At 44.0% G+C, this 68,995-nt stretch overlaps 2 protein-coding genes across 2 annotated transcripts; both read right to left on the reverse strand.

Annotated features, from left to right (window-relative positions):
* Positions 1–26,259: 26,259 nt before the first annotated feature.
* Positions 26,260–50,533, reverse strand: LOC311106131 (dual specificity mitogen-activated protein kinase kinase 6-like). The gene is made up of 12 exons (XM_084148452.1): positions 50,180–50,533; positions 41,649–41,718; positions 41,018–41,066; positions 40,086–40,199; positions 39,205–39,324; positions 37,899–38,015; positions 37,350–37,401; positions 36,969–37,096; positions 33,119–33,196; positions 32,579–32,718; positions 27,082–27,127; positions 26,260–26,788 (listed from the first exon to the last, which is right to left on the reverse strand). The coding sequence occupies exons 1-12, from the start codon at positions 50,196–50,198 to the stop codon at positions 26,711–26,713; spliced, it is 1,011 nt and encodes a 336-aa protein (XP_084004578.1). The 5' UTR covers positions 50,199–50,533; the 3' UTR covers positions 26,260–26,710.
* Positions 50,534–52,372: 1,839 nt separating this feature from the next.
* Positions 52,373–56,834, reverse strand: LOC311101847 (BTB/POZ domain-containing protein 17-like; the record flags this gene model as incomplete). Its single annotated transcript, XM_084143057.1, has 3 exons — positions 52,373–53,441; positions 53,620–53,905; positions 56,741–56,834. The coding sequence occupies 3 exons, from the start codon at positions 56,832–56,834 to the stop codon at positions 52,373–52,375; spliced, it is 1,449 nt and encodes a 482-aa protein (XP_083999183.1).
* Positions 56,835–68,995: the final 12,161 nt, after the last annotated feature.

Raw genomic sequence — 68,995 nt, forward strand, 5'->3', positions numbered from 1 at the left:
CCTTTCATTCACCTCTCCCTCCTCAACTCAACAGTTATTTACACCTGCCTTTCATTCACTTCTCCCTCCTCATCCTTGATTTACCTCTGCCATCTCTTTGGAGATTAACATAAACTCTGGCAATCACTGTCCATCACAGGAAAGTGCCACTTGTGTCTATTGAATCTTATAACGTGTCATCAGAGGTAGCAGCTATTGAATCTTATAATGTGTCATCAGATGTAGCAGCTATTGAATCTTATAATGTGTCATAAGGTGTAGCAGCTATTGAATCTTATAATGTGTCATCAGATGTAGCAGCTATTGAATCTTATAATGTGTCATCAGATGTAGCAGCTATTGAATCTTATAATGTGTCATCAGATGTAGCAGCTATTGAATCTTATAATGTGTCATAAGGTGTAGCAGCTATTGAATCTTACATTTACATTTTAGTCATTTAGCAGACGCTCTTATCCAGAGCGACTTACAGTTAGTGTTAGCCATGAAGTGCTTTGAAAGGCTGGTCATGGCTCACATCAACAGCATTATCCCAGAAACCCTAGACCCACTCCAATTTGCATACCGCCCCAACAGATCCACAGATGATGCAATCTCTATTGCACTCCACACTGCCCTTTCCCACCTGGACAAGAGGAACACCTACGTGAGAATGCTATTCATTGACTACAGCTCAGCATTCAACACCATAGTGCCTTCTAAGCTCATCACTAAGCTAAGGATCCTGGGACTAAACACCTCCCTCTGCAACTGGATCCTGGACTTCCTGACGGGCCGCCCCCAGGTGGTAAGGGTAGGTAACAACACATCTGCCACACTGATCCTCAACACGGGGGCCCCTCGGGGGTGCGTGCTCAGTCCCCTCCTGTACTCTCTGTTCACCCATGACTGCATGGCCAGGCACGACTCCAACACCATCATTAAGTTTGCCGACGACACAACAGTGGTAGGCCTGATCACCGACAACGATGAGACAGCCTATAGGGAGGAGGTCAGAGATCTGGCCGTGTGGTGCCAGGACAACAACCTCTCCCTCAACGTGACCAAGACAAAGGAGATGATTGTGGACTACAGGAAAAAAAAGAGGACTGAGCACGCCCCCATTCTCATCGACGGGGCTGTAGTGGAACAGGTTGAGAGCTTCAAGTTCCTTGGTGTCCACCAACGAACTATCATGGTCCAAACACACCAAGACAGTCGTGAAGAGGGCACGACAATGCCTATTCCCCCTCAGGAGACTGAAAAGATTTGGCATGGGTCCTCAGATCCTCAAAAAAGTATACAGCTGCACCATCGAGAGCATCCTGACTGGTTGCATCACCGCCTGGTATGGCAACTGCTTGGCCTCCGACCGCAAGGCACTACAGAGGGTAGTGCGTACGGCCCAGTACATCACTGGGGCAAAGCTTCCTGCCCTCCAGGACCTCTATACCAGGCGGTGTCAGAGGAAGGCCCTCAAAATTGTCAAAGACTCCAGCCACCCTAGTCATAGACTGTTCTCTCTGCTACCGCACGGCAAACGGTACCGGAGTGCCAAGTCTAGGTCCAAAAGACTTCTCAACAGCTTCTACCCCCAAGCCATAAGACTCCTGAACAGCTAATCATGGCTACCCGGACTATTTGCACTGCAAACTATTTGCACCCATCCTTTTTACGCTGCTACTCTGTTAATTATTTATGCATAGTCACTTTAACTCTACCCACATGTACATATTACCTCAACTACCTCAACTAGCCGGTGCCCCCGCACATTGACTCTGCAACGGTACCCCCCTGTATATATAGCCTCCCTACTGTCACTTTATTTAACTTCTGCTCTTTTTTTTCTCAACACTTTTTTTGTTGTTGTTTTATTTTTACTTTTTTTGTTTAAAATAAATGCACTGTTGGTTAAGGGCTGTAAGTAAGCATTTCACTGTAATGTCTGCACCTGTTGTATTCGGCGCATGTGACCAATAAAATTTGATTTGATTTGATTTAGTGCATATATTATTTTATTTTATTTTTCATACTGGCCCCCCGTGGGAATCGAACCCACAACCCTGAGCTACATCCCTGCCGGCCATTCCCTCCCCTACCCTGGACCAATTGTGCGCCACCCCATGGGTCTCCCGGTCGCAGCCGGCTACGACAGAGCCTGGATTCGAACCAGGATCTCTAGTGGCACAGCTAGCACTGCGATGCAGTGCCTTAGACCACTGCGCCACTCGGGAGGTTATAACGCGTCATCAGATGCAGCAGCTATTGAATCTTATAACGTGTCATCAGATGCAGCAGCTATTGAATCTTATAACGTGTCATCAGATGCAGCAGCTATTTAATCTTATAACGTGTCATCAGATGCAGCAGCTATTGAATCTTATAACGTGTCATCAGATGCAGCAGCTATTGAATCTTATAATGTGTCATCAGATGTAGCAGCTATTGAATCATATAACGTGTCATCAGATGCAGCAACTATTGAATCTAATAACGTGTCATCAGATGCAGCAACTATTGAATCTAATAACGTGTCATCAGATGCAGCAGCTCTTACAGTCGTGACTCTGTGAGAACAAAGAAGCACTACCATGTGATTGTCTGGGGGGGTTGTTAATATTAGGTAACCTTTCCTGCTGCTACATCAGGAGTGACCCATATGCACACAAAGCCTTGCATCCAGACCCCAAACAGAACCAGAGAAAGAGAGAGGGAGTGAGTTAGAGGGAAAGAGGGGGGCAAAAGAGAGAGAGCAGAAAGGGAGAGAGATTTGTGAACTGAGCATTAAAGACGTTTATTTATACTACTATCTCCAAAGGGGCTCCTTTTTAGCTCCTTGTTGTCGGGTCACAAACAGGCACAGACTTGTATGGAGGCTGTTTCGATGAGTGCAGTGCAGTCTCTTTTCACCCAGGGTCTCTGTGGACTATGGATGTTTCCGTTAAGTACTTTCCACCACTGCATGTAATGACCTCACTTTAACGCCAGCAGCAGCAGAAGCAGCAGGTGAAAGGTTTGATTGAGAAAACTGTGGAGGATGCATGCTGTAGTTTGTGAAAATCTTTTTTTTTAATGTAGAATCAAAGCTAAGCCAGTCACTATTGCACCCTTTTTGAACCGAACCAAACTGTGAAATCTTTCACAGTTGATGCCTTACGTATCAGTGATGTAGTTATTTAAGAGAATCAGGTCGGTGTGTTCTCACTGCAGCACCACCACTGTGACCACCACAACTCGCTGTGCCCCAATGCCAGTGACACCACCACATGGTGTGTGTCTCTCTCCCTGCCGTGTCATGGAGGTGCCTTGTTTAACCCTAGTATGTCTGGTTCGTGCTGCCAGCCTGGCCTAAAACATCCTGGTTGTTTCAGTGAGTATGCTGGTACTCTATTTGCATAACCCACGGCATGCAGCCTCCCACCACAACATTACTGTTAGATCAATAGTAACGGGACAGTATGGCCGCAGGACACGAATGGAAACACATTTATGCAATCAGGCAAAGGGATGGGAGGAGGATGGGGGTGTTTCCAAAAATAATTTTCTACTACTGCGTCAGTAAAACAAAGCCTGATACAACAAAAATGGCAAAATAATAAGTCATGCCCAGAATGTCCACATTTACATCCACAACTGAAGGAGAGTGTGAACAGAAAATACATGTTTTTGCTTGACATAATACCATACAGTATTATTCAATACCTCCATTGATAGAATGTGAAGCAAATTATCTCAACCTAACAGGGACTGTGCTCTAATTATGTAGATTGTATTGGAAGGTATCTTTTATTTTTGTAGATTTTATTGGCTTATATAGCCTCATGAGACCAAGCAAAAACAAGTTTGGGAATATATTTATTTTTGACATCACATAAGTGTCTGGGGTGAAAAAAGTTTATTTTATTTTATTGGATGTGCACTGTGGTGGACATTAGACATTAGAGCAGATGTGAACAGTAGGTTAAAAAACTAAGTTTGCGCATCCTGATGTCCACTACAGAGGATATTCATTAACATCCTGATGTCCACTACAGAGGACATTCATTAGCAAGCTCTTATTTAGCTCTTATTTAATGTGAAAAAAGTGATCCCACTGCTCTGAAAACTCACCAAACTATTCCTGAGATATTTACCTACTAGAAACAATTAGAATTTCAAACTCAGAAAAATGATATTTACAAAATGACACACACTTACCATAAAATGTGCTAATTGTGACGCTAATTGTGATGGTGGCCATTTTGAAGAACGAGGAAGAAAAGATGATCAAGGTGACACCCCCACACGTGTGATGCCATTGAAAAGTCCATCATGTCCTCTCAAAGGGACAACAGGATCTAACACAGTGACATGTATGGCCTCAGAGATACAGACCAAAAACGAATGTCCATTACAGAGGACCAAAATTAATTGCTGGGTCTCAGGAGGATAGACATGATGTAGACAGCACAGAGAGTGAGCAGCGGGACCGGGAATCGAACCGCTGCCTCCAGGGGTTATGTGCACTACCACTAGACCAGCCCCTGGTAAAACCTATAGGCATCATGAGGGCATTGTTTTGGGAAGGGCTATACAGCGTTTCTGACGTGCAAACCGACTAGCCAAAATCTAAAACTGGCCCCAATTTAACCCTAACCAAACCCTTAACCCTAACCATAACCCAATTTTAACAAATTCTGAAATTAAATCTCGGTTTGCACGTCAGAAAGGTCTGTATACCCTTTACAAACTATTAATTCAGCAGTGGTGAGGAGGTGCAGCTGTTCCGCTCGTTGACCACCCTCCTCCATTCCTCCTTCTCAACATCATACTCAATGAGACGATATTACATTTCACCTTCTTGGACCATCTCGATTCTAAAATAGTCTGGAAAATGTTCCAAACTGCCTCGTAAACAACACACGTTTGGAACATACTTTATTTACCCTGACGCTTGTGTCACGTTTCTGCTAGCTACCACCCTCCTCTCCTCTCTTTCACCCCTTCCTTATCAAGCTCTGGTGACCATTACACATCTCTAATTGGACCAATTATATTATTCTTGGCTCTGACACTCCAGCTCTCTCCCCCACCCTCCCTCCCTCCAACCAGTGGCTGGTTACCACTGGTTGTTGTCACATGTCAAAGAAATCAGGCCTAATTCTCCGTGAGGGTTTCGTGTATCTTCCGTTGCCATGTAGAGTTACCCATGTTAAACAGTGCCCAATGCTGCCGTTCACACACTCAACTGTGGTTGGTGTCCTGGTGTTTATTTTATGTAAAGGTTAATCAAGGCAGCAATGCAATTGGTATAACACAACTGGACTCGTTTTAAGAAGACCAGAGTTGTGTTCATTAGGGCATGCAACAGAACTTGTTTTTAAATGTTTTACAACTGAAAACGAAAAAGTTTGTTTATTTTCCAAGTCCATGTAGTACTTCCCTGTTTAGTCAGTTTTCTTCATTATGGTGCTTAATGAACAGGACCTAAAATGGTAGACACACATTTGACATTTTAGTCATTTAGCAGACGCTCTTATCCAGAGCGACTTACACTATATATAGCTTTTTTTTTTCTCTCTAGGTTTCTTCCTATGTTCCTGCCTTCTTACAAGGTTTTTCCTAGCCACTGTAGTTCTGCCTCTGCATTGCTTGCTCTTTGCAGTTTTAGGCTGGGTATCTGTAAAGCACTTTGTGACAACTGCTGATGTAAAAGGCCTTTATAAAATGCATTTGATTGATTGATTGATTGATTGACATTAAACCCTCTCCATCAAGTCTGAGATTTCTGAGGCAGAATTTGGCACACCTCTTAAGATGTCTCCATACCCTTTTAACAACATTGTGGTTAGCTTTTACTGTGCCAAGCTATCTAGATATTTTCTTCTGTCAGTGTGCTGAAATATAGTCATCACATCTCTGGAAGGATGCTTCTATTCCAGTTGTCCAATAGTAATGTTCTGCTGAAGAGTTGATCCTGCCTACTCAGATGTCTCTCATCAATCTGTTTGTTTACAAACACAGTACCTGACACACATAAGCACAAATAAACACACACACAAACAAACCACTCATGCAAGCATGCACACACCTACACACACATATCTTCCCCCCCCCCCCCCCCCCCCCCCCCCCCCCTCATTGTGGCCTGCAGTAAACAGACAGGGGTCAGATGTCCTCCTTGGTGATTGGTGATTGGTGATGGATGGCTGCCACCAAGGCATAATTACTTACTGCGTCTTCAATCCAGGCTCAGCTATCAAATCCACTAATCTATCCAGGCTATCACTTTCCTTCACGCCCACATTAAAACAGGGATTGTTTCTTTGAACCGTTGCAAATTAAGCCAGGAGCCTCTGTATTGAATGAAACCGCCTGTAAGGATATAATATTTCCAGAAGTTTAATCAGGCAGACCACTTGAGACCCAGTTACACACAGGTATTTATTTACAGCTTAAGAGATCAAGCTATCAATGTTAAACAGCCAAGTAGTCTACTCAGACTACACCTCTCTGGATTTGTCTTTCAGTATAACCACGGGCTCCACATTGGGCCCCAAACCCAAAGGCTCCAGTGTTGTAGGGCAGGGCCATGTACATTTACTATACCAGTATAATCCCATCTGCCCTTTTATGGCTATGCACCATTTTAAGGCAATGTTACCGCGGTCACGGAGATCGCATTTAAAGTAAAAGCTGCAGATGTCGGCTCAATTGGAAATTACCTTTAAATGTCAAGCGCGCTACAACGTGGATCTTCCACGGTCTGGACTGCATCCTGGACTTATACTTACATACAGTGGGGGAAAAAAGTATTTAGTCAGCCACCAATTTTGCAAGTTCTCCCACTTAAAAAGATGAGAGAGGCCTGTAATATTCATCATAGGTACACGTCAACTATGACAGACAAAATGAGATTTTTTTTCTCCAGAAAATCACATTGTAGGATTTTTAATGAATTTATTTGCAAATTATGGTGGAAAATAAGTATTTGGTCAATAACAAAAGTTTCTCAATACTTTGTTATATACCCTTTGTTGGCAATGACACAGGTCAAACGTTTTCTGTAAGTCTTCACAAGGTTTTCACACACTGTTGCTGGTATTTTGGCCCATTCCTCCATGCAGATCTCCTCTAGAGCAGTGATGTTTTGGGGCTGTCGCTGGGCAACATGGACTTTCAACTCCCTCCAAAGATTTTCTATGGGGTTGAGATCTGGAGACTGGCTAGGCCACTCCAGGACCTTGAAATGCTTCTTACGAAGCCACTCCTTCGTTGCCCGGGCGGTGTGTTTGGGATCATTGTCATGTTGAAAGACCCAGCCACGTTTCATCTTCAATGCCCTTGCTGATGGAAGGAGGTTTTCACTCAAAATCTCACGATACATGGCCCCATTCATTCTTTCCTTTACACGGATCAGTCGTCCTGGTCCCTTTGCAGAAAAACAGCCCCAAAGCATGATGTTTCCACCCCCATGCTTCACAGTAGGTATGCCGACCTGGCATCTTTTCACTCCCTCCTCTCTACATTTTCTTCATCTGTTTCTGCTGCTAAGGCCACTTTCTACCACTCTAAATTCCAAGCATCTGCCTCTAACCCTAGGAAGCTCTTTGCCACATTTTCCTCCCTGCTGAATCCCCCCCCCCCCCCCCCCCCCCCCTCCTCTCTCTCTGTGGATGACTTCGTCAACCACTTTGAAAAGAAGGTTGACGACATTCGATCCTCGTTTGTTAAGTCTAATGACACTGCTGGTCCTACTCACACTGCCCTACCCTATGCTTTGACTTCTTTCTCCCCTCTCTCTCCAGATAAAATCCTGCGACTTGTGACTGCAGGCCGCCCAACAACCTGCCCGCTTGACCCCATCCCCTCCTCTCTTCTCCAGACCATCTCCGGTGACCTTCTCCCCTACCTCACCTCGCTGATCAACTCATCCTTGACCGCTGGCCATGTCCCTTCCGTCTTCAAGAGAGCGAGAGTTGCTCCCCTTCTCAAAAAACCAACACTCGATCCCACTGATGTCAACAACTACAGACCAGTATCCCTTCTTTCTTTTCTTTCCAAAACTATTGAGCGTGCCGTCTTTAGCCAACTCTCTTGCTATCTCTCTCAGAATGACCTTCTTGATCCAAACCAGTCAGGTTTCAGGACTGGTCATTCAACTGAGACTGCTCTTCTCTGTGTCACGGAGGCTCTCCGCACTGCTAAAGCTAACTCTCTCTCCTCTGCTCTTGTCCTTCTAGACCTGTCTGCTGCCTTTGATACTGTGAACCATCAGATCCTCCTCTCCACCCTCTCCGAGCTGGGCATCTCCGGCGCGGCTCACTCCTGGATTGCGTCCTACCTGACCGGTCGCTCCTACCAAGTGGCGTGGCGAGAAGCTGTCTCCGCACCACGTGCTCTCACCACTGGTGTCCCCCAGGGCTCAGTTCTAGGCCCTCTCCTTTTCTCCCTATACACCAAGTCACTTGGCTCTGTCATATCCTCACATGGCCTCTCCTATCATTGCTACGCTGACGATACACAACTAATCTTCTCCTTTCCCCCTTCTGATAACCAGGTGGCGAATCGCATCTCTGCATGTCTGGCAGACATATCAGTATGGATGACGGATCACCACCTCAAGCTGAACCCTGGCAAGACGGAGCTGCTCTTCCTCCCGGGGAAGGACTGCCCGTTCCATGATCTCGCCATCACGGTTGACAACTCCGCTGTGTCCTCCTCCCAGAGTGCGAAGAGCCTAGGCGTGACCCTGGACAACACCCTGTCGTTCTCCGCCAACATCAAGGCGGTGACCCGCTCCTGCAGGTTCATGCTCTACAACATTCGGAGAGTACGACCCTGCCTTACACAGGAAGCGGCACAGGTCCTAATCCAGGCACTTGTCATCTCCCGTCTGGACTACTGCAACTCGCTGTTGGCTGGCCTCCCTGCCTGTGCCATTAAACCCCTACAACTCATCCAGAATGCCGCAGCCCGTCTGGTGTTCAACCTTCCCAAGTTCTCTCACGTCACCCCCCTCCTCCGCACACTCCACTGGCTTCCAGTTGAAGCTCGCATCCGCTACAAGACCATGGTGCTTGCCTATGGAGCAGTGAGGGGAACGGCACCTCTGTACCTTCGGGCTCTGATCAGTCCCTACACCCAAACGAGGGCATTGCGTTCATCCACCTCTGGCCTGCTGGCTCCCCTTCCTCTGCGGAAGCATAGTTCCCGCTCAGCCCAGTCAAAACTGTTCGCTGCTCTGGCACCCCAATGGTGGAACAAGCTCCCTCACGACGCCAGGACAGCGGAGTCACTCACCACCTTCCGGAGACATTTGAAACCCCACCTCTTTAAGGAATACCTGGGATAGGATAAAGTAATCCTTCTACCCCCCCCCCCCCCCAAAAAATTGTAAAGTGGTTATCCCACTGGCTATAGGGTGAACGCACCAATTTGTGAGTCGCTCTGGATAAGAGCGTCTGCTAAATGACGTAAATGTGCCCTTGAGCAAGGCACTTAACCCTAATTGCTCCTGTAAGTCGCTCTGGATAAGAGCGTCTGCTAAATGACTAAAATGTAAATGTAAATGTAATGTGTTCTTTGGATGCAACTCAGCATTCTTTGTCCTCCAAACACGACGAGTTGAGTTTTGACCAAAAAGTTATATTTTGGTTTCATCTGACCATATGACATTCTCCCAATCCTCTTCTGGATCATCCAAATGCACTCTAGCAAACTTCAGACGGGCCTGGACATGTACTGGCTTAAGCAGGGGGACACGTCTGGCACTGCAGGATTTGAGTCCCTGGCGGTGTACTGTGTTACTGATGGTAGGCTTTGTTACTTTGGTTCCAGCTCTCTGCAGGTCATTCACTAGGTCCCCCCGTGTGGTTCTGGGATTTTTGCTCACCGTTCTTGTGATCATTTTGACCCCACAGGGTGAGATCTTGCGTGGAGCTCCAGATCGAGGGAGATTATCAGTGGTCTTGTATGTCTTCCATTTCCTAATAATTGCTCCCACAGTTGATTTCTTCAAACCAAGCTGCTTACCTATTGCAGATTCAGTCTTCCCAGCCTGGTGCAGGTCTACAATTTTGTTTCTGGTGTCCTTTGACAGCTCTTTGGTCTTGGCCATAGTGGAATTTGGAGTGTGACTGTTTGAGGTTGTGGACAGGTGTCTTTTATACTGATAACAAGTTCAAACAGGTGCCATTAATACAGGTAACGAGTGGAGGACAGAGGAGCCTCTTAAAGAAGAAGTTACAGGTCTGTGAGAGCCAGAAATCTTGCTTGTTTGTAGGTGACCAAATACTTATTTTCCACCATAATTTGCAAATAAATTCATTAAAAATCCTACAATGTGATTTTCCAGATATTTTTTTCTCAATTTGTCTGTCATAGTTGACGTGTACATATGATGAAAATTACAGGCCTCTCTCATCTTTTTAAGTGGGAGAACTTGCACAATTGGTGGCTGACTAAATACTTTTTTTCACCACTGTATACACTTATCAGAGGAGGCTGGTGGGCGGAGCAATAGGAGGACGGGCTCATTGTAATGGCTGGGATGGAATTAATGGAATGGTATCAAACATTTGACTCCATTTCATTCATTCCATTCCAGCAATTACAATGAGCCCGTCCTCCTATAGCTCCTTCCATAAGCCTCCACTGACACATATGGGTTATACCATAGCCAGGTTTGATGCATCTACTGAGACATTCAACCCTTTGACAGCCAGGTAATATCCCAAATAACTCTCCCACATGTTGTTTATGTAATGGCCTGATACAGTCTCCCTGAGACATCCTTTCGGTAGAGGAGTTTCATTCATACACAGGTTGGCTTTGTGTCCTAACCCTTTGATTTCAGAGGGGACGGTACTCCCCTAGAGGCTTTGGAAATAAGGGATAAAAGTTGGTAAGTACATTATACAAAGCCTATGGTGACCCATGACCTTATTCCAACACATTTCAATGACATTACCATGGCCTTCTGTGGGGAAGCAAAGCAAAGACCAATCACCTCAAGGACAGTTGAAAAACACTCAATCTAAGATTATGACTGTGAAACACTGACTGCACATAGGAACATTTCCACCTGTAAAAGTTTTGTAACACAATCAACGTGCTTGCCTGCCTGTATCACCCTCCTACTCCACTACTCCCTCTTCCACCCTCCTACTCCATTACTTCCTCTTCCACCCTCGTACTCCACTACTCCCTCTTCCACCCTCCTACTCCATTACTTCCTCTTCCACCCTCGTACTCCACTACTCCCTCTTCCACCTTCATACTCCACTACTCCCTCTTCCACCCTCCTACTCCACTACTCCCTCTTCCACCCTCCTACTCCATTACTTCCTCTTCCACCCTCGTACTCCACTACTCCCTCTTCCACCCTCCTACTCCACTACTCCCTCTTCCACCCTCCTACTCCACTACACCTTCTTACACCCTCATACTCCACTACTCCCTCTTCCATCCTGCTACTCCATTACTTCCTCTTCCACCCTCCTACTCCACTACTCCCTCTTCCACCCTCGTACTCCACTACTCCCTCTTCCACCCTCGTACTCCACTACTCCCTCTTCCACCCTCCTACTCCACTACTCCCTCTTCCACCCTCCTACTCCATTTCTCCCTCTTCCACCCTCCTACTCCACTACTCCCTCTTCCACCCTCCTACTCCATTACTCCCTCTTCCACCCTCCTACTCCATTTCTCCCTCTTCCACCCTCCTACTCCACTACTCCCTCTTCCACCCTCCTACTCCATTACTCCCTCTTCCACCCTCCTACTCCATTACTTCCTCTTCCACCCTCCTACTCCACTACTCCCTCTTCCATCCTCCTACTCCACTACCCCCACTTATGGGCCCTAGTCAAAAGCAGTGCACTATATAGGGGATAGGGTGCCATTTGTGACGTAGATGTAGATCCCCCTGTAATCCCTGTTCCAAGTACATCCTGTGTCAGACTTGGCTGTCGCTGCCATCCAATGATGAAGTGCTGGTGAACAGAGATGCTTGCTCGGTAGATGGAGTGTTCTGGAAGGGGCTGTTGTAGCTCTACCATATAAGGGCACCGTGACACTAGGATAGGGGCTGCATTCCTTGCAGGGCAGACTGAGAGGGAGGAGGCGTGGATAGAGTGTGTGTGTGTGAGAGAGAGAGAGAGAGAAACTCCCATATCTGTTAGGCGAAATACCGCAGTGTGCAGTCACAGCAGCAAGATTTGTGGCCCGTTGCCATGAGAAAAGGGCAACCAGTGGAGCTCATGCAACATTGTAAATACAACCTATATTTATCTGTTTATTTATTTCCCCTTTCATACTTCAACTACTTGCACATTGCCATAATATAAACATTTGAAATGTCTATATTCTTTTAAAACTTTTGTGAGTGTAATGTTGACAAATGTTTCTCTTGTTAATTTCCCTTTGTTTATTGTCTATTCCATCTGCTTTGGCAATGTAAACATCTGTTTCCCAATGGCAATAAAGCCCTTTGAATTTCATTTAATTGAGAGAGAGAGATCTCCCCAACTGCTGACCATCCCCCTTGGGTGGAAGTCTCTCTCTCTCTCTCCTCTCTCTCTCTCTCTCTCTCTCTCTCTCTCTCTCTCTCTCTCCTCTCTCATCTCTCTCTCTCTCTCTCCTCTCTCTCTCTCTCTCTCTCTCTCTCTCTCTCTCTCTCTTCTCTCTCTCTCTCATCTCTCTCTCTCTCTCTCTCTCATCTCTCTCTCTCTCTCTCTCTCTCTCTCTCTCTCTCTCTCTCTCTCTCATCAGGCCAAGAGGTAATTACGGGAGGCCACCACACTGGGACGGGAAAACTGTCCTTTGTCTCTGGATCCAGTCTCTGTCTTGCTAGATCACATCCTAAAATAGAGCCTTCCAATGTCCCATCCTTTTGAGGGTCAAAAGATTGTGAGACCTGGCATCAGATTAAGGCTCTAAACATGGAGTGTAACATATTGTACTTTGTCATACACTGTCCAGTCCAATCTCTTATAGGGAGGTTCCCTGTTAAATGTAGAGCTGTCTTCATTTTCAACGTTTCACCGTGTACAAAATAGGCACAAGAATCTGAGGGTTGGGTGTGCAGGATGAGTCTGACTCTGAGCAGGACTAGATAGGATGAGACTGGTTCTGAGCAGGACTAGACAGGATGAGACTGGCTCTGAGTAGGACTAAACAGGATGAGACTGGCTCTGAGCAGGACTAGAGAGACAGGAATCTGCTGGACTAATTGCTAATGGGGAGTGTAAATCATTAGGGAGCTTGGGGTAGTTGGAAGTATGAGTTGAGCTGAACTTGAGTCGGTAACGGGGCCGTACTGCCACCCCTCACCCCCACCCATTTACACCTGTTGTATTCCATGGCGTCATGAAAACAAGTTATTTTGAACCCACCCTCCCCTGACTGTCCCCCTGCATGTGATCTGGTGAATCTCTAAAGCCCAGGTCCAATCGTCTGGGTCATTAGGGCACGCAACAGAAAATGTGTTGAAGCGCTTTTGCAGCAGAAAATGAGCGCTTCTTATTGGACAAGTCCAGATAGTCCCTCCCAGTTTCAGCCTGTTTTCTTTCATTTGGTGCCTAATGAAGACGATCCTGCACTAATGTTCAGTAGGTAGTCTGCTGTTTATTACTTATTAACCTGCTCTCCAGATGCCACAAGCACTCAGCTCCATGTCTTTACCTTGAATGGTGGAGCATACATGAGCCCAAAACCTTCTCCTGTAGCCGGAGAGATATGACCGAAAGGAGAGAAAAGAGGGTAAGGAGAGGGTGGAGGAAAAGTCTACTTTTTTCAACTCAATGTACATGAATAAAAACACAGGAAACCCCTAGCAAATTCAGTAAATGATTTAGGGCCCACTTACTGTCTGTCTGCTGACTTTTTCCTATACAGATCTTGTCAATACAGAGCAACCATATATGGGGATACCTAACACACACTCACACACTAACCTACAGTTAAGCCTACACACTCAATGAATCCTCTGGCAAGTCCTTAAACAACCTCTGTTATAAAACAGTGATTCCCTTCGGCACCAAGGTTGCCTCTCCATTGAGGGATATTAATTCAAGTGGACGTTGGCCCTTTTCTCCAGCAAAGCTCTTGTATTTCATTGCCCTTATATAAGTGTTCGCTTTGGTGGACTTTTTATTTTCCTAAAAAGAGTGCCTCCACTTTGGCTGGTGGCCATGTCTTGGACCTCACAACTCTTGAGCCGGTTGCTGCAGTCTCCTGGCATTGAGTTTCCCCATGGTGCCGTGAATAGATTGGGTCTTTGACAGACACACATTCAGAGTGGAGTGGTCTGCACTGGACTGGTCATGTGAAGTGATCCTTTGTTAGCTGTTGCATTCATAGTGAAATAACTCAAAAAGAGCCACGGAAATGTGTGTCTGTGTTTCTTTTCATGAAGCCTCTGAAATGAAAAGCTCCACAACCTTTGCTTCCATGAAGATGCAACATAAAGACAGACACCACTGCAATATCATCAGGTACATGCACATGTGTTATCATAATGAACAAGATGAATTAATATAACTACATGGGGAAATTGGCTGTAAAGGAAACTCAGACAATGCCTCTGAGGATTATGTCTGACAGCCCAGATCGAAAAGTCATACCATAGAAAACAATGATGTTGTTCCCAAATCCTATGTGTCTGTGTGTCTGTGTGTGTCCGTGTCTGTGTGAGAGAGAGTGGAAGGAGAGAAGGGGCACAGCGACCATCTTTCCTCTCAATCTTTGAAAACTCTGTTTCATTGGGATGTGTTCCTACAATATGGTATGAGCATGTGTAGACAACAACAGAACCCTATTTCCTGATCAGACATTCTCTACAAAGCCTCTAGCAAGTACTGTAACACTGTTCTTCTTTAACATATCTATTGACTAAAGGTTAACGATAAAAAATATTAATGGTACAGAATAGAGAAGAAGAATGGAGCCTGGGGTACAAGGACACTTGAAAAGGGGCCTCCTGAGTGGCGCAGCGGTCTAAGGCGCTGCATCGCAGTGCTATAGGCGTCACTACATACCCCGGGTTCAATCCCAGGCTGTGTCGCAGCCGACCGGGAGACCCATGAGGCGGCGCACAATTGGCCCAGCATCGTCCGGATTAGGGGAGGGTTTGGCCGGAGAGAAAGAGAACGTGAGACTGTTTCCCTACTTTATCTGAAGGAACAGACACATCCTATATCTCCCCCATCTCAATCAAGGTGCGTGGTTTCAGGAAGGATGAACTTAAGTGGAACCCGTTAGTGACACACAACTCAGGGTCAGGAGGCTTGATTGATGGAGGACCTGTCTCAATGGCAGGTCTAACAGTGTAGGCCAAGATGCATGTTTTATTTAACCTTTATTTAGGCCGGGAGTCACATTGAGACCAAGGTCTCTTTTTCAGGAGAGCCCTGCATGACAAGACCAGCAGCAATTACACAATACAAGTAATTACAGCAAGTACACAATACAAGTTAGAGACAGATACTTCAATCATGTATTGGAGCGGTCACAACACTACTCTACTATTTATTGGACTACTATTGTGTACATTTCCTGGGAGTTTCCTGCAAGTTTGAGCATGAACTTTAGGTAACACTATGCCTGCACGTAAAAAATATATTACATGTATGACCACCTATGTCTTATTATAATATTAGTATGTTTATGTAGCAAATGTTCTAATGGTTGAAATTGGGTGTTATCTGGTGTCAGGAGGCTATTAAAGGTGCAGCCATTTCTATCTCAATATCAAATAATTTCTGGTTAACAATTACAGTTGAAGTCGGAAGTTTACATACAGTGGGGAGAACAAGTATTTGATACACTGCCAATTTGCAGGTTTTCCTACTTAAAAAGCATGTAGAGGTCTGTAATGTTTATCATAGGTACACTTCAACTGTGAGAGACGGAATCTAAAACAAAAATCCAGAAAATCACATTGTATGATTTTAAAGTAATTAATTTGCATTTTATTGCATGACATAAGTATTTGATACATCAGAAAAGCAGAACTTAATATTTGGTACAGAAACCTTTGTTTGCAATTACAGAGATCATACGTTTCCTGTAGGTCTTGACCAGGTTTGCACACACTGCAGCAGGGATTTTGGCCCACTCCTCCATACAGACCTTCTCCAGATCCTTCAGGTTTCGGGGCTGTTGCTGGGCAATACAGACTTTCAGCTCCCTCCAAAGATGTTCTATTGGGTTCTGGTCTGGAGACTGGCTAGGCCACTCCAGGACCTTGAGATGCTTCTTACGGAGACACTCCTTAGTTGCCCTGGCTGTGTGTTTCGGGTCGTTGTCATGCTGGAAGACCCAGCCACGACCCATCTTCAATGCTCTTACTGAGGGAAGGAGGTTGTTGGCAAAGATCTCGCGATACATGGCCCCATCCATCCTCCCCTCAATACGGTGCAGTCGTCCTGTCCCCTTTGCAGAAAAGCATCCCCAAAGAATGATGTTTCCACCTCCATACTTCACGGTTGGGATGGTGTTCTTGGGGTTGTACTCATCCTTCTTCTTCCTCCAAACACGGCGAGTGGAGTTTAGACCAAAAAGCTTTATTTTTGTCTCATCAGACCACATGACCTTCTCCCATTCCTCCTCTGGATCATCCAGATGGTCATTGGCAAACTTCAGACGGGCCTGGACATGCGCTGGCTTGAGCAGGGGGACCTTGCGTGCGCTGCAGGATTTTAATCCATGACGGCGTAGTGTGTTACTAATGGTTTTCTTTGAGACTGTGGTCCCAGCTCTCTTCAGGTCATTGACCAGGTCCTGCCGTGTAGTTCTGGGCTGATCCCTCACCTTCCTCATGATCATTGATGCCCCACGAGGTGAGATCTTGCATGGAGCCCCAGATCGAGGTTGATTGACCGTCATCTTGAACTTCTTCCATTTTCTAATAATTGCGCCAACAGTTGTTGCCTTCTCACCAAGCTGCTTGCCTATTGTCCTGTAGCCCATCCCAGCCTTGTGCAGGTCTACAATTTTATCCCTGATGTCCTTACACAGCTCTCTGGTCTTGGCCATTGTGGAGAGGTTGGAATCTGTTTGATTGTGTGTGGACAGGTGTCTTTTATACAGGTAACGAGTTCAAACAGGTGCAGGTAATACAGGTAATGAGTGGAGAACAGGAGGGCTTCTTTAAAAAAAACTAACAGGTCTGTGAGAGCCGGAATTCTTACTGATTGGTAGGTGGTCAAATACTTATGTCATGCAATAAAATGCAAATTAATTACTTAAAAATCATACAATGTGATTTTCTGGATTTTTGTTTTAGATTCCGTCCTCTCACAGTTGAAGTGTACCTATGATAAAAATACAGACCTCTACATGCTTTGTAAGTAGGAAAACCTGCAAAATTGGCAGTGTATCAAATACTTGTTCTCCCCACTGTACACTTACGTTGGAGTCATTAAAACTTGTTTTTCAACCACTCCACAAATGTCTTGTTAACAAACTATAGTTTTGGCAAGTCTGTTAGGACATCTACTTTGTGCGTGACACAAGTAATCTTTCCAACAATTGTTTACAGACAGATTATTTCACTTATAATTCACTGTATCACAATTCCAGTGGGTCAAAAGTTTACATACACTAAGTTGACTATGCCTTTAAACAGCTTGGAAAATTCCAGAAAATGATGTCATGGCTTTAGAAGCTTCTGATAGGCTAATTGACATAATTTGAGTCAATTGGAGGTGTACCTGTGGATGTATTTCAAGGCCTACCTTCAAACTCTGTGCCTCTTTGCTTGACATCATTGGAAAATCAAAGGAAATCAGCCAAGACCTCAGAAAAATATTTGTAGACCTCCACAAGTCTGGTTCATCCTTGGGAGCAATTTCCAAATGCCTGAAGGTACCACGTTCATCTGTACAAACAATAGTACGCAAGTATAAACACCATGGGACCACGCAGCCGTCATACCGCTCAGGAAGGAGATTCTGTCTCCTAAAGATGAACGTACTTTGGTGTGAAAAGTGCAAATCAATCCCAGAACAACAGCAAAGGACCTTGTGAAGATGCTGGAGGAAACAGGTACAAAAGCATCTATATCCACAATAAAACGAGTCCTATATCGACATAACCTGAAAGGCCGCTCAGCAAGGAAGAAGCCACTGCTCCAAAACTACCATAAAAAATCCAGACTACGGTTTGCAACTGCACATGGGGACAAAGATCGTACTTTTTGGAGAAATGTCCTCTGGTCTGATGAAACAAAAATAGAACTGTTTGGCCATAATGACCATCGTTATGTTTGGAGGAAAAAGGGAACGCTTGCAAGCTGAAGAACACCATCCCAACCATGAAGCACGGGGGTGGCAGCATCATGCTGTGGGGGTGCTTTGCTGCAGGAGGGACTGGTGCACTTCACAAAATAGATGGCATCATGAGGAAGAAAAATTATGTTGATATATTAAAGCAACATCTCAAGACATCAGTCAGGAAGTTAAAGCTTGGTCGCAAATGGGTCTTTCAAATGGACAATGACCCCAAGCATACTTCCAAAGTTGTGGAAAAATGGCTTAAGGAAAACAAAGTCATGGTATTGGAGTGGCCATCACAAAGCCCTGACCTCAATCCTATAGAAAATGTGTGGGCAGAACTGAAAAAGCGTGTGCGAGCAAGGAGGCCTACAAACCTGACTTAGTTACACCAGCTCTGTCAGGAGGAATGGGCCAAAATTCACCCAACTTATTGTGGGAAGCTTGTGGAAGGCAACCGAAACGTTTGACCCAAGTTAAACAATTTAAAGGCAATGCTACCAAATACTAATTGAGTGTATGTAAACTTCTGACCCACTGGGAATGTGATGAAAGAAATAAAAGCTGAAATAAATCATTCTCTCTACTATTATTCTGACATTTCACATTCTTAAAATAAATTGGTGATCCTAACTGACCTAAAACAGGGAATTTTTACTAGGATTAAATGTCAGGAATTGTGAAAAACTGAGTTTAAATGTATTTGGCTAAGGTGTATGTAAACTTCCAACTTCAACTGTAAGTACCTTACTGTGATTGTTTTCAATTAATAATATAATAATAATAATATGCCATTTAGCAGACGCTTTTATCCAAAGCGACTTACAGTCATGCGTGCATACATTTTTGTGTATGTGTGGTCCCGGGGATCGAACCCACTACCTTGGCGTTACAAGCGCCGTGCTCTACCAGCTGAGCTACAGAGGACCACTTAAAATGGTCAAATTAAATTAAAAAATAGCTTCTTAGCAAAGAGTAATTTCTCAAAGAAGAATTTTGCTAGGACTCACTTGGAGTGGTTGTCGGGAGGGGAAAACTGAAAATGTGCCGTTATTGGCAGAGGTTTGAAACTCTTTCTTATTGGTCTATTGACTAATTTACCGCATGGGGATGTCACCATGGAAGGCCAAAACTCTTTTTTACAGCTCTTACACTTAAAGAGCCTTATCATTTTCACAATGTCACAGTATTATTCCAACCTCATAGTGTGGAAATTATATATATATATATATATAGTACCAGTCAAAAGGACACACCTACTCATTCAAGAGTTTCTTTATTTTAACTATTTTCTACATTTTTAAATAATAGTGAAGACATCAAAACTATGAAATAACACATATGGAATCATGTAGTAACCAAAAAAGTGTTAAACAAATGAAAATATATTTTATATTTGACATTCTTCAAAGTAGCCACCCTTTGCCTTGATGACAGCTCTGCAGATCCTCTCAAGCTCTGTCAGGTTGGATGGGGAGTGTCGCTGCACAGCTATTTTCAGGTTTCTCCAGAGCTGTTTGATTGGGTTCAAGTCCGGGCTCTGGCTGGGCCACTCAAGGACATTCTGAGACTTGTCCCGAAGCCACTCCTGCGTTGTCTTGGTTGTGTGCTTAGGGTCGTGGTCCTGTTGGAAGGTGAACCTTCGCCCCAGTCTGAGGTCCTGAGAGCTCTGGAGCAGGTTGTCATCAAGGATCTCTCTGTACTTTGCTCCGTTCATTTTTGCCTCAATCCTGACTATTCCCCCAGTCCCTGCCGCTGAAAAACATCCCCACAGCATGATGCCGCCACCACCATGCTTCACCGTCGGGATGGTGCCATGTTTCCTCCAGACGTGACGGGCTGTCATGTGCCTTTTACTGAAGAGTGGCTTCCGTCTGGCCACTCAACCATAAAGGCCTGATTGGAGTGCTGCAGAGATGGTTGTCCTTCTGGAAGGTTCTCCCATCTCCACAGAGGAACTCTAGAGCTCTGTCAGAGTGACCATCGGGTTCTTGGTCACCTCCCTGACCAAGACCCTCAGTTTGGCCAGGCGGCCAGCTCTAGGAAGTGTCTTGGTGGTTCCAAACTTCGTCCATTTAAGAATGATGGAGGCCAATGTGTTCTTGGAGACTTTCAATGCTGCAGAAAAGTTTTGGTAGCCTTCCCCAAATCTGTGCCTCGACACAATCCTGTCTCAGAGCACTACGGACAATTCCTTCAACCTCATGGCTTGGATTTTGCTCTGACAACTGTGGGACCTTATATAGACATGTGTGTGCCTTTCCAAATCATGTAAAATCAATTGAATTTACCAAAGGTGGACTCCAATCAAGTTGTAGAAACATCTAAAGGATGACCAGTCTCATAGCAAAGAGTCTGAAATCTTATGTAAATAAGGTATTTCTGTTTTCTATTTTTTATAAATTTGCTAACATTTCTAAAAACCTGTTTTTACTTTGTCATTATGGGGTATTGTGTGTAGATTGTTGATTTATTTTATTGAATCCATTTTAGAATAAGGCTGTAACGTAACAAAATGTAGAAAAAGTCAAGGGGCCTGAGTACTTTCCAAAGGCACTGTATCTACTGCTGTACATATCCTTCTTAGTATATATTTTTGTTGTATATACTAGTGTTGCACGGTACACCAATACTGACAATTTGGATGGATGGAATTATTGAGGATAATAGCGGACGATATTGCCACTCCTTTTGCCATATTTTCAATTCAAGCCTACTAGAAAGTGTGTGCCCTCAGGCCTGGAGGGAAGCAATAGTAATTCCCCTACCTAAGAATAGTAAAGCCCCCTTTACTGGCTCAAATAGTAGACCAATCAGCCTGTTACCAACCCTTAGTAAACTTTTGGAAAACGTTGTGTTTGACCAGATACAATGCTATTTTACAGTAAACAAATTGACAACAGACTTTCCGCACGCTTATAGGGAAGGACATTCAACAAGCACAGCACTTACACAAATGACTGATGATTGGCCGAGAGAAATTGATGTTAAAAAGATTGTGGAGGCTGTTTTGTTAGACTTCAGTGCAGCTTTTGACATTATCGATAATAGTCTGCTGCTGGAAAAACTTATGTGTTATGGCTTTATACCCCCTGCTATAGTGTGGATAAAGAGCTACCTGTCTAACAGAATACAGAGTGTTCTTTAATGGAAGCCTCTCAAACATAATCCAGGTAGAATCAGGAATTCCCCAGGGCAGCTGTCTAGGCCCCTTAACTTTTTCAATCTTTACTAAAGACATGCCACTGACTTTGAGTAAAGCCAGTGTGTCTATGTATGCGGATGACTCAACACTATACATGTCAGCTACAACAGTGACTGAAATGACTGCAACACTTAACAAAGAGCTGCAGTTAGTTTCAGAATGGGTTGCAAGGAATAAGTTAGACTAAAAGCATTGTATTTGGGAAAAATAATTTACTAAACCCTTAACCTCAATCATATCTTGTAATGAATAATGTGGAAATTGAGCTAGTTGAGGTGACTAAACTGCTTGGAGTAACCCTGTGATTGTAAACTGTCATGGTCAAAACATATTGATACAACAGTAGCTAAGACGGGGAGAAATCTGGCCATAATAAAGCGCTGCTCTGCCTTCTTACATTTGAGTCATTTAGCAGACGCTCTTATCCAGAGCGACTTACAGGAGCAATTAGGGTTAAGTGCCTTGCTCAAGGGCACAGACAGATTTTTCACCTAGTCGGCTCGGGGATTAGAACCAGCGACCTTTCTGTTACTGGCACAACGCTCTTAACCACTAAGCTACCTGCCGCTTAACAGCACTATCAACAAGGCAGGTCCTACAGGCCCTAGTTTTGTTGCACCTGGACTACTGTTCAGTCGTGTGGTCAGGTGCCACAAAGAGGGACTTGCAATTGTCTCAGAACAGGGCAGCACTGCTGGCCCTTGGATGTACATAGATAGCTAACATTAATAATATGCATGTCAATCTTTGGCTCAAAGTGGAGGAGAGATTGACTTCATCACTACTTGTATGTGAGAGGTATTGACATGTTGAATGCACCGAGTTGTCCGTTTGAACTACTGGCACACAGCTCGGACACCCATGCATACCCCACAAGACATGCCACCAGAGGTCTCTTCACAGTCCCCAAGTCCAGAACAGACTACAGGAGGCGCACAGTACTACATAGAGCCATGACTACATAGAACTCTATTCCACATCAAGTAACTCATGCAAGCAGTAAAATTAGATTCAAAAAATATAAAAATACATTTTACATTTACATTTTAGTCATTTAGCAGACGCTCTTATCCAGAGCGACTTACAGTTAGTGAATACATATATTTTTATACTGGCCCCCCGTGGGAATCGAACCCACAACCCTGGCGTTGCAAACGCCATGCTCTATCAACTGAGCTACATCCCTGCCGGCCATTCCCTCCCCTACCCTGGACGACGCTGGGCCAATTGTGCGCCGCCCATGAGTCTCCCGGTCGCGGCCGGCTGCGACAGAGCCTGGATTCGAACCAGGATCTCTAGTGGCACAGTTAGCACTGCGATGCAGTGCCTTAGACCACTGCGCCACTCAGGAGTACCTTATGGTACAGCGGGACTGTGAAGCAACACAGGCACAGACACATGCATACACAGACACGATAATATACGCACTATACACACACGTACACATGGATTTTGTGTTGTAGGTATGTGGTAGTGGAGTAGGTGCCTGAGTGCACACAATATGTTGTGAAATCTGTTGTGAATGTATTGTAATGTTTTTAAAATTGTATAACTGCCTAATGGGGATACAAAATATTTCAGTCGTTTTTCAATACAAAATGAACAGTCCGGTACTATAATTGTACTTTCGGTTCTTCTATCAAACGTGTCTCACGTTTGGAAATCAACTAAATCTGTTGAACTTATTAGAAACGTAATTAATTTGCCCAAGTTTATCATTATTTGAATGCCCATCTGTGTGGTGCGTGTATGTTTACCACCTTGTGTAGCCGTTAGCAATGCTAATGATAGGCTAACCTTCGTCGGATAGATGGAAAGGCTTTCCCCAAAACCTTCTAAATTAAAAGTTAACTACAAAGTAGGCATAATCATGATTATTTGCATCAATCCAGTGGCCATTTGTTTTACTAACTCAATTATGTGCCCTACAGAACCACTGCTAACCAAACATTGCTAAGTGCATGAGCACTTGAATTAAAGGGACCTAAAAACATTGTCCCCTGACGTGGTTTAAGCATTGTTGTGGACTTAGAACATCCAATTAGTCCTCCCTGGTTATTTTTTTTTGCTGTGGTATCGTTTTGGTATCGAGTGTACTAAACCTGGTATCGAAGTCAAAATTCTGGTATCGTGACAACACTAGTACAGACGCATAGATTGAATTTGGATTACTGATAGTGTTATTTGGGTTGTTCACTGGTTTCGTTCTGACATTTGTGATTTCTTGTTTCTAGTTTTTGATTATTATTAAAGTTTGACATTTTTGCTGCACTGTTAGGAGCATTTGGCTGCACCTGCCATAACATCTGCTACTATGTACGACACCAATAAACTTTGATTTGATTTAATCATGATTCTAAGGTCTAGCAACAATAACAATCATGGTTGCGATTTAGTTGATAAAACGGGACACTCGGGAAGGTTTGTGCGATAACAGTAATTCACAAGGACACATTTTATTTTAAGAATAAAGCCTTTATTACGTCTTCCCACAGTTCAAGTTTGTCAGAACTACCCAATGACGTGGTGGCGGGTAGAGTGAATGAGAGAGGTAGACCATCAGTTCCATCCACACTGTCATCAGCCTGTACAGTTCCATCCACACTGTCATCAGCCTGTACAGTTCCATCCACACAGTCATCAGCCTGTACAGTTCCATCCACACAGTCATCAGCCTGTACTCACTCTTCTCAACACATAAGGAATCAGTGTCTTCTGCGGGGCCTCTGTACTATTTGGAATAGTCCCGTTCCACTTCTAGATCCTTAAGCTTCGCAAACTACAAAGTTACCCATAAAGAACTAACACCGTAAGTTCGATAGCCATAAATACACTGTGAATGGGCCAAAGAAGGCGCTACACCCTACATTCTAATGTGTTGTTCACTGCTCTAGTTCGCTTACGGAACTAAAAAGTGGAACAGAACTATTCCGAGTATTACAGTGGCCCACTTCTAAGATGGCCAACAAGAAAAAAGGTCAAATCACAGCAGCTCTTTATTAGCTTTCCCTTCTTTACTCACATATCATAAATACTCCTCATCCACCGACTTTGATAAAAAGCCCACTACAGTGTACGTCAGAGGCTGAGAGGTGACCGGATAGGCTTACCAATCACAGACCAGGGCTGCGTCTGAAATGGCACCCGATTCCCTAGAAAGAAGGGATAGGAAATAGGGCATCCTTTTGGACGCACCCTAAAAACACTAAGGGCAAGTGCCACCACTACCACTGGTTGTCACATTGCAGGATTCTCATAGTCCTGATCAAAGACTTAAGGGCCACTGCATAGCAGAGTCCGGAGGGTTGAGTTCCAGATCAACCCAGAGCCTCCCTACTCCCTAGGGCACTCCTATAGATAAAGATTGGAGTGGATACTTTTAACCAATATGGTGATTGCATCACCTTGTTATAGTGCTCATACCTGTCCAATTGGTCTCAGACCTAGAGGATTGCCTAGGGATTAGGGGTCGATTTGGGATTCAACCTAAATGGCAAGTACGCATTCACAGCCTAGCATGATCTCACACAGAAGTAGTCTTCCACCATAAAGGGTCATGTTCATTGGGGCATGCAACAGAAAGCGTTTAACGTTTTGCAACGAGGAACCGAACATGAGCGTTTCTTATTCGGACCAAGTCCAGGTAGTTCCTCACTGTTTATTTCATTTCGGTTGCTGCCTAATGAACACTACCCAGCCTTCAGAGGAGGTACAACATCGTGGGGAAACAAACATGGCTGCCTCCGCTGACTTAAAGCAGGGCATTGAAACCTGAGAGGTGGCTGCAGCAGCTCATCGATCAAACAGACGGACGAGTACAGGAGTCAGCGGGCTGCGTTTACCTCTCTCACACACCGACTGCATTAAAACTAACGAGTACACATCAATCAGCCGCATAGCGCACGAGTACACGTCCACTCTGCCGCCACATCGCCAACGTTACATTTAAAAGAGAAAAAGTTGTCCAAAATAGTATTTACATCTTCAACACACATAAATTATTTCCCCTAACATACTGTACGTGTAAGGCATGAGGCTTCGTAGACCTCTCTGTTAACATAAGTGCTTTGGGGGCGAAACACGATACTGACATGCTCCTGTCCTGCACTCAGGAAAAGGAAATGAAAAAAATTATTATAATAATTAAACGTGTCAAACAGCAGCCCCCGACCACATCCAGGAAACCAAGGTAATAATAATTCATAATGAAAATACATATTTGAAATGGCTCAGAGGGACTGGAAGATAGATGCAGTATAGTCTGGATAGTTAAGAGAATCATTCCCCCAATTACATCACCATGTACTATACGAGAATACACTCTTCACAACACTCTTGGTGACAGAGCAGGGTGCGATGGTTAGGAAGGGGCGAGGCAGAGGGGTGTGTACAGATGGGTGAGAGAGTTTAGGAAGGGGCAGGGCAGAGGGGTGTGGGGGTTGCATATAGGGGCATGTCTTTGAGGTCAGATGATATCGGATGCCTCGCATTCCCATGCCACAAAAGACTCCTAGGTAGGACTTGCAATTCCTTTTGTCCAGGGCCCCCTGTCACGCTTTCACCTTTGAACTTTACCCAAGAAGAAACTTACTTCGTCTGACCCCTCCAGAGCCTCCCCAAACCCTGCCCGAAGACAGCTGCTGCCGTCCAGTCACTGACCGACCAATCACCAGAAGGTGAGACGAGAAATGTAGGTCACCTCATGCTAGGATTCAGAAAGAGTAAAGACACTTCCTTGCTAATTCATACTTGATGAAAATATACAGTATTACAAACTGTATCAGAAAAATAAAGGCATAAATGCTAAATATATTTTTTCAATTAATTATACAGAGACGTACACATTTTATCGAACGATTTTTCTCTTTGTGTAATTCAGAGTGAGGAACATACAGTATGTGTAACGAGAGATTTACTTTCTGCTGACACTGTCCATTCAGAAAACTGGTACAGTGAGGAGTTTGATTCAGTTCAGTTTGTAGGAGTAGAGGAAGGGAAGGGGTTGTTGGATCCGTGGGCGAGTTGACCCTCTCCAGTTTGGGTGGACAACATCAATATCTTGAGTTCATATTACAAGCGCTCTCCCACATGGCCTCTGTGAGCTGTAGTCAGTCTTTCGGGAAAACCCCTCTGTTGTGGGGTAGGTAGGTGGACAGAAAGTTGGAGTTGTGTGGCAGATCATTTCCAGTGAGCTTTCTGAAAGGCCTGGGATTGGTGGGTGGGTGGAGAAGTCCCACCTACCTCCTACCCTGGTGGGTGGAGGGGCGTGTCAGTCTGCCAGGATGATCTTGACAAAGCTGGCTACGTCCGTTTCTTTGGAGTCATGCAGGGTGAAAAAGGGATGTTGCTGTAAAAAGAAATACATGAGAAAAACACCATGAGTCAACAACTCCTAAAATAAGTGTAGTCCAACAGAAACATTTACACACAGGATTTAAACATGCGTTGTGTATACAAGAATACATCATCATCATCATGGTTTGACTAATCACTTGGGTAAGCCTGTCCTCTTGTGGACACATGACAGAGGAAACGGAGCAGGAAGTGAGCCTTTACAAAGACGGCATGAATGAAGAGAGAAAAACAACATATTCACCGGTCACGGATAGAAACAAATGCTTATGAGGATCTAAAACCAACCATTAATTCTGTGTAGGCGGGTCTCTCGTTGGGTTTCTTTCTTAAGCTGCAGAGACAAAACAAAACAAAGAACTGAGAAACAGACCTCAATACTGGACACTTCTTACAATACACCTTTAGTAAGAGCCCCCAACACATCTAAACATCTTTGAGGATCCTGTCCTCTGGTTCAACCTATGATTTAGTACACATAAGGTTGCAATATTCTGATAACTTCCCTAAAATTCCCATAATCAGGAAGGAATAAGCAGGAAATCCAGAATCCTCCAACCTGGGAAGGTTGCTGTAATTATGCAACCCTAAGTACACCAAAACACATTTACACCAGATAAACTTACCACAAAAGAGTACATGAAAGCAACAGGAATACATTTATAGAGCGGGCCAAGGTGGAACTAGATCAGGACAACTGGATTGTCCCCCAAGATTTAGGTGGATTTATTTCCAGGTAGTCTATTTTTCCAGGTCACATTCACACTGGGCAGATAATCAGATCTGATTACGTCTGGAGAAGGCTTTAATGTTTCTATTTAGTTATTTAACCAGGAAGTCCCACAATCAGTCTCACCAACCACATTCATATGTTGTAGCAGTCAGAGATGCACAGGCTGAAGGGGACCCACAGGGAGAGGACAGCAGGGCAGTGCCACCTGGTGGTATTTGGTTCCACTGCCTCATCAGTAAGGCCACAGATAGGCAGCATCCCAAATAACACCCTATTCCCTATTTAGTGCACTACTTTTGACCAGGATGACACCCTATTCCCTATATAGTGCACTACTTTTGACCAGGGCCGTAAACTCTTCTCCTATAGATCCTGGTCAAAGGTAGTGCACTAAATAGTAGGGATGGTCATTTCAACATCTTTCACTGTTCCGAGTACTCGCATGATTTTTTTTCAGCGTACTCAGAATGTAAAGAAATCTACTTTTAGAACACATGGGCAAGGCCCGCATTGGAAAAAAATGTGTGTGCGTGCAGTGGGGGAAAAAAGTATTTAGTCAGCCACCAATTGTGCAAGTTCTCCCACTTAAAAAGATGAGAGAGGCCTGTAATTTTCATCATAGGTACACGTCAACTATGACAGACAAATTGAGAAGAAAAAAAATCCAGAAAATCACATTGTAGGATTTTTAATGAATTTATTTGCAAATTATGGTGGAAAATAAGTATTTGGTCACCTACAAACAAGCAAGATTTCTGGCTCTCACAGACCTGTAACTTCTTCTTTAAGAGGCTCCTCTGTCCTCCACTCGTTACCTGTATTAATGGCACCTGTTTGAACTTGTTATCAGTATAAAAGACACCTGTCCACAACCTCAAACAGTCACACTCCAAATTCCACTATGGCCAAGACCAAAGAGCTGTCAAAGGACACCAGAAACAAAATTGTAGACCTGCACCAGGCTGGGAAGACTGAATCTGCAATAGGTAAGCAGCTTGGTTTGAAGAAATCAACTGTGGGAGCAATTATTAGGAAATGGAAGACATACAAGACCACTGATAATCTCCCTCGATCTGGAGCTCCACGCAAGATCTCACCCCGTGGGGTCAAAATGATCACAAGAACGGTGAGCAAAAATCCCAGAACCACACGGGGGGACCTAGTGAATGACCTGCAGAGAGCTGGAACCAAAGTAACAAAGCCTACCATCAGTAACACACTACACCGCCAGGGACACAAATCCTGCAGTGCCAGACGTGTCCCCCTGCTTAAGCCAGTACATGTCCAGGCCCGTCTGAAGTTTGCTAGAGTGCATTTGGATGATCCAGAAGAGGATTGGGAGAATGTCATATGGTCAGATGAAACCAAAATAGAACTTTTTGGTCAAAACTCAACTCGTCGTGTTTGGAGGACAAAGAATGCTGAGTTGCATCCAAAGAACACCATACCTACTGTGAAGCATGGGGGTGGAAACATCATGCTTTGGGGCTGATTTTCTGCAAAGGGACCAGGACGACTGATCCGTGTAAAGGAAAGAATGAATGGGGCCATGTATCGTGAGATTTTGAGTGAAAACCTCCTTCCATCAGCAAGGGCATTGAAGATGAAACGTGGCTGGGTCTTTCAGCATGACAATGATCCCAAACACACCGCCCGGGCAACGAAGGAGTAAGCATTTCAAGGTCCTGGAGTGGCCTAGCCAGTCTCCAGATCTCAACCCCATAGAAAACCTTTGGAGGGAGTTGAAAGTCCGTGTTGCCCAGCGACAGCCCCAAAACATCACTGCTCTAGAGGAGATCTGCATGGAGGAATGGGCCAAAATACCAGCAACAGTGTGTGAAAACCTTGTGAAGACTTACAGAAAACGTTTGACCTGTGTCATTGCCAACAAAGGGTATATAACAAAGTATTGAGAAACTTTTGTTATTGACCAAATACTTATTTTCCAACATAATTTGCAAATAAATTCATTAAAAATCCTACAATGTCATTTTCTGGAGAAGAAAATCTCATTTTGTCTGTCATAGTTGACGTGTACCTATGATGAAAATTACAGGCCTCTCATCTTTTTTAGTGGGAGAACTTGCACAATTGGTGGCTGACTAAATACTTTTTTTCCCCACTGTATGTACAGTGGGGAGAACAAGTATTTGATACACTGCCGATTTTGCAGGTTTTCCTACTTACAAAGCATGTAGAGGTCTGTAATTTCCAGATAAAATCCAGAAAATCACATTGTATGATTTTTAAGTAATTAATTAGCATTTTATTGCATCACATAAGTATTTGATCACCTACCAACCAGTAAGAATACTGGCTCTCACAGACCTGTTAGTTTTTCTTTAAGAAGCCCTCCTGTTCTCCACTCATTACCTATATTAACTGCACCTGTTTGAACTCGTTACCTGTACAAAAGACACCTGTCCACACATTCAATCAAACAGACTCCAACCTCTCCACAACGGCCAAGACCAGAGAGCTGTGTAAGGACATCAGGGATAAAATTGTAGACCTGCACAAGGCTGGGATGGGCTACAGGACAATAGGCAGGCAGCTTGGTGAGAAGGCAACAACTGTTGGCGCAATTATTAGAAAATGGAAGAAGTTCAAGATGACGGTCAATCACCCTCGGTCTGGGGCTCCATGCAAGATCTCACCTCGTGGGGCATCAATGATCATGAGGAAGGTGAGGGATCAGCCCAGAACTACATGGCAGGACCTGGTCAATGACCTGAAGAGAGCTGGGACCACAGTCTCAAAGAAAACCATTAGTAACACACTACGCCGTCATGGATTAAAATCCTGCAGCGCACGCAAGGTCCCCCTGCTCAAGCCAGCGCATGTCCAGGCCCGTCTGAAGTTTGCCAATGACCATCTGGATGATCCAGAGGAGGAATGGGAGAAGGTCATGTGGTCTGATGAGCTAAAAATAAAGCTTTTTGGTCTAAACTCCACTCACCGTGTTTGGAGGAAGAAGAAGGATGAGTACAACCCCAAGAACACCATCCCAACCGTGAAGCATGGAGGTGGAAACATCATTCTTTGGGGATGCTTTTCTGCAAAGGGGACAGGACGACTGCACCGTATTGAGGGGAGGATGGATGGGGCCATGTATCGCGAGATCTTGGCCAACAACCTCCTTCCCTCAGTAAGAGCATTGAAGATGGGTCGTGGCTGGGTCTTCCAGCATGACAACGACCCGAAACACACAGCCAGGACAACTAAGGAGTGGCTCCGTAAGAAGCATCTCAAGGTCCTGGAGTGGCCTAGCCAGTCTCCAGACCTGAACCCAATAGAAAATCTTTGGAGGGAGCTGAAAGTCTGTATTGCCCAGCAACAGCCCCGAAACCTGAAGGATCTGGAGAAGTCAAAATCCAAAAATTCCTGCTGCAGTGTGTGCAAACCTGGTCAAGACCTACAGGAAACGTATGATCTCTGTAATTGCAAACAAAGGTTTCTGTACCAAATATTAAGTTCTGCTTTTCTGATGTATCAAATACTTCTGTCATGCAATAAAATGCAAATCAATTACTTTAAAATCATACAATGTGATTTTCTGGATTTTTGTTTTAGATTCCGTCTCTCACAGTTGAAGTGTACCTATGATAAAAATTACAGACCTCTACATGCTTTGTAAGTAGGAAAACCTGCAAAATCGGCAGTGTATCAAATACTTGTTCTCCCCACTGTACACATACACACACTCAATAAAAAAAAAAACTATTGCCATTTAAGATTCATTTCTTGAAACAATAATATCAACTGGTTATATTATATTGTGGAACACAATCTTCAAAAAGGTAGTAACCTCAGCAGTGGCGCTTGCTTGTACAAGCCTATGGCTTTGCAATGGCATAGCCTTGTTTTGTTACCGTATTTTCCGCACTATAAGGCGCACTTAAAAGCCTTTAATTTTCTAAAAAAAACGACAGTGTGCCTTATAATCCGGAGCGCCTTATATATGGATCAATTGGTTAATTGGTTGATCCATACTGGTTGTACACGGCGCTCAAGGCGCTCTGTCAAAATGTTTCAGTATGAAAAACCAATAAAACCAATTTAATAATAATGAAATGTTTCAGTACGACTGGTAAACTACAAAGCCGCACCGCATGCAGCATTACGGCTACCGTAGTCAGTAAACACCGGTACTGTGCTTACTCACAGTCCCACACCACTTGTGTGTGTATAAAGACCCCAAAATTGTTGTCAGAACGCTTAATAAAGTTTGACTTTATCTGACTGTTTTGTTGACATTCCCTTTAGCACAGCTCCATCTAGTGGATGCATAACGCAACCCCCGTCAAACGTTTGACTGCAGTATCTTCTATTCTATGCGCCTTATAATCCGGTGCGCCCTATATATGAAAACAGTTCTAAAATAGGCCATTCATTGAAAGTGCGCCTTATAGTGCGGAAAATACGGTAATTTCCTGAGCACTTATCAGTCAAGACACCTATTTTACCGCAAAAAACATGATATAATATAACACAATAAAACAGAACAGAATATTTTTCCAAATGAAAAATGTTGCCAGTGCGAAGTGATAAGTGATGGCCTCTGGAACAGTTATTCTCAAAGAGTGATAATTTGAAACGGGGCTTAGTTTGGCACGTTGAAATACAATTTCTTCAGGGTTACAAACCAAAATCTGGCTTTACGATATAGGCCTACAGACTTTCGATTTAGGTTACTCTGCCTGTTCTTTGGAATTTTCTGAACGGATTAACAATTCCACATTGAACACTGCGCACAGTGATGAATTACAGCCACGACATCAGTTTGGTTTAGTAGGTTTAGGCTTAAATGATTCTGATGAAAATACAGCTCGTTGTCTTTTTTAAATTAATGTTTTTGTATATTTTCAGTGTGGAACCATTCCACCAAATAGTTTTACAGTATATATATATATATATATATATATAAAAATAAAATGGATCTCTGGTTAAAAAGCACGTTTTGACGTCTGTTCGAGTGCTCATGCCCATCCATACTATATAGGGAAGAGGGTGCCATTTGGAACGCACACAGGGAGAGAGAGATGGGCTCACCATTGGGAGCTGAAGTCCACAAACTCAGGGGAGAAGCGGTCCGAGGGCAGCTGTGGAGAGGGCTCATCCACTACCTGCTTCAGTTGCTGGAAGGGTGTACCCCACGAGTCGTAGGGGAACTTCAAAATGGCCAGCTCAATCTGGGGCAGGGGGGAGAAGACCAGACAGAATGACAGAGGTTTGTTAACCCACAGAGAGAAGCAGGCAGGAGCTCATCTTTCAACTATGGAGCCTGGTATTTATCGTCACACGAGACAACACAGTAGAATCATCACTCAGACCAGGGTTGTATTCATTAGGGTACACCGTAAAACTAATGTTGCAACAGAATACAATAACATCAATTCAGGTAGCCCCTCCCCGTTTCAGTCCCATTTTCTTCTGTTTGGTGCCTAATGAACATGACCCTGCTGTTGATAGAATTGGTGTGGTTGTTTCTGGTAGATTGCCGATTTGAGATGAATGGATGTAATTTGACGTTAATGCACAGTTTACGTCATCTCAATCCAAGATTTGGTCCCAATCATGTCTGTGACTCACCATTGTGATTCCTAGACTCCAGATGTCTGACTTGACGCTGTAGCCTTTCTGGTTGAGGTCAGGGTTTATCCGTTCTGGCTGAAACAGAGAAAACACTATGACCACCATTACATTGACATCAGCGCCATAACATAGGATAAGAATAGCACAATAACATATAACAATGAGGTCAACACAACCAGCACCAATCCTATTTAATTGGGAGCTGAATGGGTCGTGTTAAGTATTTTTGTTGTGTTAGACGTTTTCCATGTGGTGCCTACTGAATGTGGCCCAGACGGTGTAAGAGCCACCTCTCTTTCTCTTCCCGTTCCTACTCACTATCGCTGTTCAACTACCTCTTCAGCACAAGCTCCATGTTTTTTTGTTCAGTTTAGTTTCTCTCTGGCATAAGTTGTTTCTTTCATCAGGATTATTCAGAAATTAAAACACAGAGGTCATAATCACTTTTAGCATCTCAGGAACCTCTCTCTCCAGATAAAATCTTGCGACTTGTGACTGCAGGCCGCCCAACAACCTGCCCGCTTAACCCTATCCCCTCCTCTCTTCTCCAGACCATCTCCGGTGACCTTCTCCCCTACCTCACCTCGATGATCAACTCATCCTTGACCGCTGGCTATGTCCCTTCCGTCTTCAAGAGAGCGAGAGTTGCACCCCTTCTCAAAAAACCAACACTCGATCCCTCTGATGTCAACAACTACAGACCAGTATCCCTTCTTTCTTTTCTTTCCAAAACTATTGAGCGTGCCGTCTTTAGCCAACTCTCTTGCCATCTCTCTCAGAATGACCTTCTTGATCCAAACCAGTCAGGTTTCAGGACTGGTCATTCAACTGAGACTGCTCTTCTCTGTGTCACGGAGGCTCTCCGCACTGCTAAAGCTAACTCTCTCTCCTCTGCTCTTGTCCTTCTAGACCTGTCTGCTGCCTTTGATACTGTGAACCATCAGATCCTCCTCTCCACCCTCTCCAAGCTGGGCATCTCCGGCGCGGCTCACTCTTGGATTGCGTCCTACCTGACCGGTCGCTCCTACCAAGTGGCGTGGCGAGAAGCTGTCTCCGCACCACGTGCTCTCACCACTGGTGTCCCCCAGGGCTCAGTTCTAGGCCCTCTCCTATTCTCGCTATACACCAAGTCATATCCTCACATGGCCTCTCCTATCATTGCTACGCTGACGATACACAACTAATCTTCTCCTTTCCCCCTTCTGATAACCAGGTGGCGAATCGCATCTCTGCATGTCTGGCAGACATATCAGTATGGATGACGGATCACCACCTCAAGCTGAACCTTGGCAAGACGGAGCTGCTCTTCCTCCCGGGGAAGGACTGCCCGTTCCATGATCTCGCCATCACGGTTGACAACTCCGTTGTGTCCTCCTCCCAGAGTGCGAAGAGCCTTGGCGTGACCCTGGACAACACCCTGTCGTTCTCCGCTAACATCAAGGCGGTGACCCGATCCTGTAGGTTCATGCTCTACAACATTCGGAGAGTACGACCCTGCCTTACACAGGAAGCGGCACAGGTCCTAATCCAGGCACTTGTCATCTCCCGTCTGGATTACTGCAACTCGCTGTTGGCTGGGCTCCCTGCCTGTGCCATTAAACCCCTACAACTCATCCAGAATGCCGCAGCCCGTCTGGTGTTCAACCTTCCCAAGTTCTCTCACGTCACCCCGCTCCTCCGCACACTCCACTGGCTTCCAGTTGAAGCTCGCATCTGTTACAAGACCATGGTGCTTGCCTATGGAGCTGTGAGGGGAACGGCACCTCCGTACCTTCAGGCTCTGATCAGTCCCTACACCCAAACGAGGGCATTGCGTTCATCCACCTCTGGCCTGCTGGCTCCCCTTCCTCTGCGGAAGCATAGTTCCCGCTCAGCCCAGTCAAAACTGTTCGCTGCTCTGGCACCCCAATGGTGGAACAAGCTCCCTCATGACGCCAGGAGTCACTCACCACCTTCCGGAGACATTTGAAACCCCACCTCTTTAAGGAATACCTGGGATAGGATAAAGTAATCCTTCTACCCCCCCCAAAAAAAACAAAAAAAAATTGTAAAGTGGTTATCCCACTGGCTATAGGGTGAATGCACCAATTTGTAAGTCGCTCTGGATAAGAGCGTCTGCTAAATGACGTAAATGTAAAATGTAAATGAACCACATCAACATGATATAGCAAGCACAGCTTGACCACGAAAAAGGAATCTGCCTAACCCATGACTGCACCCAGGGTCGTGTTCAGTCGGTACGTAAGAGGTAGTACCACATTAACTTGTCCAATATGGACATTTCATTTCATTTATTCCGTGTCAAACTTCTCTAAAACGTTTCCCATATGGTGCCTACCAGGGTTACGCAGGACATTTGACCGGCAGCACTTTAATTTAACAGACATGAAATGTACACACTTACGAAATGTACGCATTTTAGGGCGTCCACCCACCGAAATCACATTTAGATTATGGTTATTCATCTTAAAAGAACATCAAAGATGCAACGGCGTGCGTCCTTCTTACCGAATTCTGATGCGCACTTTGAAGATCTTAGAATAACTGTTACATTACTTCTCCTCAGCTAACAAGACGAGAAACTAACAGCAAAATCACTAGCCTATGTCAATCTATTATCCCGCATAGTAGAAAAGTTGACCTATTCTATTGGTCAGCTTATCATTCTGTGCGAGAAAGAAATAGCCTATTCCAAACAGACTCTGGGACAGTTGTGGGACGAAGGATTCCAAATTCATACAACCAGTAGGCCTAGGCTACATAAAAAAACAACAAGGCTGATGCAACAGATCAGAATGTTAACTTAAAATGTTGATAAATGATTATTTCTTCACATTATTAGCGCAGCAATGAGCACAAGGCAGAAAGCTACACGCGGCTGTTCGTTTGAAAATGCAATTAGCATGAAAACCCTGTTGTCAAATGCGCACCGCACAAACAATTTAGAGAGGGGAGAACTAAAGATGCAACAACTAGAATGGGTTTCTAATATGACTAGGATTGTGCCTTTGGCTACTGGACAATGAAAGAAAGTTGATTTGAAAACCAATAGAACATGCGAGAAATATGCTACTGGTTTCAATGGCAAATGGAAGTCCTTATAAAATAATTGCCTCCACGTTTCTATGTTCGGATTTTACTTGTAAGGAAGGTAAGACTTCTCATAATATGCAGTAAAACGTTCAGGTTTCAAACAATTACATGTAAGTATGTTTTCAACATGCATACTGCCTCCAGCTCATTACAAAGTGGTGTGTGACGCACTGATGCCTACCTATACCGTCGCATATATAAATGGCAAATGGGAAGCGCAATTTACCACGAGTGGACTCAAGGATGATCAATGGAAACAGGAGGCACCTGAGCTCAATTTCGAGTCTCATAGCAAAGGGTCTGAATGCTTATGTAATTAAGGTATCTGTTTTTTATTTGTAATACATTTGCAAACATTTCTAAAAACCTGTTTTCGATTTGTCATTATGGGGTATTATGTGTAGACCAATGAGGGAAAAAAATGAATTGAGTCCATTTTAAAATCAGGCTGTAACATAACAAAATGTGGAAAACGGGAAGGGGTCTGAATACTTTACGAATGCACTGTAAGCATGACCGGTCAAATGCTTTTACATCGACTGGTATTTCCATAAATAAATAGGCTAAAAAGTATTATTTTGCTATGGGATTTTTTTTCTTCTCCCGGACAATTGTCCCTCTGCAATGTTTTGGATTTAAAAAAAAATAATTAACCAAAAGCCGGCTATTACCGGCTAACCAAAACCCCGGTGCCTACTGAACACGGCCGAGAAGGTGTCAGAGCTCACCCACCTCTCTCCCCATTCCAACTCACCGCCATGTAGGGCTTGCAGCCGGCGTCCATGGTCTTGGCCACAGAGTCCACCAGGTGGCCGCTGATGCCAAAGTCACACATCTTCACCTGACCCTGTGTGTTGATCAGCACGTTGGACGGTTTCACATCTGCACAAAGAAGGGACATATTTACAAAAATAAAGAATCTTTGTAATAATAATGAATAGTTTAGTCCCCCCAAACGTGGTGGAATACAAAGAAAATAAAGTCACATTCCAGATCAGCATGGGTAAAGGAGGTGATTGAGTGATGAGGAACCGTGCCCGAGACCTGAAGACGTGTGTTAGCTCCCAGCTCCCCAAGCTAAATTTGTTTGACTTGGCTTTAGCTCAGTGGGATAACAGTCTTGTCCTTCATTTACCTCTGTGTATCACTGAAAGTTTGTTATGCAGATGCTCCAAAGCCTTGACGATCTGGAGAGAGAGACAGAAGCAGTTACACACACTGGATTTTAATGACATAACCTGAGGGAACAGGACTAGCTGTGTGACTGGTCCTAATACAGTGTCACACCAACGTGGTGTGTACAATTTTTTTTATTTTTTTTTACAATATAAATAATATCAATATGAAAGTGTACTTCAGTATTCTCCCAGTTTTTTTGTTCTGTTTAGTTTCTCTCTGGCATCAGTGGTTTCTCTCATCAGGATTATTCAGAAATTAAAACAAAATACATCATCTGCACAGAAGTCATAGTCATGTTATACTGTAGCTATAAGCATTAATTCAGTAACCCTGCAGTGTTGTGCTCATTAGGCACCAAACAGAATAAATACGAACTGAAACAGGGAGGGACTACATGGACCTGGTCCAATAAGAAAATACTCATTTTTGTTTTTGGTTGCAAAGCGTTTTTTTAATGTTTTCCATGTTGCGTGCCCTGATGAACACGACCCAGGTGTCCACTCACCGCTACACTGATCTTCCCCAAAATGTCTTCAGGGATGGTCATGCCTTTATCTATCACTTGCTTGTAGAACTTATCCAGAGACGTGTCCATCAGCTCCATGCAGATCCACACATCACCCTGGCAACGCAGAGACATCACCCATTACTGTACCTCTTTAGAACACTCAGACTGGTTTCTTTGTTGTTGTTTGTTTAGTTTCTCTGGCATCAGTGATTTCCTTCAAATCACATTTTATTGGATTATTCAGAAATTAAAACAAATATATAAATCTGCACTGAGGTCATTGTGACACACAAAAACACAGTAAAAAAAAAGCAAATAAGTCCTTCCATGATTAATACGGAGGAGACTACTTTTAATCGTAGTTTGAAAACGCACCCGAAATGAAAATGTATTTGAGGGCCAAGAGAAAGCCAGCCTAGCGATGGGTTTCCACCATAACGTTTTCACCTTGTTAAAGGTTTTGGTTTTTCTATGTATGTTTTGAGGTTGGACTTTTAGCACGTATAGCACGTTAGCACGTAGGGCGTCACCTCGTTAGTGAGTATGAGTTACACCTGTGCTGGCTTGTCCATCTCGTTACTCGGAAGGTGTTTGACCTGTGCTGGCCCAGTGCTCCAGTTGTCTGGAGAAATGTGGAGGGTCAACCCCTTTAGTTGGCTCTCCCCATTTGATTTCTAGAAAAACATCCCTCTTTTAATTTTGCTCCACTTTTTGGGTTGCTTCCTGTCTTTTGGTGCGGGTTTTTATTTTGTTTGCCTCTTTTGGGGAAATTTTGTGGGCACTCATGATGGGTGTCTTAGGTCCCAGTTGTTGTTGCTAGTCAACTTTCAGTGGACACCATGAGTGTCTTTTAGAACCCCTCTTAAAACCCCACCTGTTTCCTTTTGGTTGTCGTCAGTGACTCTGCTAGTTCCCGTTTCTGTTTGAGTGACAATTTTTGGTTTTCTTGCTGGGGAACGTAACAACCTGTTAAGTGTTTTCTAACCAGTTGATGAAGGGAATGAGACGAGGACAGATTTGTTTGACCAATTAAGATGAAGTCCAGATAACTCCTCATCGTAGTTTGACAACAATCTGAACAAGAGTTAATTTGACGGTGCCCAGTCTATGGCTGCGTTTACACAAGTAGCCCAATTCTGATCTTTTGCCAATAATTGGTATTTTGACCAATCAGATCTTTTGCCAATAAATTGGCAAAATGTAATAGTTGGGCTGCCTCTGCAAACCCAGTCTATGTGCTACAGATGTGGTGCTGAGTGACAGTGTTCAGGTAAACCCAGTCTATGTGCTACAGAGAGCTGACCTCTCTGAAGAGAGCGCCGTAGAAGGTGACCGTGAAGAAGCAGTCCACGGTCCTCATGGAGATGTCCAGGTCCATCAGCAGTCTCTTCTGCTCCAGGGTGTTCACTGTTGCCCGGATCCTCTGGGGAGGGAGGGAGGACACGGACCATCAGGACTAGCCACAGAAATACAATCACTAGAAGGAACAAAGCCCCTCAGCTCAGACCACGGCAATTTGAATGGAAGACTCACAGAAACACCAATTAGCTCTTCCATAATGTATGTATTTAATGTGTGTATTTTGAATATAGTTCAGGGCTCACTTGTTAAAGTGTACGACATCCCAGTGTAAATAAACGTTGAATTTGGTATGACATCTGCATACGACACAAAACCATACAGTCATCTATTACTGTTAAACTACCTCTTCAGCACATTCTCCCTGGTTAGTTTCTCTCTGGCATCAGTGGTTTCTTTCATCAGGATTATTCAGAAATTAAAACAAATGCATCATCTGCACAGAGGTCATTCATTGTCACGTTTGTCTTGACAATGACCATAGGAGTTGTCAAAACAGCACAGATCTTTGTTGGGCAGGAGTGTTGACGCCGAGATAGAGCTGTGTGGTTTGTCTTTATATGTGACACGCACACGCACACAAATATCTAATAAACATCTCAGATATATACATCTAAAATGCCTGTTGACTTTTGAGGACTGGGACCACGCGCGTTCAGCAGAATACAACATTTTGGAACATTCAGATAGAAACATGCTATGTAGAACAAACATGCCTCTGACATGTAGAACAAGGAACCATGTTGTCTCTATTCATAGCATTTCTATCTGCAACGTTACACAACATTTGCGCACTAAACATGCACACTGGAGCACTCCACCCACCTTGACGGCCATGATAAGGCCACTGGGCACATGTCTCATCTTGTCCACCACGCCATACGCTCCTCTCCCAAGCTCCCCGATCTGCTCCAAGTCATCTGCCTTCACAACAAAGTTCTGGCCAGGAGAGAAACAGTGGAGAGAGAAGTCTATCAGCCAATCACATCAAGGTCAACCAATACATGCATTAGAGAAAACCCCAGAGTCGTGTTCATTAGGACAACAGAAAACAAAAATAAGCGTTTCTTATTGGACAAGTCCAGGTAAACCTGGGTGGTATAGTTTAGGATTTCTGTCAGATGAGTCAGGTAATGACATCAGCATTTTGACACCAAAACCATATGCTTATCGTCGATTACAGTACCTCTTCAGCACACTCTCCCTGTTTTTTTGTTTTGGTTAGTTTCTCTCTGGCATCAGTGGTTTCTTTCATCAGGATTATTCAGAAATTAAAACAAATACATCATCTGCACAGAGGTCATCGTCATGTTTGTCTTGAGATGCAGTGTGAGAAGTCTATCAGTCACATCAAAGTCAACCAGTAAATGCATTAGAGAAAACGCTAGGGTCGTGTTTATTAGGGCATGCAACAGAAAACGTTTTCAAAAACCTTAGCATCACAAAACGAAAATAAGCGCTTCTTATAGGACAAGCCCAGGGGTGTAATCATTAGTCCAAACAGTTGAGAAAATTATGTTTTGCAACTAAAACATGAGTTTCTATTGGACAGATTCAGGAAGGTCTGTCCCCGTTTCATTCCGTTTAAGAAATGTTTTCCAACATAATCGGCATAATGAATACACCCCAGGTAGTCCCTTCCTGTTTCAGTCCATTTTCGTCCGTTTGGTGTCTAATGATCATGACCCAGGTAAAACCACAAAGGTGATAGAAACTGAAGTACTACAGCCTGAACACCACATTCTTCCCTTCCTTACCTTCTCTCCAATGGTAACACAGGCTTTCGAATCCAGATCTCGAGGGGGGCTGAGGAGAGAGGATAGGTAGTGGGATTAACACCATGCATTCGTTTAAAATGTGACATCGATATCAAAGTGTTAACAGAAACGACTAATGCTCTTATTGAACATCACACTGTGTCACTGTACTTTCACAAGATGCCATTTAAATCCTGGGTCGTATAGTTTAGGCTTTTTGTGAAAAAGGAGAGTCAGGTAATGACATATGGCATATGAAACCAAAACCATAACCTCATCGTCTATTACAGTACAACTACCTCTTCAGCACACTCTCCCTGTTTCTTTTGTTAGTTTCTCTCTGGCATCAGTGGTTTTCTTCTTCACCATTATTAAGAAATTAAAACAAAATACATAATCTGCACAGAGGTCATCATGACGTTTGTGACACACACACACACACACAGCAGTGGCTAATATCCAGGGCATCTTTTTTGGAGTCGTGCTGCACAGATCTCACAATATCTGGAGAAGTGTTGCCGACCATCTCAGGAACCACATTAATATGATTTAGCAATCATCTGAGATGCACAGCGTGACCACGAAAAAGACAACCTGGAATCCGGCCAACCAATGACAGAAGAAGCCTTACACTGGGGGTGCAGGTGGGGGCTGCTCAAAGACCTCTTTGGAGAGCTTGAGGCCTGGGTTCTTCTTCTTCCCTATGAGAGGAGAGGATGGGGAGAGGAGAGATTAGCCTAGCCTAGTCCTTTCAGAAAACCTATCTGTACCATGACCTGTCAATTCTCACTTTCAATAAACCAGACCAGAGAAACCCCCAGGTGAACCATGTGTTGTGAGAATGCTTGGTTTTGATTTTCAGTGGGGTGGTGGTGGGGGGAGTTGTTCCGTTTTTGGTGGGGACTTCCGACTCGTACTGTAACATGTGTTACTGACTGTACAGCTGGATTTGTTATCTACCCAGTGATTGCTTAACAATAGGAAACAGGTGAATGACTGGCTCATAATTGGAACGAAGAAGGCAGAAACATATGACCTCATTCATTAACCCTCTGTTTTTTCTAACCCTACTGTTGTACAAGCAGCGCCGCACACAATTTGACTGCTTTGGTTTGTCTCAACCAAAGTCTCAACCATAATCAGAAGAATACTCACTGAAAAGTGACTCGTTATCTCCTGCAGTAGGTCTGCTCCTGCCTACACACTGGAGACCAGAGACCTCTCCCTGTGTGAAATGCACACTACAGTGCATTCATAAACACTGTGCACAAGCAACAAGTGGGGACTTCTCATCCAGGCTAGGGCAATGGGGCCTTGCCGGTGTAAATTCAGACTCTCCTGATCACAACATCGGATGAGTGGAAGTGATACAGCAGAAAGATATTTAGGATCTGCTCTCATCCGGGGCCTGAGGCATGTTGATTTCTCCCAGGTATTGGCAGATACATTTGCAGGGGTCATGTTAAATGCAGAATTCTGCAATTTCACGCAGACAAAAAATTATGAAACGCATAAGAAATATCTTGCTGCGTTTTGTAAAACGCACATTTAAATGCTGGAATTTTTGCTCAGACTAATTTTGTGCTTTAGTTGCACTTCTCCAGTCAGATGAGAATTCACAAACAGACATTCTATCAGCAGACAGGACTGACTGATGTGTAGCTACTTTTTCTCCAGTACTTTTCACGGTGTAGCTTATTTTTCTCTGGTAAAATGCACGATTAGCTTCAAGCAAAACATTCGGAAATGTAGCTGGCTACATTCTTTCTATGATAAACATTAGAAATATGATGGCCATGCATCGTTTTTTGCAAAAAAATACCTTGCCTTTTCATTGAACGCTTTCATTGAACGCTTCATTATTTGTGTGGCTGCTAGACAAATAGCGTTGCACTTCTGTTGTCGTCTGTTGAATGAAGCTATTTTCTGCCGAATGTGTTGGACTAATGTATTTTCTGTAAAGGAAAACTATAGTTGCACGCCTCTGATCACTATTGAAGCAAAATAATGTGACTTTCAATATAAAACAGGTGAAATTATATATATTTTTTAAAGCCGACTTCTTGATGGTCTGCGTTTTGAAAACGCAGATTTCTGAACTCTAAAGCGACCCCTGCATTTGTCTTCTGCACCAGCCACATTGGCAGGTAGCCAATTACAGGCTCTGCTCTCTGTTTTAAGATCTGTGTTGGAAAGGACACAAGGGGAGGAGGATGACACTTGAGACGATTGAGATGCATCCTGGTACATGTTTGTCCTGTACACCTGTCATTGACCTGGACATGATGTTCCCTCTAACCCAGACAGGCCATTAGGCAAGGAAGGGGAAAAGGAAGCACCTTCACAACTTGGCTCAGAGATACACTACATGACCAAAAGTATGTGGAAACCTGCTCATTCCAAAATCATGGGCATTAATACGGAGTTGGTCCCCCATTTGCTGCTATAACAGCCTCCACTCTTCTAGGAAGGCTTTCCACTAGATGTTGGAACATTGCTGCGGTGACCTACTTCCATTCAGCTAGCCACAAGAGCATTAGTGAGGTCCGGCACTGATGTTGGGTGATTACGCCTGGCTCGCAGTTGGTGTTCCAATTCATCCCAAAGGTGTTCAACGGAGTTGAGGTCGAGGCTCTGTGCAGGCCAGTCAAGTTCTTCCACACCAATCTCGACAAACCATTTCTGTATGGACCTTGCTTTGTGCACGGAGGCATTGTCATGCTGAAACAGGAAAGGGCCTTCCCCAAACTGTTGCCACAAAGTTGGAAGCACAGAATCGTCTAGATGCTGTAGCGTTAAGATTTTCCTTCACTGGAACTAAGGGGCCTAACCCGAACAATGAAAAACAGCCCCAGACAATTATTCCTCCTCCACCAAACTTTACAGTTGGCACTATGCAGTCGGGCAGGTAGCATTCTCCTGGCATCTGCCAAACCCAGATTAGTCCGTCGGACTGTCAGATGGTGAAGCGTGATTCATCACTCCAGAGAACGCGTTTTCACTGCTCTAAATTCCAGTGGCGGCGAGCTTTACACCATTCCAGCTGACGCTTGGAATTGCCAATGGTGATCTTAGGCTTGTGTGCGGCTGCTCGGCCATGGAAATCCATTTCATGAAGCTCCCTTCCTAAAATGACCTAGAACAACAGTGTAAAAACAGCCTTTGTCCCAACTGAAGTATCATGGCAAGAAATTGCTTTTTTCCCCTTCATTTCAGATTACAACCTCTCACTTTCGGTTATTTGAAATGAAATCTCCAAACAATCGCTATTTTTGAAACAAGCCATAGAAAGCTGGTTGCAATTTCAGTTTCATCCACCAGAAAAGACAGAACAAATATTACAACAAATATTATGGTTAAAATCAAATATACTAATAGATTTTTTTATTTTTTACATTTGGAGATAAAAAACTGTTACGGTATAATCTTTGTAAATGATATAAATAGGACTGGTGGAATTATGTCACACAAGCAGTTAAAAAATATATATGGAAATGTCTGCTCTATTCAAAATGACAACCAACTAATTGTAGCATTACCGCAAAAATGGAGGCGGCAAGTGGAAGAGGGAGAAGGTAAGGAACTTGTCTGTCGGCATTAAAGACCAACATTGGCTAAAGAAAATTGTGATAAATAAAAAAGTAAACCAGTTTCATTTAAGGACCAAAAAATGGACAGCTGCGCCATACAGGTTGCAAAATAGTTGGGAGGAGATTCGATGTACCGATTCCATGGCACATGGTTTATGAACTGATACACAAAACGATGCCGGATTCAAAACGTACAAGTTTTTCCATTTAAATGATTATACAGAATTCTTGCAACCAATGTTATATATACACACACGTATATATGGGGGATACAACCATCCCAGCTCTGCAGATTTTGCTGCGAAGAGACAATCATTAGATCACTTGTTTTGGTACTGCCCATATGTAGCTTGTTTTTGGTCGCAGGTTCAGGAATGGCTGAAAAATTACAACATTTACTTGGCGCTAACTCTACAAATAGCACTGCTGGGTGATTTGAAAAGTCATAGTATAATCGATCAATAATATAATAATACTCTTAACAAAAATGTTTATCTTTGATTTACAATATGTAGAGACCATGAGAAACAGAAAGGTTCAGAACTTTTGTGAAACATCACAGCACAGTGGGAAAACATATGGCAGCTAGAAATCCAAACTGGATAGTCTTCAGAGATCGATGGGAGGGGTTGAGGATTTTATTTTTATTTGACCTTTAATTAACTAGGCAAGTCAGTTAAGAACAAATTCTTATTTACAATGACGGCCTACACCGGCCAAACCCGGACGACGCTGGGCCAATTGTGCGCCGCCCTACGGGACTCCCAATCACGGCCGGTTGTGATACAGCCTGGAATTCCACCAGGGGATCTGTAGTGACGCCTCAAGCACTGAGATGCAGTGCCTTAGACCGCTGAAGGCTGGGACTAAAATCAAACAAAAGATAACTAATATAAAATATACTGTGTCCGTAAAATGTATATAGTATGTATAAGCTGGAAGCAGAGGCATAGGTATTGTTGTCCATTTGTTTACTCCAATTAGGGGAGGGATGTTAGGGTTAGGGGAAAATAATAAAGAAGAAAAAATATATATATATATTTTTTTTAATATTTAAAATACACTGAACAAAAATATAAACGCAACATGTAAAGTGTTGGTCCCATGTTTCATGAGCTAAAATAAAAGATCACAGAAATGTTCCATATGCACAAAAAGCTTATTCTCTAAAATGTTGTGCACAAATTTGTTTACATCCCCGTTAGTGAGCATTTCTCCTTTGTCAATATAATCCAAGCTGACTAAAGTGCATGATCATTACACAGGTGCACCTTGTGCTGGGGACAATAAAAGGCCACTAAAATGTGCAGTTGTGTCACTCAACACAATGCCACAGATGTCTCATGTTGAGGGAGCATGCAATTGGCATGCGCTCTGCAGGAATGTCCACCAGAGCTGTTGCCAGACAATTTAATGTTAATTTCTCTACCATAAGCCCCCTCCAACGTTGTATTAGAAAATTTGACAGTACGTCCAACTGGCCTCACAACCGCAGACCACGTGTATGGCGTTGTGTGGGTGAGCGGTTTGCTGATGTCAACGGTGTGAACATAGTGTCCCATGATGGTGGGGAGGTCATGGTATGGGCAGGCATAAGCTACGGACAACGAACAATTGCATTTTATCGAAGGAAAATTTGAATGCACAAAAATACAGTGGTGAGATCCTGAGGCCCATTTTTTTGGGGGGGAATCTGTGACCAACAGACGCATATCTGTATTCCCAGTCAATTTAAATACATTTATTAGGCCCTAATTGATTGATTTCCTCATATGAACTGTAATTCAGTAAAATCAATGACATTGTTGTTATATTTTGTTCTATATATTATTATTTTTCCCCAAAAAATAAATATGGGGGATTGGAAATGATGCAGACAATTACATTGTTAGAAGCCACAATCTATCTGCAATGTTAAAGCTGATCTACAGGCCAAAAAAATTTAAAGGCAAGAAACTATTTTGGTCGGCTAAATATCGCCCTTAGCTCGCAACGCATAGCTAAAATGCATGGCAGGAACGGATCTTACGCGGCACTCTGTTTCAGCTGAACTCCCTGACATATACCTTGAGCGTCTGAGGTCACATATTTGACTAGTTGACAGCTAGGCCTACATCGGGCCTCATATCAACGAGGGAGCTATTAAAAATCCTACAACTCTAAGCATTTCAGGTATGGGACTTTGCAGTGTCCAACACTTTTTTTGTGGGAATGTCTGACGTCGCCGAAAACAAGTTGGAAGTTATCATGTTACAAACGGCAGCCCATATGGATGATGCCTACTGTGGTAACTTTCTCAGGGTTTGGGGGTAGGGGCAAGTGTGCACTCCCCTCTACTGCCTGTGACCAGGTAAGAGAGGATGACTGCCGACCAAACAAGACTCATCCTTTCTGAACAGCTGTCAGCGAGATTCTTTGGGAAACATGATGTCATTGGGCATAGCTCTCCTTCAGCTTTCTGAACCCCTGGTACATGCATCCACCCGAACCCTAAACCCAGCCTAATAAGCTTGCTGCACTACAACCCTTTCGTTATAGACAGTGGGCTTACACTTCAGCGCCACTAAACGCGTTGCTTTGCCATCAAGGTCGTGCCAATGTGACGTTCTACCTGCTACACAGAGCGCGTTGTAAATCGTTGTAAAAATAACCAGTGGTCTATAGTCGAGGCCGTATGTAACCAAAATCAACTTTATTTCTCATTCAATTCACAAGATGGAATGAAGGAGCGCGTCAGCCATCGAGAATTGAACCTCTGCGATTCTTGAGCTTGGACGTGACTCAACTCGAGCAATACAGCAGCTTTCTTTCAAAGATTTCAAAGGAAGCATTCCCTCAACGACCTGAACCATGCACAAAAATAGCCTATAGGCCTAGGCGGTAAAATTAAATAATTGATGCTGACTAATCCAGCTACAGCCGTAGCTGTGGTGTGTGTGCATATCATGTTACAGGTGATTCAGTACCTTGTAGAGGAAAATAACCACACCCCGGCTTTAGTCACAGACAGGTGCACTGGTTTGAAGACTCCTGTACAAGGTATGCTGTATCTTCTGTGTGAAGATGAACACTGAATTCTTGGACAGCCCATTGGATGACGACGTGAATAGCTGGGTCGCGAACCACCATCACAGTGGGGTACAGGCACTCGACCCGTTTACACCGGCAAAGATTAATCTTCCAAGTAACAGGTTATTTTTCACTCTGGATGAGCATCAGTGCTCTCTCACTGTCACACAGTATTTCTGTGCATGGGTTTGCTTCACACTGCTACAACGTGGTAGGTACGGGACCAAAACAGCAGAGAAGTTTAGCCTTGTGCTTCACCGTTCTTAGTTGTTGCGGAAATCGGCCCAATATTGCTGTGTAGAACTCATTTCCATCTCAAATGACTCAAGCAAACCACACATCACAATGCCTCTCCCCTGTCTGATCCAAATAACTCTTAGGCATAGGTACCTGTACTGATGTGCGGTAACTCAGTAATGTGTGTAACTGTCAGTAGGACCTTTTTGGGGTTCTATTGTTTTTATTTAAAAATGTGTGTAGTTCAGTCGTTGAGCTGTTCTTGTCTATTGATGTTCTGGATTATGTCATGTTTTTGTGGACCCCAGGAAGAGTAGCTGCTGCTTCAGCAACAGCTAATGGGGATACGAATAAAATACTTTGTGCATTGCCGAGTTTACCTCTAAGCCTAGTCCTGGACTACAATGCACTTTCAGTGGAGATAAACCATTGAGATGTATTTTTAATCCAGAACTAGGCTTAATCCGTGTCCAGGATGGGACAGGCTGCCAGTCAGAAGGCACACAGGTCAGACTGTGTTAACCCACTGTGCTAAAGCCTTGGTTTCAACTCCAGGAGCTAGCACTGTCTGTAAATTGGTCTGGATAAGAGTGTCTGCTAAATTACTAAAAGGTAAATGTAAAAAAAAAAAGACCTCACTTTCATGGTCTGTCACCTCTGCTAGCTCTGAATGGGTTGCTTGAAAATGTCTCACATTGCAGCTGACGTTTCTTGTGTGGGCAGGGCAAATACCATTGTAGAAGAGTGCATTATTTGTTGTAAAACCTCCTTAAGCAACAGCAACTTGAAATGAACAAACAAGCATTGCAAAGCACTTAGGCCTACTCCACCCAATACCTCAAACAAAGTGAAACTGGCTACAGTGGTCAAGAAAAGTCCATACACAATGGAAAACCCAGGGTTCATCCTACACTTTTACTATAAGCAAACAGGCCATTGCTGCTCCCGAAAGGAAGGTGAGCACCAATAATGTCAGCATAGCACACCAGTGTAGCAGCTGTACAACCGCAGACTGTTACAGGCTGTCAACAAAGACAGACTGCAGAAGTCACTGGAAGTACAAGTCAACACATGCATTCGGGTAGCTAGGCTATAGAGGGGCTGCCTGGGATAGCTCCTGTACAGCATACAGTCAGTGAGCAGGCCTCTCCTAGCCATGGTAATGCCAGTAGGATTGTGTAGCCCAGCACTGCTGGGGACATCAAGGGGTGCATGTTTTGCTGTTTGCCCGAGCACTACACAGCTGATTCAAATAATCGATGTTTGATAATGAGTTGACATTTTGAATCAGCTGTGTTACGTTAGCGTTAAGGCAAAACCCAAAATGTGCACCCCTTGGGATCCCCGGGACAAACGCTCGTGTAGCATAATACCACGCTGTGAACATGAAATGTAAATTCACATCATCAACATAATATCCCCATGTGCGAGGTAGGAGGAGGGCCTTGATTTATTTTCCACCTGGTGTTTTTTATTCAACATTGCCTGGCTGTTGCTAGCTAGCTACACATCACATAACTGATAACTTAGTGTCAGAGGGAGACCAACTGTATGATAGGTCAGGCGTTTGTTGGCATTGCTTTGCAGGAAATATGTGACAGACAAATATAAGTGAAAAACTATTGAAAGAATGCGTGGGAGACAATATGAACACACACACGCTAATATTAGACTAAGTAACGTTGTCGGAAGAAATACATGACTCATGTTTTCCCATCAAACGACAAGTCGCGAGGCATGGCATGCGTGCTCCCAATAAAATAACGCACGCGATATAGCTAACGTTACATCGATACCGGTGTGGCTAGCTACACACTTTTCGTTTGGTCGAATAGACAATGATATATGTAACATTAGTTCACTAGGTAAGTAGGTAACTAGCAAGCAACAGTTGCAACTTGCAGCCCCAAGTAGCCTAACTAGCTAGCTAACGTTAGCAACGTTATCGCTTGTCCATAAACAATTGTTTCAATTTCCAAGAATTGACAGGAAACAACCACATAATGTTATGGTTTCTAACCAGGTTACAGATAAATGCATTGGGGCACCACAGTACAACTTGTACTAAAATGTAGTTAGCTGAAGTTAGCAACTTTGTACAAGGGCAGACCCTAACGTTAGTTAAGCAGGAAACGAACCGATATTTTAAAAAGGTCAATAATGCAATGACTCAATACATAACCCTGACTTCCAGTAATGCATTTGTCGGAAACTCAATCTTGTTGCACGATTAACACTATTGTGAGTAAAACGAAAGAATTCTTACCTCCTTTAGAAAGAGACATTTCCCCCTTTGCTTTGATGAGGGGGAGGGGAAGCACAAATACTTTTTACTCCCTCCCTCCCTCCCTGCATCTACCCCGCTCTCCTGCAACTTCGATGCAAGTCTGTTTCAATCTTCATGCAAGTTGCGTTAGTTTGTCTCCGTGTTGCAGGGCTTCTTGTTAAAAAGTTATAAACCGAAAGCACAAATATGAATGACAGCGAATTTAACTCGATACAATACCAAACGTTACACTTTTTAGGTCGCGAAAGAAGTGGTCGAGTTAGTTTTGCATGGCCCGGTGCCCCGGGTGTGTAGAGATTTTTTTCAGGACCAATGGAATGGTCTAAAATGAGTAAACTCGCTGACCCGGGGCACCGGGCTATGCAAAACGAACTCGACCAATCTAAAGGCTCGAGCGTCAAATGCGTTATGACGTCTTTCCTGCCCTGGTTTACATAGTTGTGGGATACGTAGTCTCTGCTGTCATTGCCAACAGGTGTGGACATGTCCCAGACGTTCATGGAACAAATCATGATTGAAAAAAATATATACAAATTCCAAGAATGTAATTGTATAATTTGTGGTTTTCAATGGCTTCAAAACATTTTGATTTCAGAGCGATATCCCCATACAAGGCATGTGAAATTCATTTTGATAGGCCTACCTTGTTTGTTATTGATTAAAGCTTAATTTATACCATACCTAGTATGAAATACAAGAGCTACCAATAGCTATGAAAAATGGCAATCCTGTATTGTTGCGTAGCAAAAATACACACACGTCTGCAGCCCCGCAATTATAAATGTGATGCCAGTATACAGGGTCGCTATTTTGCGTTTGTGTTACTTCGTTGCATATGTATGGTATAAATTAGGCATAAGTCACAATTGTCCTCTGTATCACATAGTGTTCTGCATATTACGGTGAATCAAGTAAACAGACCAATTACAGACTGGGTAAAATACAATTTTATTCAGGATATAGGAAGAGGACATAGAGAGATACGGTAGCTACATGAACCAATAACAGTAACATTCTAAAGACCTGACAGTATAACTTAGACCAACAATGTCATCCATAGGCCTGTGTATAATTAATTATGTCAGCACTACTCACAACAACACAATCCTACTAATAGCACTAATACTGTAGGTAGGGTTAAAGATTCAATAGAAATGCTCCCCAACTTGCAAAAGAGTAGGGCAACAGCAAAATGGCTTCTAGAGAAACTCTGGTATAGGAATTGTCTGGTCACTGAGCATCAGCATGGCTATAACATTTAGGCTTGTAAACTTATATGTGGGTAATTGTGACTAATGGTATGAATGCATGCTTTTAAAATGGCCAGTACTTATGGTGTTGCAGCAGTGTGCAAAGCAATGAAAGAAGCGTCACTTGATCCTGTGAGGTTTGGTTAGCACCGACAAAGTGAGAGTTCAGCTAATGGAAACAATACCAATAACTGACACTTTGATTTACTAGTAGTATCCTATAGCTATGCAGATAGCATCATACAGTTAAATGTGTCATAAAGAATGTGCCTTTCCTCTAATCAGGGGCAATCAAGGAAATATCCAAGTATTGACATAATCATATCTCAAACAAATACAGTGCAGTCATGTGTTTGCCACTACCATGTGTGTAAGATGGGGGGGGGGGGGGAATAATGTGGAGGAACTGTTATTATCTGAAACTCTTTCATTGACTTAATAGATGCAGTACATTTACAGCTGGCACCAGACACCTCTTTTTGGAGCTAAAACAGTTCGGAGACAAACTTAACCACTACTGCAAAAAGCACCATTTACTGATGTTGAACAAAGGTGCCCAATACCAGGCCAATAAACAGGAGTTGCGATATGAGTGTGTTTGGCATAGTGGTGTGTGCATATGTGACTGTCTGCAGGCTGGGGGGGGGGGGGGGTAGGAGGGGGACTCAGCAGGGAGGACGGTTGGTTACGGTCGTCACTGTCTGGGCAAGTTCCAAAGTCATAAAGCCAGCCTATTTCTACAATTTATATTCTTGAAATCTAACCTCAACCACACTGCAAACCTTATGCCTTGTACTTTAAATTAAGACCAAAAAGCAAATTTTTGGTTTTCATAATTTTTTATAATATAGCCAATTTTGACATTGCAACTAGACCATCTAGTGGGAACCGTTGGTTACTAAGGCGACAACAACCTCTTGACCTATTTCCTGGCGACGATGAGGCTGTGGTAAAGGGGCTTCACCACGACGTGCAGGTAGAGGGAGCTGTCAATGAGGTACTCAGACGCCCGGCGGTGAAGGTCGGCGTCCACCAGGAAATCCCCGGCCTCCTCAGTGCTCTGGTGGAAGTTGTAGATGTGACGAACCACCATTTTACCCCCCTGCCTCGCCGTCACGATCACCGTCTTCTGGAAGCTCACACCGGCGAAGTCGGGGCTGGAAGTGGCTGGGGTGACGATGATGCGCGGACGGCCGCCGTCGGTGCGTGTGGCCTGCATCTCGTTAGTATAGGCGGAGCGCACGCTGAGCGGGAGCCAGCGTGGGGAGAACAGGGCGTTCCAGGTCACCCGCTTGCTGGCATCGCTGCCACTGGGGCCCAGCTGGGTTTGGAAGCTGAAGCTGCGGTCGTCGCGCGTGGGGTTGTTGATGACCCACGGCGAGCCCCAGGACGGCGACAGGTAGTTGCGCGGCGTGAATATGCTGCAGTTGACGTCAAAGTATTTGGCCAGCTGGACGGGCGAGGCCGAGTGGAACTGGAAGGCCAGGAAGAGCAGGTCACGGATGGACTCGTAGTATTTCAGCATGAGTGGCGACTGCTTCTGCAGACGGAACAGGTGCTGCGGGGGGATCATGCCGTAGCGCACCTGCCTCAGGGCATTCTCCACCGTCAGGCCAGCAGGCTGGTTCTGGCCGATCCAGGCCTCCAGGGCCTCATAGAGCTCCAGCTCGCTCTGCAGGATGAGGTCGGAGCGCTGCATCAGGGACAGCAGCAGGTCGTCGCTGATGGAGCCCCACTCGCCGCTCTGCAACACCGACGACAGGTTCCAGGAGAGGTACTGGAGGCAGCTGTCCCTCAGGTTGGCGTCGCCAATCTGCATGGCGTACTGGTACCAGCCAACCACGTGGCCCGTCGGGGAGTCGCTGGACAGGTGCCCCGTCATGTACTGGCTCAGGCCCTGCTGGAGGCTCCACACACGGTACTTGCTGGCCAGCTTGTGCAGAGGGATTGCCTGGTCCAGACGCACGGAGATGTCACCGCAGTAGAGGTACCTGCAGAGATAAAACAAGGCTAGATCGGTCTGCAGAAACATTAGCAGTCATTACTGAACTTGAAAGGAGGCCACTTTTTTATACAAAATATGAAACATCACTAGCCCAATTCTGTTCCTCCTCCATCACCCTGAGGTGTGCACTCATTCTGTCTCCTCCCCCCTCCAGGTCCCCTCACCTGATGAACTTGTCAAAGACAGCAGCACAGTCAGCAGGCTCTCTCAGGACCACGGTGCTGGTGTTGCGGCTGAGCATCAGCTCCTCAAACACCTCGCTCTGCAGCGAGAGCACCAGCGTGTGCGCCTGGATCACCTTCACCTCGTCCGTGTTTACCGTCTGCACGCGGAGGGCCACATCGCTGCCGTTGCCCTGGGCCAGCAGACCCTCCATGCGCTGCACCATTGCCATGGAGTGGTTCAGCGTTGTGGCGCCATTCTCCAGCGCCACCTCCTGCTTCAGCGCGGCTACAGGAAGAGAAGATGAAGGGATCCCGTTCAACACTGGGTCAACTGCAAGTGAAAACACCATAGCTCTTTCTCAATTAATTTGTCCTCGATTCCTCGCAACCTCTTTCTATTTACCATACTCTCTATTCTGTATGACATCCTCCCCTTGGTCCTTCTCCTCCAATACGGTTGTGAAGGAGGTGAGGAATTGCGGAAAGACTAATTGAGATAGAGCCCTTCTTCTCCAGTCATCACTCACTTTGACACTGAATGTTGAGTTGACAGTTGAGCATTCTGCCAATCAACACCAACTCAGCCAACAGATACTCAATCCATGTGAGACCCTCCTTGATCAATGTATCGACACCTGAGTCTCTCTGATTGACGTCCTGTCCTACAACACTGGTACATCCATCAAGTCCTATCCAACTGTCCAATCAACACATCTTCCTAAAACATAAACACCCCTATTCAGCCAATCGACACCTCCTTCTAAAACATGCGCCACTATCGAGCAACTCAACACATCGTTCTAAAACGTAAAAGCCCTGCTGTCCCTATAAACCCACCTGGCTCTCACAATTAATTACAACCTCTAACCAATCATTCATTATGACAAGCCGTCTACTAGCCTCAACACTGCACTCTCCCCTTCAAAGCTTAAATAACAGTGCAGTGATGACATGGCCATAAACTTGAACAGTCGCTGAGTTCGTCTGCAGTTCAGAAATGACTGACCCAGTCGCTAATGCGGAAATCCTACCCGTGGTTTGGATTTAGGGTCAGCATCTTGGAGCATAAAGCACACTGTTAATAGACTATGTGAAATTGATAATAATGGATGATAATGGATGGTAATAGTGTAGGCTATGAAACCTATAGGCTACTTGTCTTTAAGTACAATTTTGCCTAGGCTATACTGTACAAGCACCAGACATGTCTAAAACATATTTTTATCCCCTGACTAAACAACTTTTTTGAAGTTTTATTATTAGTTTTTAAACCCATATCTTCAGATAATTACATGAATATAGTGTTCATATACTGTATTAAATTGCTCGGTGTCTACATCACTGAGGACTTAACATGGTCCTCTCACACCAGCACAGTCGTGCCTCTTCTCCCTCAGGAGGCTGATACGATTTGGTGTCTGGTATGGCAACTGCAACCCCCTCAACTTGAAGGCCCTACAGAGGGTGATACGGACGGCCCAGTGCATCAGTGGGGGTGAACTCCCAGCCATCCAGGACGTACATGCCAGGCGATGTCTGAGAAAGGCCCGAAAAATTGCCAAAGACTCCAGCCACCCGAGACATGGACTGTTCTCCATGCTCCCATATGGCAGGTGGTACCGGTGCATCAAGGCTCAGACCAACAGACTGCTAAACAGCTTCTACTGTACTTCCTGGCTATAAGACTGTTAAATGGCTAACTACTGCTCCCCCTCATACCTACGCTGCTGCTAAAATTATTATTGATTTGATTTATTACTAACACTACAGGGTCCCTGTGAGGTTGAGCACAATATGTCTCCTTCTTCACTACAGGGTCTTCTTGAGGATGAGCACAAGTGTCACATGCACACTGTAGAGTCACATGAAAGAAAGTCTCAGCACGACAAGCTGCACACTCACTCTCTTTAACGCCCTTCCTGCTCTGCCACCAACGACACCAGCTGCTTCCTCCTGTTACTGTAGGTTTAATGAGACACGGGGGGAGGAAGACTCCTGCCACTCCACTCCCTTAGCTGCCTCCTGCCCCCCCCCCCCAAGTCTTCATATCACCACTGTCGGCTAATCATGCACCTCCACTTCAAAGCAACCTTTGTTCAGTTCATTAAACACAACTAGCCTATAGCCTACATCTCCGTGACGGCAGCTGATGCTTGTGGGCCATTGACAAATAACTTTGGCATTTGCATATTGCATTTGTGGAATTTGTCATTCACCCAGCTCAAACAAAATTGGACTTCAGAAGTTCAATTTGTCTTTTGCAAGCATATTAATTGTGATAGGTGAACATGCCATTTAATTGTGACAGATTGATTTGTTCCGGCTAATTAACTTCCTAATTTAAATGTGCTGTAATCAAGCATTTCATTTGTTTCCTTTAAAATGCTGTGGCGAATTCGTTACAATAGATTGAAGTGTGAACTTCAGAGAAATTGATACATCTGAGGATGATGTTATTAATAAAAGATTAAGAATGTTATCCTCTAGTTAAGCACAGTGAGTTTTAGAAGCTGGGGGGTTGAATCCCTTAAATTAAACATAGATATATGCTCACTGAAAAATCCTACAGTGTGTGTGAGGATTCTGCACACAAAACGCATGAGGAAGAAACTTCCATGCAAGATGAAGGCATTATAGCCTGAAATAAAGTGCAATTAAATTGATGCTTCCCCGGTCAAGTCCTTCAATATAGGAAGGAACATTTTCTTCAGTCTCTAAAATAGCATCCTTATCGATTCTGACTCACAAAGGCAGCACAAAAACAAACATCTCAGGCTCTCTCTGCAAAACACCACAGACAGACAGAGATAGGATGTGGGAACTGGGGGGACAGTACTGCTGTTCCAATACTCAACCCAGTGCCTGAGGGCTTAAAGAGAGCAACCCACATGCAACGTGTCCCACTGCCGTTTTTCCCAACACACTGAGTGAGGAGATATTCCTCTAAAACAGAGTTGTATCTCTTTCCTACCCTTCTTTAGGATAAGAAATGTAAATAGGATAGGAAATAAAACAGATGTTCTTTATGCACTGTAGTGAGAGGAAAGTGGCAGAGTGACTAAAATAGACAAAGTAAACAGTTGATCACAATGCAGTGCAGTCTGTCGCACAGTCACCTTACCTCCTCCAACGGTGATGGGTTGGAAGCAAAGAGCCACAAGCAGGCTTCCCAGATATACCCGGGCAGGGATTCCTCCTTCATAGGTGTGTGCCATATCTAGTCATATATATCCCCTCTCTCTTCTCTGTTCCTTATTTTTTCTTCGTTTCACTCTCTCCGTCTTCCCCTTGGTGCTTAGTGTCTTTGTGTGTGAGTGTCTGAGTGTGTGTGTGTGTGTGTGCAAGAGGTGGGTTGCCCCGTTGTGGCGCCCTGACTCCCCGTCCCGGACTCTTTATGTAGGACGCCTGGCCTTTTCCCCCGCCTGGTGCCTCTCGCATCGCCTTGCGGACTCCATTGATTGGTGGAATCTGGCAGGGGCCGTTGCTATGGCGACGGCTTTGATTTTGAAATTCTCCATTTTCCATGTTAACATTGATCTGTGGCCCAGTAGGGACTCTCTTCATTTTTTGAGTGTAGGCGGATGAGAAAGGGTGATTAAACACTATATTATGGAGTCAATATGAATCGATTATTTTATGATAAAGTACCCTGTTATAATATAATTAGGGTACTGTATGTGAGGATTTAATTTATGTTAATTAGAAGTAATAAGACCAATATAATGTGAAATCTGTGTCAATAGCACAATTAAGTAATTAAGCACAGAGTTCATTAGTTTGGTGATATCTATGACACCATACCAACACCAATCAATTTGAATACAAAATCCTATAACAGCATGTCTGCTGGAAATTTACAACAGTTGTCAGTAACAGCCTGATAATCTTAGTAATTTAAAGATTTGTGAATACCTATTAGAGCAGGGCTCTCCAACCCTGTTCCTGGAGAGCTACCGTCCTGTAGGTTAACTCCAACCCTGTTCCTGGAGAGCTACCGTCCTGTAGGTTTTTGCTCCAACTGTAATCTAGCACACCTGATTCTAATAATTAGCTGGTTGATAAGCTGAATCAGGTTAGTTACAACTGGGGTTGGATTGAAAACCTACATGAGCTCTCCAGGAACAGGGTTGGAGAGCCCTGCATTAGAGCAATGGCCACTGTCCAAATTTTCACGTGACAATTTCAGTGCACTGCACTCTGATTGGACTAGTGCACATATCCATCTGGGGCTTCGTCTATTTAACTCATCTGTTTGTACTCTTCGGAAAATAAAATACATTCACATGGATGTACACCACAGGAGGTTGGTGGCACCTTAATCGGGGAGGACTGGCTCGTGGTAATGGCTGGAGCAGAATCAGTGGAATGGTATCAAATACATGGTTTCCATGTGTTCGATGCCATTCCATTTGCTCCATTCCAACCATTATTATGAGCCGTCTTCCCCTCAGCAGCCTCCACTGATGTACACACCTGTCTTCTTGTTCATGTCTTGCTTTCATGACAAATGGCTTGATATGAGTTCAGTTTGGACAATGCTTCATGTCCAAATCATCCTAAAATATCTAACATTGATTGTGTAGCTCAATAGATGGTTTGGACATGAAGTGTGAAACATTTCGGTACTATTGACTTGCATTGGATTTGTGCCACGAATGCTACAAAGTTAGTATTTGGAAACTGTGGCCAAGTAAATAAAACCAAAGCATGGCACGGCTACAAAGACTAGTGGGCTGGTCAAATGCCATCTCCACCATCAAAGACCGTGGTTAGGTACCCATCATGTAATATTATCTCTCAATTGTTGTATCTTGAACTGCTGTATCAATCCCCCCTTCTTGCTCATGTTTTGTCACTATGGTAATCAAAATCAACTACTACATCTTATTGATTGACATTTATAAAAACACCAAATAATAAAAAACATAAAAAATAAATGTATATGGATTGCTGTCGTCATACCTTGTCCATAGACTGCTTACAGGGTAAGGAAACTAATATATAATTTAATAATTTGGGTGAACTATCCCTTTAATGCTTACTTATTTTGTGTTGAAAAGGATTTAAATGTGCTGAAGAGACAAACCACACTAACAAGCGGTACCTGAGGCAGTGCATGCAGAGTGACTGTGTGTCTGTATGTTCTGTGTTCTGTTGCCGAGTGCAAAACGAATGTGCGTGATCCTCAGCAACAAAAGGAACAGCTGGTCAAAGAGTTCACAGGTTGCTGCTGCAGGCAGGGAACATGCTAATTGCTCTTACGGGGAACCATGAAATCAATACCACGCATACTATCCACTCTGGTGAGTGGCATCAAGCCACATGGTCTCCTAAAAACTGTTACTCAGCCTTATTGACGCGTAATGGTTACTGCCTGGTGCATTGTAGTCCCGGCAGAGAGAAGCCACCCATGACATTGGCACATGAGAATGTGGTGATGACCTAAAAAGGTTGAAGTAATTGACCAATGAACGAGGTGTTAAATTGACCCTTTCTCTGCCGCATAGTTTCAATATTGATTCCCTGTCTCTGGGGTAATGGGGAGCCAATACCCAAATGGTTTTGATGATCTCTTCGGGGAGAGATGAAGCGATGTGCTCAAAGTGTGTTGAACCGCTGACTGAGATGAAAGCAAATGAAGAAGCCTCTCAGACTAATTAAGCAGGTTGATGTTTATTGGGATGAGTCTTGTACTTGAGGCATAACTGAGCGATTACGGCTAGATGGACCAGCTGCAAAGTGAAAATTGGCTGTATTGTAAACATTGAAAACAAAAATGTGCCTTTTGGTCTTAATTTAAGGTTACGGTTAGGCATTATGGTCAGTAGTGTGGTTAGGGTTAAGGTTAGGGTTACGTTTAAAATCAGATGTTATGACTTGTGACCACTCTGCAGAGCTGCCTCCAGAACAAGATTCATGGCAAAAAACCCTAACCTGCACTAATTAGCCTTCAGAATATGGACAGACATCTATCGAGCATCTGACCAAATTACGCAAGATTTTAGTTCTGTGTTAAATGAGATTACCTTCTGTCTAGTCAAATCATCTCTGTTGAATAACCCCCACATAAGACAAATAGATAAATACATCTGTAGAAAGAATATGGATTTATTTCATTATGGTATCCTACGTAGTCCACCAAGGATAGCATAAAACATTGTTTCAGAGGGGATTGGGTTGCAGTTGCAGTCGGCTTGTAAGAATGCATCTATGTAGTTACCTACAGATGTCCTAGGAGATTCATACCTAGCCCGTGTGCTATGAATAGTTTGACATGTTCTCTAAGGAGAGCTGGGCTGAGGTACTCTCTAATGAGGTCTGAGACAGGAAGGAAGGAATTGGGATGGCTACTGGAGGACAGAGGACAAGAGACACTGCATCCCTGTGAGAAGAAGTGATAGCTTGTCCTGGTTCTATGTAAATGTGTTGTAAATTAAATCAAACTTTATTTAAAGTACATTCAAAATCGCAACACACTTCATATTAAAACAATCAAATGAATAAAGTTAAAGCAAACAGGTAGCCGTATAAAGGATTCATAAAATAACAAAACACTGAGGATGTCTAAAATAATTGCTGAGTAAAAGCCAAGCCCCTCTTACCTGACAGGCTGTAACCAACTATTGTTGCCATGGAATGACAATGAAAAAATATAGAGAGGCTGTATTTGAGATGATGACACGTGATTCAAAGCCATCTCTTTATGTACAGTCAATTACAGACACTGACCGATCCCATCCAATAGGTTTCATTCAGGCTGCTTTTTCAGGCCCAGTGAGATTCAAAAGGAATATTTCACTACCTGATCTGAGCGTGTCGTCTCTCCTCTCTCCTTAATGATTCCGAATCGCCCGAGGGTACCCGATACACTTCCTGCCAAACTGGCATCTTTTCTTCTGGAAATGTTTAAACACTCTCTCGACCAGTGTGTCAAAGTCTGACAGAAGCAGCATTCAAACTTTTGTTCAAGCATTGCAAAGATGTGTCTAATTGTTGCTCTTATAGACCAATTTAGCTTTTGAATCACAACATTCAAATATTAGCTAAATTTCTGTTATGAAAGACATCTGCTTTGATATACATAATATCAGATTAGACAGGGTTTATTAATCAATGTCCAACACTCCCCTGCATATTGGGACATTCCTGTGCATCCTTAGATTCAGATGTGTTTGACAGGGGAGAATGGGACTATTTATTTATTCTCTGTACCTGAAAATGTGGCTTCTGAGAAGTTAATTTCCGTGATTCATCTTTTGGACTTGCCACCCAAGCACAGGAGGCTGGTGAGGGGAGGACGGCTAATAATAATGTCCGGAATGGAGTAAATGGAATGGTATCAAACTCATGGAAACCATGTTTGATGTGTTCGATACTATTCCATTTATTCCGTTCCAGCCATTACTATGAGACGTCCTCCCAATGAAGGTGCCACCGGCCGCCTGTGCACTCAAGGCATCAGTGCTTACAAACTAAGTTCACAGTGATTTCCACTTTTAAGGGGCATGCGCCAAGGATGACCAATATCTACTCTGTTCTTCATCTGTTGTTCGTCTTCTAATCCTCTGGCGGTGAGTAGATCAATCCTGAAATGTAAAACCGTTCAGTGTAGGTTCACTGTGTGCCGAGTAGCAACAAATCATTCTCCCGGTTGCAACTTTCCAACTCTTAGAACTAGAATTCTAGGTGACCAGTTCTAAGGAGAACGTACTGACAGGACAGTGGTCAGAGGGTTCAGAATCCAATTGACACCCTTCCAAATCTCTAAAAGCACCCCTGGGGAGAACTGCATGGTAGGATCGATGAGACCACAGGGGGCCTTGCTTGCCCCGATCGCAGCCATGTTAAACAGCTTAGTTTAGCGAGTGGTAAATGGCAGTGCCAACACCAGAAATGTGTCCTGAGTGACCTCACGCTGGGTGTTGTAGCCACAGGGTTTCAACCAGTTGATTGGCTCCCTTGGAGACCTCCAAAACATCACGCCAATCTAAACACTCAATACTGTACTTAACTGAAAGCACGGCCTGCATGTTCCTCCGTGATCTAAAATACAGGCTGTGCATTCAGTGATCTAAAATACTATGGTGTTCTTTGTAGAGGACAAGCGAATTACACATTTGGTGCGCTTTAAAAATATCTGCATAATCTTTTTTTTTCTCTTACAAGGAGTAATAAGAGGGAGAGAAGATAAATCAGTCTGTCCACTGGCCCACATTAAAATGGAGGGGTTCCATTGATCTGAAAAACACATTCTGTGATATCAATTAAACATACAGCTCACGTACTTTCCTTTTCAGTGTCATAATGTTCCCATTCTGTTTCTTTTGTTGTAATGCAAAGCAGTAATGAAGTAGGGCATGGACATGACCAACATCCTTTCAGGGATCTAAATGTTTTTTTCTTTGAAAGGGTTCATAAAGGGTTCTTCGGCTGTCCAGTTTCCAGGAATGCTTTTTATTCCAGGTAGAACCCTTTTGCCCAACAAAGAACAATCAAAGAACCCTTTAGGAAACCTTTGGTGAAAAGGTTCTTCCTGGAACCTTTTCTAAGAATGAACTAATGTGTTGGAGCATCTACTTCATTACTATCAGCTGTTTGGACTTGAACCCCCAAAATAAAGGATGTGTGTTTTACTATCAACTCTATGTGATCCAAAGCACCTCTGTTAAAGGTCATACGGATGCCTGTCTGTGAGTCCTAAGGAGTCAATTATATAACTTTTTTGTGATACATTTATTTTTATAACATTTTCAGACATAACAACATAAAACCCTAAAAGAACACCCCATCCACCACCCACTAACCCCCCTCCCCTAAAGGTCCCAGTTTTAATATCATGCCATAGGTTAAATGAAAACAGCATAGTTTTAAAACAGAAATATGAAAATGGAAATCAAAAGGGAAAGAATAGATACATTAATAATAAATAAATACAAATAAAATAGTAACACATGCCAAACACAACGGAAACAGTGATCACAGAAAAGTAAGAAACACGATAGTAAGACAGTTGACCTCAGGGAAATGAGTTATGATGTCTTAGAACTTCCATCTGTCCATGTCAGCAGTGTGGAGGCCTTGGCCTTGTTCATCCTAGCAGTGGACAACTCTAACATCACAATGTCCTGAAACTGTCTGAGTCAGTGTGGCACACAAAGCTCATGTGGAGGAATTCGCAGCTGGACCAGCTAACAATAATTGTATGTTGTTTGTCCACAAGGCCAATTTGGAATCATCATTAAGCAACAATACTACAGGGTCCATGAGTATATCTCATTCCAGCATGTCTATTAATAAAGATGTAACCTTTCCCCAGAATACGAACCTACTGATACAACTTAAACACACAGAGAGCAGAAAAAGGTTGAAAACGCTTCAAATCAATGGCAGTGACTCGATAGCTTTCCTATCAAATGGTTTCTAATTGACTTTGCCTTTATATCAGATCGATAGCTAACTGAGTCCATCTGTTTCACACTACTATTTGATTCAATTGAGTCAGTAAACATTGGGCAGTGTTCAAAATGCTCTCAATATTCAATCGCAGACATTTTTTTTTAGTCATTTAGCAGACGCTCTTATCCAGAGCGACTTACAGTTAGTGAGTGCATACATTTTCATACTGGCCCCCCATGGGAATCGAACCCACAACCCTGGCGTTGCAAGTGCCATGCTCTACCAACTGAGCTACACGGGACACGTAGCCAGATGTAACAGAGGGGGTTTGTACCACACTGACGTGGTGTATCACGGGGGGGTATGAAAAATGTGGTGTGTCACGGGGGGGTATGAAAAATGTGGTGTGTCACGGGGGGGTATGAAAAATAAAATACAAAATAATGTATGCACTAACTGTAAGTCGCTCTGGATAAGAGCGTCTGCTAAATGACTAAAATGTAAATGTAAATGTGTGTAACGTTGCCTGAGACCTGAAGACTTCTGTTAGCTCCACCAGGGGAATGCCAATGCTGGCAGGCTTCAGCCCTCGGTAACATAGTTGTGTGGTGTGCTGGCAGGCTTCAGCTCAGGGTAACACAGTTGTGTGGTGTGCTGGCAGGCTTCAGCTCAGGGTAACACAGTTGTGTGGTGTGCTGGCAGGCTTCAGCTCAGGGTAACAAAGTTGTGTGGTGTGCTGGCAGACTTCAGCTCAGGGTAACAAAGTTGTGTGGTGTGCTGGCAGGCTTCAGCTCAGGGTAACACAGTTGTGTGGTGCGCTGGCAGGCTTCAGCTCAGGGTAACACAGTTGTGTGGTGCGCTGGCAGGCTTCAGCTCAGGGTAACAAAGTTGTGTGGTGTGCTGGCAGGCTTCAGCTCAGGGTAACACAGTTGTGTGGTGTGCTGGCAGGCTTCAGCTCAGGGTAACACAGTTGTGTGGTGCGCTGGCAGGCTTCAGCTCAGGGTAACACAGTTGTGTGGTGCGCTGGCAGGCTTCAGCTCAGGGTAACAGTTGTGTGGTGTGCTGGAAATCCGGTTTTGAACCCAGTCAGTCACAAAAAAAAAAGAGATCTGAAGAGATGTGTTGTATGATCAAAAAAAGAACTACATGAGTTGTAATAAACATGTAATAGATATTTTATTGACTTTCTGTATGATTCCAAGACACCTGGAAATATCGACTTCATGTCAAATAGAAGTCTTATCATTGAAACAACATTGAGGATGTGATAATCAATAATAATCAATCTGATGAAGGTCCTGGCATATTGCCAAGTCTTGGTTCATTATTCTGTATCAATATCACCCACCAGATGGCTTTACAAGACCAACTACGTTTGGTGGTTCCCTTGCTAATCTCGGGGCCATAGGCTACTAATCCATAACACAAGGCTCTCCAACCCTGTTCCATAACCAGAAACCGTGGCTAGATGGCAGCATTCGCGCAAAACTGAAAGTGCGAACCACCGCATTTAACCATGGCAAGGTGACTGGGAATATGGCAGAATACAAACAGTGTAGCTACTCACTCCGCAAGGCAATTAAACAGGCAAAACATCAGCATAGAGACAAAGTGGAGTCACAATTCAACGGCTCAGACACGAGATGTATGTGGCAGGGTCTACAGACAATCACGGACTACAAAAAGAAAACCAGCCACGTCACCGACACCGACGTCTTGCTTCCAGACAAGCTAAACACCTTCTTCGCCCGCTTTGAGGATAACACAGTGCCACCGACGCGGCCCACTGCCAAGGACTGTGGTCTCTCCTTCTCCGTGGCCGACGTGAGTAAGACATTTAAGCATGTTAACCCTCGCAAGGCTGCCGGCCCAGACGGCATCCCTAGACGCGTCCTCAGAGCATGCGCAGACCAACTGGCTGGTGTGTTTACGGACATATTCAATCTCTCCCTATCCCAGTCTGCTGTCCCCACATGCTTCAAGAGGCCCTGGGTCTGAACCCCGCCCTGTGCAACTGGGTCCTGGACTTCCTGACGGGCCGCCCCCAGGTGGTGAAGGTAGGAAACAACATCTCCACTTCGTTGATCCTCAACACTGGGGCCCCTCAAGGGTGCATGCTCAGCCCCCTCCTGTACTCCCTGTTCACCCATGACTGCGTGGCCAAGCACGCCTCCAACTCAAATCATCAAGTTTGCAGACGACACAACAGTAGTAGGCTTGATTACCAACAATGACGAGACAGCCTACAGGGAGGAGGTGAGGGCTCTGGGAGTGTGGTGCCAGGAAAATAACCTCTCCCTCAACGTCAACAGAACAAAGGAGCTGATCGTGGACTTCAGGAAACAGCAGAGGTTGCACCCCCCTATCCACATCGACGGGACCGCAGTGGAGAAGGTAGGTGTCCTGTCGGGCTGTATCACCGCCTGTAATGGCAACTGCACCTCCCCCAACCGCAGGGCTCTCCAGAGGGTGGTGTGGTCTGCCGAACGCATTACCGGGGGCAAACTACCCGCCCTCCAGGACACCTACAGCACCCAATGTCACAGGAAGGTCAAAAAGATCATCAAGGACATCAACCACCCGAGCCACTGCCTGTTCACCCCGCTATTATCCAGAAGGCGAGGTCAGTACAGGTGCATCAAAGCTGGGACCGAGAGACTGAAAAACAGCTTCTATTTCAAGGCCATCAGACTGTTAAATAGTCGAATCCACTAATTTGAAGGGGTCTCCACATACCTTTGTATATACAGTGCCTTCGGAAAGTATTCAGACCCCTTGACTTTTTCCACATTTTGTTTTGTTACAGCCTTACTCTAAAATTGATTAAAAAACAATTTTGCCTCATTAATACCCTGTAATGACAAACCAAAAACAGGTTTTTAGAAATGTTTGCTAAAAAACACATTTACATAAATATTCAGACCCTTTACTCTGTATTTTGCTGAAGCATCTTTGGCAGCGATTACAGCATCGAGTCTTCTTGGGTATGATGCTACAAGCTTGGCACACCTGTATTTGGGGAGTTTCTCCCATTCTTCTCTGCAGATCCTCTCAAGCTCTGTCAGGTTGGACGGGGAGCGTTGCTGCACAGCTATTTTCAGCTCTCTCCAGAGATGTTCGATCGGGTTCAAGTCACTCAAAGACATTCAGAGACTTGTATCGAAGCCACTCCTACGTTGTCTTGGATGTGTGCTTAGGGTCGTTGTCCTGTTGGAAGGTGAACCTTCGCCCCAGTCTGAGGTCCTGAGTGCTCTGGAGCAGGTTTTCATCAAGGATCTCTCTGTACTTTGCTCCATTAATCTTTTCCTCGATCCTGACCAGTCTCTCAGTCCCTGCCGCTGAAAAACATCCCCACAGCATGATGCTGCCACTACCATGCTTCACCGTAGGGATGGTGCCAGGTTTCTTCTAGACATGACGCTTGGCATTCAGGCCAATCTTGGTTTCATCAGACCAGAGAATCTTGTTTCTCATGGTCTGAGAGTCTTTAGGTGCCTTTTGGCAAACTCCAAGTGGGCTGTCATGTGCCTTTTACTGAAGAGTGGTTTCCGTCTGGCCAGTCTACCATAAAGGCCTTATTGGTGGAGTGCTGCAGAGATGGTTGTCCTTCTGGAAGGTTCTCCCATCTCCACAGAGGAACTCTAGAGCTCAGTCAGAGTGACCATTGGGTTCTTAGCCACCTCCCTGACCAAGGCCCTTCTCCCACAATTGTTCAGTTTGGCCGGGCGGCCAGCTCTAGGAAGAGTCTTGGTGGATCCAAACTTTGTCCATTTAAGAATGATGGAGGCCACAACACAATCTGTGCCTCAACACAATCCTGTCTCTGAGCTCTACGGACAATTCCTTCGACCTCATGGCTTGGTTTTTGCTCTGACATGGAACCTTATATAGACAGGTGTGTGCTTTCCAAATCATGTCCAATCATCAATTGAATTTACCACAGGTGGACTCCAATCAAGTTGTAGAAACATCTTAAGGATGATCAATAGAAACAGGATGCATCTGAGCTCAGTATTGAGTCTCATAACAAAGGGTCTGAATACTTATGTAAATAAGGTATTTCTGTTCTTTTCTTTTTATAAATTAGCAAACATTTAAAATAACCTGTTTTCGCTTTGTCATTATGTGGTATTGTGTGTAGATTGTGGAGGATTTTTATTTATTTAATCAATTTTAGGATAAGGCTGTTACGTAACAAAATTAGGAAAAAGTAAAGGGGTGTGAATACTTTCCGAAGGCACTGTAGAGTGTATCTTACTGGGTATCTCCCCAGTGATAAGCATTTGTACCACAATTACACTGCACTAAAAGATAAAGGCAACATGTAAAGTGTTGGTCCCATGTTTCATGAGCTAAAATAAAAAAATCCCAAAATGTTCCATACTCACAAAAAGCTTATTCCTCTCAAATGTTGTATACAAATTTGTTTACATCCCTGTTAGTGAGTATTTTTCCTTTGCCAAGATAATCCTTCCACCTGACAGGTGTGGCATATCAAGAAGCTGATTAAACAGCATTCTCATTACACAGGTGCACCTTGTGCTTGGGATAATAGAAGGCCACTTTAAAATGTGCAGTTTTGTCACACAACAAAATGCCACAGATCTCTCAAGTTTTGAGGGAGCGTGCAATTGGCATGCTGACTGCAGGAATGTCCACCAGATTGAACTGAATGTTCATTTCTCTACCATAAGCTGCCTCTAATGTCATTTTATAGAATTTGGCAGTACGTTCAACCGGCCTCACAACCGCAGACCACATGTAACCACGCCAGCCCAGGACCTCCACATCTGGCTTCTTCACCTGCGAGATCGTCTCAGGGGGGGTGCTGAGGAGTATTTCTGTCTGCAATAAAACCCTTTTATTTTGATCTGAGAGTGTACAGCACAGTTAGGACTTCAGGAGCTATACAACAAGAGGCATGCACCAACAACACTTCTAGTAAAGCAAATATCACACGTATGACAATTAATCTTATTAGTAGATGAGGTGGGGATTCCAAAACACCACCATGTAACTTTGCCAACTTCTTTAGTTTTGGTAAACAGCCTCAAGCATGTGTGGAGGGTTGAGTCCCAAATGGCACCCTTTTCCCTGGTCAAAAGTAGTGCACTATATAGGGAATAGGGTGCCATTTGGGACGCATCCTGGGTATTTCCCAGCAACACTTGACGCAGACATGACGTGACAATTTGGGAATGTAGGTTATCTGACCACCATGGTTAGTATGTTTGATTTAGACAGTGGAAATGCTCTACAAGATTGTTTGTCATGATTTACTACACAAAAGACAAAGCCTCTCTGCATTCTTGCACACTTTGAATCTATGGCAACTGTCCTGTGCAGGTTAGGGTCAGTTTACTTTGTGCAGGTTGGGTCAGTTTACTTTGTGCAGGTTGGATTAAGTTTACTTTGTGCAATAGAAAAGTTTACTTTGTGAAAATAACTCATTTTGCAGAAGGAAATTAAAGGAGTATCAAACATTCAAAGAAATGGGTACAATCAAACAAATAGCTGAGCTTTGCCTTTAAAAAATTTATGTTTTTTTTTTATTTTGTTCAGTTTCGCAATGGACTCAAATTACTTCAAAGGACTTCTTGATAGTAAAACATTAAATACATTTTATAGACATGGCTGTTGGCCAAAGGAACAAAGGGGTTGGCTGTGGTATTATTTGGAACTGTCTTTGTGTTCATAACCCCCAAGGTTGTATTGTTCTATTCTATATGGAGGTTGTGTCCAAATTATTGAAAGTCCTATGACTAAGTATATTGATACAAGGCTTTCTGACAAATAGTCATTTTATTAATCTGTCAGTTTAGTTTCTGCTTGGATTTAAAAGTGATGAATAAGTAACTTGATGCCGGTAATCACAGTATAAATGTTCTTTATCGTCACATGATGTGTCCTAGGAAACGGTATAAATGGAGCTCCCAGGTGAAATCCAGAACACTCCTCTGAGTGGTAAGTCAACAACGGA

Source organism: Coregonus lavaretus (assembly GCF_964263955.1).
Source record: "Coregonus lavaretus genome assembly, chromosome: 2".
NCBI classification, from domain to species: Eukaryota; Metazoa; Chordata; class Actinopteri; order Salmoniformes; family Salmonidae; genus Coregonus; species Coregonus lavaretus.

Coding starts and splice junctions, on each gene's coding strand:
- LOC311106131 (XM_084148452.1), bottom strand. Junction 39,325..40,085: donor GCCTTATCATGGCCGTCAAG/GTGGGTGGAGTG, acceptor CTCCCTCCCCAG/AGGATCCGGGCAACAGTGAA. Junction 37,402..37,898: donor TGGGGAAGATCAGTGTAGCG/GTGAGTGGACAC, acceptor CTCTCTCTCCAG/ATCGTCAAGGCTTTGGAGCA.